Source organism: Dreissena polymorpha, chromosome 3 (genome assembly GCF_020536995.1).
Source record: "Dreissena polymorpha isolate Duluth1 chromosome 3, UMN_Dpol_1.0, whole genome shotgun sequence".
NCBI lineage: Eukaryota > Metazoa > Mollusca > Bivalvia > Myida > Dreissenidae > Dreissena > Dreissena polymorpha.
In genome coordinates this window covers 36,336,847-36,407,498 of record NC_068357.1, presented here as the reverse complement: position 1 = coordinate 36,407,498, position 70,652 = coordinate 36,336,847, and the positions used below count along the sequence as shown (strand labels likewise).

The 70,652-nt window shown below is 35.4% G+C and overlaps 1 protein-coding gene, 2 long non-coding RNA genes and 1 other non-coding gene across 5 annotated transcripts; 1 reads left to right on the top strand and 3 right to left on the bottom strand.

Annotated features, from left to right (window-relative positions):
* Positions 1–21,284: 21,284 nt before the first annotated feature.
* LOC127873750 (uncharacterized) lies at positions 21,285–26,954 on the bottom strand. 2 transcript variants are annotated; one of them, XR_008046368.1, is made up of 5 exons: positions 26,732–26,954; positions 26,343–26,604; positions 25,666–25,806; positions 25,038–25,211; positions 21,285–24,044 (listed from the first exon to the last, which is right to left on the bottom strand). It is a non-coding gene; the product is annotated as an uncharacterized LOC127873750 (long non-coding RNA). The 2 variants fall into 2 exon arrangements; XR_008046367.1 differs by having other exon boundaries at positions 26,343–26,924.
* Positions 26,955–31,662: 4,708 nt separating this feature from the next.
* LOC127873690 (uncharacterized) lies at positions 31,663–49,005 on the top strand. The gene is made up of 4 exons (XR_008046332.1): positions 31,663–31,942; positions 45,846–46,064; positions 47,789–47,948; positions 48,920–49,005. It is a non-coding gene; the product is annotated as an uncharacterized LOC127873690 (long non-coding RNA).
* LOC127875505 (5.8S ribosomal RNA) lies at positions 37,481–37,634 on the bottom strand. Its single transcript, XR_008047461.1, has one exon. It is a non-coding gene; the product is annotated as a 5.8S ribosomal RNA (ribosomal RNA).
* Positions 49,006–65,491: 16,486 nt separating the features above from the next.
* LOC127873689 (uncharacterized) lies at positions 65,492–68,534 on the bottom strand. The gene is made up of 3 exons (XM_052417621.1): positions 68,376–68,534; positions 67,090–67,224; positions 65,492–66,790 (listed from the first exon to the last, which is right to left on the bottom strand). The coding sequence occupies exons 1-3, from the start codon at positions 68,425–68,427 to the stop codon at positions 66,567–66,569; spliced, it is 411 nt and encodes a 136-aa protein (XP_052273581.1). The 5' UTR covers positions 68,428–68,534; the 3' UTR covers positions 65,492–66,566.
* Positions 68,535–70,652: the final 2,118 nt, after the last annotated feature.

The following is a 70,652-nucleotide window of genomic DNA, read 5'->3' as shown; positions in this document are numbered from 1 at the left end:
TTATAATTTTCTGTGCGAAAACATCGTATGAAATTGTGTTCAAAGTATTCTTGGCTTTTTAATTGATGCAACAATCTGCTTAAAAAGAAGACAAAAACTGTGAATGGTACATTTTTAATTAACAAGTAAATTATGACACCAACAAGTATTAATATGCAAATTCATTGTAGAACATGTTAACGGAGCCAATGCACAGGTTTGACGAAATAGTCAATGCAGTTATTTTCTGTAGACTCGGTTTTAAAAATAAATTCGATGGTAAACTTCAGGAACATGAGCGTTCTCGTGTTGCATATAAATGCAATATGTAATATTAAACAACGTTATTTTTAATGATTACATATTCGTCTTCAGCAAATTGCAAATCCAGCACCACCACCAAAGAGAAAAACACAGCTAGATATAGTTTTACAAGTATTAATAAATCATCAAATAATATGAATAGGAAAGGAGTAAAACAACTTGTTCATAACAGTTTTAATTATAGTCATCCAGTATTTGATTTTTAAAAGGAATAAGGGTATACAGTAAAGTATTAAACTTCTCCTCAAGAAGGTAATAAATTCCTTGACATGTTATGCACAGTGAACCTGTCTGGCTTCTAATCTTCCGGATGGCTTATCTGATGGTATTCTGTTTGTTTTTTTAAATAAGATGTAATCAGTTGTCATGAAGTTAAGAAAACTGCGGTCATTATACTGACAGACAATGACTGAATTAGAATTTCCATGTAAGAATTTCTCCAAATAAAAAATGTGATTGTATTGGAGACAAATATAGGTGGTAAATATATATTATATGGAATTTGTCATTCAATCATCAGACAACTTTGACAAACTTAATTTGTTAAACTTAAATGTAAACAAAATATAACAGGAAGTGATATAAGTCACAGTCGCCATTTTTACTTTCGTTTTTAGTTAAAAATTTGTTGTTTTTGTAATTATTTTGGGCATTTAACCATTAAAAGTAAATTGATTAAAAATATAACAATTGCATTGTCCAAGAAAATATAAATCCAAAAAATATTAATAGCATAAAGCTTAAATCAGTATCAACGTGTTTAGAAGTATTGTGTGTGGCTATAAATCAGCCATGGCAAACTTTGGTAAAAGGGGAGTAATTAGTGAGCTCATTGAAGTTAAAAGGTCAAAGTCGACTATTTGTTTGATAAATATATACTTTCAAGGACCAGTCCATTTTTATATCACTTAAATACGATACACGGTAAAATCACAGAAAACAGCTATTGAAACACAAATAAGCGCAAGTTTAGCGACGTCATTTCGGATGAGTTTTCTCATTATGGGGCTTGCCGAATCAGCACCAAAAGTCTCAATACACGCCATATTTATGTTTAATCAAAATTATATTTAATTTAACTAAGCATTTCTTCATATTCTGTGTTATTGTTTTCATTACTGAGGTGGTGTTTCTTTCTAACATATCTAAATTAGATTTCTTCATCTGACATTTATATATCTCATTTAATAGAGAACGTGAATGCTCTATTGATTGCATATTATCTGTAAAATTCTCATCTAATTAACGATTGAGTTGCTTGTTTCTATATAATCATTATATCATCCTCATCCTCATTCTCAATATTCTCATCCTCAACCTCTTCATACTTAACATCGTCAGGTTTTTCATTAATATCACTCAATTTTTAATACAAACAATTTATTACTTGTTGAAATTGTTCAATCTCACATTGTTTAAAAACGTTAAGATACAAGTGTCAGCGAAACAATTCAGCATCTGTCTGTATCCTTTCGCTATGATAATACACAGGATTCTTTAAATACCTATCGAGTTCAACTGGCGTTGCTAACCCATTACTGTCAAAGTAGAGTTTATCATGACCATGCTTTATCCATGCAGTCTATTGTGTTCCATTTCTTTGCGAGAGCATCAATTTAAATTTCCACATTCATTATTATAAGTTTGTTAAGGTAATTTATCACGAAAAAAAAAATCCACGCATTGTTATAATGTTTAACTTGTTAGATGCATCCATCAACTGAAAGTTAGATAGAGGTTCGTTTGATAATACAATTCCTTCGACAGTAATATACCTTTCAGTATTAACACTCATCGATTTTTAGTTTTGCTGTAATTCATTTGATCATTTAGTTGCATCACAAGTTCAATCGGAGTCTCTTAACTCAAAGTTTTTTTTATTAATACCGTTTTTAATCCATGCTTTCCAATGAATGCCGGGCGTTTTAAGGGTTTTTCGGAAGCTCATCACGAACAAATACAACACGCATATTTTTACCTTTCAACAATTTAGATTATATATTAACTGACTATTTGATGAAACATTTTGATATACAGGTATATGAGGCACCACGACCTTGCTAACAGTATTATGTTTTTTAATACATTTCCTAATATGTTATATGTAGATTATTATCTGTTATTACATTTCAACTCGCAAAGAGTAATGCCCGTAAGCCAGTGTGTGTATACCGTCTTCTTGTATCACACATTTATCATCGTTTTTGCATAGAGCTACTTTGCTTACCGTTTAAGTATATATTTCATGCGCGTATGATCTAATAACGTTAATTGATCTAAGCAATTCTTGGCAAGAAAAATCCGTGTAATGGTGCTTTTAACAACACTCTTTTTCACCCCCTTACACTTCTCGCTGTCCTTTCCTTCAAATATTTGACACAAATACAGTTTAGCTCGAAGTCCTTGAAATTCTTTTATTTGTTTTCCAGCAGTTTGATCTTTAAATATACCAAGAATTTTCTTGCTTACACCTGTTCTTATTCCAGAGGGGTGATCTTTCGGGTATTCGCTGGTATCAAACAACCACTCAACATCGTTTGAAGTGTCTGTATAAAAGTCGTTAGTTTAAATTTCGTAGACAAGACTGTCTGTGTCTTTAAACAATAGCTTTGCCATATTTTCATATTTAGCCATGATGAAAGTTTAGTGGAACTCATACATTATTGTCTTGCTTAAGTCTAGAATAAACATTCCGAGATAAATGGGCTTGTTATAACATAACTTAGTTTTTCTCATATGTATGGCTATTACATTTTCATCAAATATAGTACAGCGATCCTAATATACTTTGGAGCGAGCTTTTCAGCTTGTGTATTATTAGTAACCAATCGGATATCAACACGATTCTCGATGTTCTCCATTGTTTTTCCAAGCACACTGTTGTTCATCAACTTGGAGAAGACTTTTTAAAAGTCGTTAGTTGCAGCTGTTCGTAATTTTGTGTTCAAGTCGATATATTTCTTCACCCAAGGACTTTCATCAAACTTAATTCTCCTATGTCCTAACTATTCATACTGCTTCACATACTTGGATTTATTGTTTAATTTAGGTATAAACTGGTTAACTTTTGAGTATGCAGGTTTATGTTGTCTGGGGCCAGCGTATAGTCATTATGAAGATCATGTAATTCATCAGGATATTCCAAATCAACTTCTGAAATACACCCCCGTACTTCTGTACATGAAATATATTCGAATCATTAGGCTCATTGTCATTCATCCACTTACCCCCCCCCCCCCCCCGCACCCCCCCCCCCCCCCCCTGCTGGAAGAGCCTTACTCATCAGATAAATTATAAACGACGAAGATTTGCTTTCGTCATAATCACCACCCATATACTTATTGTTTATTGTTTCCACAACCCCTCCTCGAATACCCTGGCTCAACATTAGCAACACGTCATAATCGTTTATTAGCTCAAGTGATACCTTTGTCGAAATTTAGGAACTTTATACCCTAAATTACACTTATTATGTGCTGCTTCTATAAACTTTCAAGTCAAGTGACAAAGATCGTGAACCTTCGTATAGCCATCATATCTGATCTGAAATTGCCTTCAGCAACTTCGCATATATAACATGTGGTTGCAGCATCGTATTCAGTTTGATCATTTTCCGTGATTATCATTTCTCGGAAATTTTACACATTTTATTTATATCCGTTATGGTTTGTTCAACAGAGTTAACACATACTTATCCGTTACATTCTTACCTGAATATACTACAATATTGTGATTATACGAAGCATCCTCGGAAAATAATACGTGACAACAAAACGCGCTTGGTGTATGCTTTTGGAACTTGTGTGTATACGACTTTGTTGGTTTACAAAAAGTAATAGGTTCAATAAAAGATTCAAAATCGGCATATATCACAAACGGAGCCTTAATTGATCTACAGTAATGTTAGAAATACTCTGCGGTTCCCTCTGCTGGCATTCTATTTTTGTACATTGTGTAAAGAACAATATTAAGTGTTCCTTTGAAGACCGTCAACTGTTCGATATCCTGTTATGAACCTTTTACAAAAATACTTTTTATGGTGACATGTTTTCGTTCGTCCTGATGCTAAATTGTTAAAATTTCTAATCTAACAATAATGCGCTGTTTCTCCATTTGATATCATCAATAGATCAAAAGCCTTTTCGAAATTGCCTTTACTAATAATTATTGGGTAAACACTCTCTTCTGAACAATGATATCCAAATATATTGATAATCTCGTTGTTTTTTCTTTCAAATTTATGGATTAATTATTAAAGATACAATTTGATTTTAACATGAATATTAGCAGTTTAACAATCGTTTAAACTGCACAACAGTCATATTTCTTCTCTAGATGCTTCCTCTTTTGAGCACTAACATGTGCACAGTGGGTCATATGTACCCAATGTTTACAAACATCACATTGTCCCAATTTGATCAACTTCACATCTGTTTCAAGCAATTCTGCTAGTTGTGGTAGAAAACTTTGTCTAAAAGCGCAAAATAAGTCATCATATATAATTGATCGTCTCACCTTTAAGACCCAACCCTTATGATCATTCAGGTTCATCCAACAGTATTAAATTAAGTGGTTTAAGGCCTAATACTTAAAATGTGATTTAAAACCTAGTCATGGATATTAATGAGATCGGGAAAGTACGAGCAGATGATGTAATAATACTGAACAATCGGATAGGAATATTGTTAAATTTGGTGGAAAAGATCGTATTTCTCATGGATAACAATTAAAACTTACCAAAATATTGCTCATGATCATTAAAAATACTGATTTCTGACTGCGAATGAAATTGGGTCCCTTAATCTGACAGGTAAACATCAATTAGGGGGGCGCAATCGAAATACCTTGGAAATAGGGATACCGCGAGAATACGGATGCCACCCATTCAATAAAACTGTTCGCTGAATCTAGCTGCTTCATAGTAAGCTAGTGAGAACTTGTGTTGTGGAAATGATAAGCTATAATCAAGATCATGATATCGTACATCTTTAACCATAACATACATCTTATTGAGATCACAGTGATCGAATATCGATGAATTTTTTTCTTGATTAATTTTACGATTAGTTTGAAATCCTACCAAATGTATCGCGGTGTTTCAGTTGGTGAACTAGTACCTTGTCTCACGTTGAACGACGTTGTTTATTGAGGAACTGTTATTCTTTCGCAATGTCTATATCTGAAAGCGACGAGTACGGTTTCATTTGCTCCAATTCATTTCAGAAGCTTCCATTCTTCCGTCAATGAAGCTGTAATCTAAGGCATATAGTTACCATGACACTTTTTCAATGCTTACTGTACCCGCTAATGCTGCATTTGCTCTAAAGATTGCATCGTCATTATGTGTTTTTATATACTTTCTTTTTGTAGTAACACTCATTTTTAAATAAGCACTATTACGTTTTTATACGATTCTTTGTCTATAGCCCCTTGTCTCAACAGTTCATATGCTATGTCTATGATTTCATTTCTTACTCCAGTATAACCTGCTATATAACTTGCAACTCGTAATGAAAGGAGAATCAGAAGGCATTAACGCTATTCCTTCTCCTTTCTTCTTGAATAATGAAGGTAGTTTTGTTGCCTTTTTAGGTTTTAATTTTTCCTTCATATATTGGTTTAATGATGTTTTTGTACTTTTGTCCAGAACTAGATTTAACCTTTTAAGTTTTAGGATTAACAATTGCATTGGTGCTTCATTAAATTGTTTTGTACGAGTCAATGGCTTGTGAAGTATATACATTTGAATCACGATATTTCCGGGGGTTCCATCATATTTTGTTTTTCCAACAATAATATCATTCCCCGATAGTGTAACCTCTGAATCACCAATATAAAAAGCACCACCTTTATCATACTGTCCCAATGTTTTATCGGTAAGTGTTTTGCACGGCTTCGATCTCAAGAACTCAGTTGCTATTTAAACTAGTTCTATTAATGTTTCTTTTGGTCCTTTATCCTCTTCTGCTTTTATGCTTGGGTATTTAGGGAATGAAATTGAATGTGCATGAGCGCTAGCTGCTAATGCTGCTGGCAGTGTTTGTATTGCACTTGACGTTGCTTCAGTGAACTCTCTTTGCGAATCGGTGATAGGTTTGTAAAGTTTTGTTAGTTCTCTGTGTAGTTCAACGTCCCAAGTTTTTCCGATAAAGAGTCTTTGCAAATTTTATTTTTTAACATAAGAAACTCATTCAAAATGAAGTCTTTTTTGTCGGTTTTGTTATCTTTAAAAACGGCATTTGTTTTAATACAGAACATACATGGTTTGAAAGCCGATGTTTTAAACACAATTAGACGTGATTTTAGAATTGATTGTAACGTGATATAGACATGATTTCAGACGTGATTTTTGACGTGATTTTAGACGCAATTTTCTACGTAATTTTAGACGGTAACTCGGACGGGATTTTAGACGGGACTTTAGACGTCGTACGTTTTACGTTGAATGAGATGTGTTCGCCTTTTTATGAACGTCTTTCGATTAACTATATATATTTTTTTAAATTATAAAATTGCATCTTAACGTCCTTTTGCAATAAGAGACTGTTAATTAACGGTAACTTGTTGTCCGTGGAACAGACATTCAATTATGTTCAAGTATCGTTACTTCGTCCTTATCGCTCACGCACATGGCTGCATAATGTCCAATTTTGGTCAACTGCGAAATTCTATTTTCTTTAAAATGTTTGACTCATAAATCGTGCCAATTTTACTTTACGGCTGTGAATTGTGGGGTTTTAAAATCAGAGATTGCATAAAACAAATACAAACTCATGTTTGAAAAGTAAATGCATGTAAAAATGAAATAATAATAATAACAACAACAAATTCTGTCGAACTTGGTAACTGTTGTCGTAACCCGTTATTTATTAATGCGCAGATAATGTGTTTAAATTCTGGCTCAAAATACTTCAAATGCCTGATTTTAAATATGTACGAAAATGTTACAATTATTTGATTGATACTAAGGACCATCTAACTGTTAATTTGGCAATGGAAATTAAACGTTTCTTGCATGAACACGGGTTCGGATACGTTTAGAACTACGGTTATGTACCACATTTAAGCACTTTCTTAAACGAATTAATCATGGGTCTCAGAGACCAATCCCTCAAATCATGGAGAAAAACTATTAACAATTCACCAAAATTGAGTTTGTATAAACATATAAAGTCATCGTACAGTCATGGAAGGTAGATAGATTGATTTATTCCAGTATATAAAATACATTTAGCATGGTACACAACATAGTTAAAAATGGCTACATATCATGAAATACACATGCAAAATATCACAGATCAGATAAAAGACTAGAGCTTAAAAGCAATTTGATATCAATCATTTTGGTAAAAACTACATAATTATTTCTTCATTTTATATCATTTGTTAACAATGTATAATTGGTGAATCAAATATTAATTACTATCATAGTGTATAGCAGTTGAACTGTCCGTCAGTCTGTCTGTCAGTCTGTGCGTCCGTCCGAAAACTTTATCATTGGCCATAACTTTTGTAATATTGAACATAGCAACTTGATATTTGGCATGCATGTGTATCTCATGGAGTTGCACATTTTGAGTCGTAAAATTTCAAGGTCAAGATCATCCTTCAAGGTCTAGGGTGCAAAATACAAAACCAAGGAAAGTGACACGCTTAAATAGGAGATAATTATTTGACCTGCCAAATTATATATTTTTTTAAATAAATCAAAGCGGCGCAGTAGGGGGCATTGTATTTCTGACAAATACATCGTGGTAAAAGGCAAGGTCAAGGTCATCTTTCAAGGTCTAAGGTCGAAAATACAAATCCAAGGGAAGTAATAAGCTTTAAAGGGAGATAATTATTTAATATTGAAGATAGCAACTTGTTATTTGGCATGCATGTGTATCAAATGGAGCTGCACATTTTGAGTGGTGCAAGGTAAAGGTCAAGGTCATCCTTCAAGGTCAAATGTCAAATATATGGCGTCTGTCCCTCCGTCCGAGAACTTTAACATTTGCCATCACTTTTTCAATATTGAAGATAGCAACTTGATATTTGGCATACATGTGTATCTCATGGAGCTGCACATTTTGAAAGGTGAAAGGTCAAGGTAATCCTTCAAGGTCAAATGTCAAATATATGGCATCTGTCCGTCCGTCCGAAAACTTTAGCATTCGTCATAACTTTTTTATGCCCCAAAGGTTGGCGTATAGTTTTTGAACTGTACGTTTGTCTGTTCGTCAGTCAGTCTGTCCGTCCGTCAGACCGTCCGTCCGTCCGTCCGAAAACATTAACATTGCCCATAACTTTTGCAATATTGAAGATAGCAACTTAATATTGGCCAGGCATGTGTACCTCATGGAGCTGCACATTTTGAGTGGTGAAAAGTCAAGGTCATCCTTCAAGGTCAAAGGTTAAATTTTGCAATATTTAAGATAGCAACTTGATATTTGAGATGCATGTGTATCTCATGGAGCTGCACATTTTGAAAGGTGAAAGGTCAAGGTCATCCTTCAAGGTCAAGGTCAAAGGTCAAAATTTGCAATATTGAAGAGAGCAACTCGATATTTGGCATTAATGCATATAGCATGGAGCGGAACATTTTGAGTGGTGAAAGGTCAAGATCATCCTTCAAGGTCAAAGGTCAAGGTCAAAGGTCAAATTTTGCAATATTGAAGATAGCAACTCGATATTTGGCATGCATGCGACTCTAATGGAGCTGCACATTTTTAGTGGTAAAAGGTCAAGGTCATCCTTCAAGGTCAAGGTTAAAGGTCAATTTTTGCAATATTGAAGATAGCAACTCGATATTTGGCATTCATGCGTATCTCATGGAGCTGCACATTTTGAGTGGTGAAAGGTTAAGGTCATCCTTCAAGGTCAAGGTAAAGGTCAATTTTTACAATATTGAAGATAGAAACTCCATATTTGGCATGCATGCGTATCTCATGGAGCTGCACATTTTGAGTGGTCAAGGTCATATTTCAAGGTCAAAGGTCATATATATGGCTTCAAAGCGACGCAGTAGGGGGCATTGTGTTTCACGAACACAGCTCTTGTTATTGCAACCTTACTGCAAGGTACCTTGACATTCTATGTATACGAAAAATAGAGGCATTGTTTTTCGCAATTTAGATCAGGTTACCATGAGCATGCTTTGCATTGACCGTTCCAAGGCGGTGACCCCAGCTTTATTCATATTTTGTGTTTATGTTGGTTTGTATTGTGCTGTATTGTGCTGTTTTGTACTGTTTGGGCAATCGGTCACTTGCCTTAAATAAAGGACCAACTAATTGTTTTTAATGAAAATTCAATACTGCTCCAGCAGCTGGAGTTTCACTTCTTTATATTGAAATAGAACGGGGCCGGTGTTCCAATATTCCAATACATGAAAGAATTTAATTCAAAACAAGTTGAAACAGAATATCCTTTTGTTCTTATCTGTCCAATCTTAAAATATTTAAGGGCAAGATTTATTTCGAGTAAATTTCTTATAAATCCCAACTTGATGAAATTTCATATATTAGTGTTTATATATGATTTAAACAACTATTTTTACTTTTCTCTTATATGAAATCTTATCGAAAGATCTTCACCACGCAAGTTTACATGTTTCCCGTTTTGGTCAGTGCGTTTTGTCTCAATTGACGAAATTGTAGATACATTAAAAGGCAAATAAAGCCAGTTAACTGATGTTTCCATAATTGTATACCCGGGTCCGTCCGATGGGAAAAAAACTATATATACAGATTTCAGTCAAATTTTTAACATATTATGAGTTAATAATATCGTTAGTTACTCTCAAGCTAATAATACTTAATATATTTTCAATATTTTCTGACTCATTATATCCTTTTCTTTTTTTTTATTCAATATAATACATACAATGTATACATGTATATGATCATACAACATAGTGATTGTACAAAGCAATAAAGTTCAGACATGTTATACAAGATATGCTAATATATATTTTTTCTAAGAAGAAAAGAAAAGAACAACAGAAGAATAGTAAGGAAAAAATGATGAGTTGTATAAAGTCGGAAGAAAGCATACTGGACTTGTGTTTTTTTTGTATATTCACAACGATCTTATAAGATTGAAAAAAATATACAAAAATATTTTAGAAGATAAACTAACATTAGAGTGAAATGTATATAATCGGACAAACATTATGAGAATTTAATCCGATTCCATTTTTGTTCAAAGATGTGTAGTGTGTCATTACTGATGGCTATTTTTTTCTCAATCTGGATTTTTAGTTTAAGACTATGGACAAAACAATTAAAATTTGGTACTTGTTTTTTGTACTTCATGTTAAAGATAAAATATTTCATCAATATAAGAATAAAATTCACAATATTATTACAGTCTATTAATTTCAATGAGTAAATTCCGAAACTTACATTTAAGAAAGATAGTTTAACGTTTAGTTGCTGTTGTTCAAGAAAAGATACTAATTGATTCCAAATAGGCTGGATGTGTTTGCACTCCCAAAAAAGATGTTCTATAGTTTCGATGTTTTCACCGCAGAAGTCACACAGATTTGAGTTAGATAATTTGCATTTAAAGAGATATTTATTTGTAGCTATAATTCTATGGATGTATTTATATTGAAAATTTCTCAGTGTGCTTTCAATAGTTGCTTTATATGGCATGGTAAATATGTGTTTCCAATTAGGTTCATGTTCTCCGAAAAGGACTTGCCATTTATTTTGGGTTTTGGAGTTTTCTGTAGGGTTTTTAATTTGTAGTGTGTAAAATATTTTATTCGGTTTGTTTTTTCTTCCAAGTTTGTTTTCTACGAATGTTGTTTAAGTACATGGTGTATTATTTGTATTGATTTCAGATTTAATATGTATGGGTATGCTTTTGATTAGTGTGTAGTACTTCAGAAAATTATTTGAAGGTATTCCGTATATGTAGCCTATATCATCAAAGGAGTAGAAATCCTTAATTCTGTAGTCATATAATTGGTCGACATATTTAATGCTTCGTTCAAACCAATCTTTATAGAAAAACGTCTTATTGTTTGAAGTTATGTCTTTATTGTTCCATAAAATAGTTTTACTGCTGGTTTGGGTTTCTAGGTTATGAGTGACATCACTCCATGCTAATAGAACATCAGACAAAAATATGTTTTCGTTTGCAATTTCATGTAAGATAGTATTGTTGATGTTACATTCAAAGAGTAAGGAATCACCATATTTTTTTAGGATTTTCCGGTAGAATAATTTCCATTTACTCGTATTGGTATTATCTAGGTATCTTTTAACCCAGCTGCATTTGATTGAATTCAAGAATGAGTCAATTTTCGTTAATTGGATACCTCCATTTTCTACAGATTGCATTAACTGAGTTCGTTTTATTTTATCTGGCTTACCGTCCCATATGAAATTAAATATTGCTGATTTTATATCGTTAATAACATCATTTGGTTGATTTGGGAGAACTGTTAATACATAAATTAATTTAGGAAGTGCAAACGTTTTCAATACTGTGTTTTTTCCGATTAGTGTAAGTTTACGGTGATGCCATGATTTTAAGCAGTTTTTAAAATTCTGTAATTTAGGTAGTATGTTTTTAAGAACTGTATCCTTTTCATTATTTGTGAAAGTAATTCCTAACGTTGTGGCTTCATCGGATGTCCAATTAAATTTAATTTCTTTTTTATAGAGTACATTACTTTGTTTTAATTTACCTACTCGTAGCACAGTACATTTACTTTTGTTTAGTTTAAGACCCGATGTCATTCCGTAAAGGGTTAGTGACTCTATAAGGTTATGGAAAGAATCGTAATTGTCGTTTAAAAAATAAGTTGCATCGTCAGCAAATAGGGACTGTTTGATATTTCGTCAGGTTCAAGTGATATGCCTTTTATGTGTTTATTTGATTGGATGTGATGTGATAGATACTCGATGCAAATAATAAATAGCGATGATGAGAGTGGACATCCTTGTCGAACCCCTCGTTCGATGTTAAAACTGTTTGAAAAGAAGCCATTGTTAATGATTATACTGTTAATATCGGTATAGAATAGTTTGACCCATTGAATGAGACTTTCATCAAAGTTCATATTTTCTAAGCAAGAGAACATACATGAATGATCAAGCGAATCGAATGCCTTTTCAAAGTCTGCAAAGAATATTAGACCAGGATTGTTTGAATTGTTGAAATAGTTTATGCATTCTTGGATAAGACGGACGTTTTCACCAATGTAACGTCCTTTTATGAAACCAGATTGAGATTTTGAAATGATTGATGGTAATATTTTTTTTATTATGTTTGCTATACTTTTAGTTGCAATTTTATAATCATTGTTTAGTAAACTAATCGGGCGCCAGTTTGATAAGGATTCTAAGTTTTTTCCAGGTTTTGGAATAAGTGATATAATACCTTGTTTTTGTAGCGTAGTTAAGTTTTCGTTGGTAAATAAATAGTTAAGTGAATTAATTAGATGTGTTTTTATATCATTCCAGAATATTTTATAAAATTCGATTGTGATGCCATCAGATCCTGGGCTTTTGTTATTTTGCATTTCTTTTAGGGCTAATCCACATTCATATTCATTAAGCAATCCGTCGCACAGTTCTTTTTCTTCTTTGTTTAAAGCGTGATGTGTATTTTTAAAAAGGGTGTTATTTTCAACATTTTTTCGTTTATAAAGGGTTTCGAAAAATAAACGTTGTTCTTCTAGTATTTGAGTTATGTTTGTTATATCTTTGCCATTGACTACTAATTTGTGTACAGTTTTTTGTTCACTTCTACGTTTTTCAATGTTTGCTAAGTATTTTGTATTTTTTTCATTGTGTTCAACATGCTGTGCACGCGCTCTTAGTATTATTCCATTGAGATGTGAATGATAGATTCCATCTAATATTTGTTTTTTTAATGTTATTTCATTTTCAATGTCGGTGGTATCATTTGTGTTTGTTTGATGCAATTGTTTTTCAAGTGTTTTGATGGTTTCAGTTTCAAGTTAGTGTGTTTCGTTTTGTTTAAATGATGTGTATCTAATTGTTGTGTTACGTATATTTCCTTTAATTACTTCCCATAAGGTGTTTGGGTTTGCATCTATATTATTTTGAACTGTATTTAATATTTCCTGTTTTATTTGTGTTAGATATTGTGTATCCAATAAGATGCTGTTGTTAATTTTAAAGTATCCTGGGCCTCTATCAGGTTGTATTTTGTGCAGTTTAAGTTCAACTAGAGAGTGGTCAGTCATAAATCCTGGTTTTATGTTACATGTTTCAATAATGTTGCAAAGTGACTCTGATATTAACAAATAGTCTAATCTACAAAATATTGTTGGTTTTGTGTTTGAGTGCCAGGTGTATTTGCTTTCGTTGGGATTAACTGTGCGCCATATGTCTATCATATTGTAGTTTTCAAGTATGTTATTTAAAATGTATCTATTTTTAGGATGAGTATAAAGGTTTCCCTTTCTTTTATCTAATAATGGGTTAAGAACAGTATTGAAATCACCACCGACTATAATGTTTTTATCTTGATTATTAATTATAAAGGATTGTAATGTTTCGTAAAAAGTCGGATCATCTATGTTAGGGCCGTAAATGTTGATTAATGTTAATTGTGTTTCGTGTATTTTGATATCTATACTTGCTTGTCTGCCAATTATTATTTCATTAAAGTTATCGACTGTGATCCCTATATTATTTTTTATCAGAAAGGCAATGTCTTGTTTATTAGTATGTTGTCCACTAAGATAGATGTCTCCGTCCCATTCATCTTTTAAGGTTTGTGCTAGAGTATGTGTTAAGTGACTTTCCTGTAATAGGCATATACTATATTTTTTTTCGTCTAACCATTTGAAAATTTTTATGCGTTTGTCTTTATTGTTTAGCCCTTTTACATTGAGAGTACATAAGTTAATCATTTGAAAAAGTGGTGGGTGATATAAATGATAATTTGTGTGTGTTTGTCCAGTAAGTTTCTAGTTTAAAACATGTCCAGTTAGATTCTAATATAAGACATAAGATGTCTACATATGCAAACAAAAATAGAAAACAAAAAATATGGATACAAACAGATGAATATTCCATAGAAAAAGAAGAAATGAAAAAAAATAACAATAATGAGAAAAAACAACAACAATAAAACGACAAGTCCCAAATAGAGACACAAAAAAGCGTATTTCCGTTCATTGGAAAATACACAAACTTATTGACGAATAGTGATCTGAGAAGCAAAAAGTACACATATAACACGTTAGATTGTATGGTAACTTATAATAATAATAATAATATAATAATAAGAACTACTTGATCGTGTGTGGAGGGTGGTTCGGTGCGTGTGTGTTTGTGTGTGCGGTGTGTGCGCGCGTGTTGCGCGCGCGTTTTATGCGCGTGTGTTGTGCATGCACGTGTAAATGAGTGTGCCCACGGGTTTGTGTGTGTGTGTGTGTGTATGCGCGCGTGTGTGAATGTGTGTGCGCGCGTGTGCTTGTTTGTGTACAGTTGTGGGTGCGTGAGCCAGTGTGCGTGTGTGTGCACGAGCGCGCGTGTGTGTGCACGTATGCGTGTGTGTGCGTACTTGTGTGTGTGCGCGCGAGCGAGCGAGCGCGCGCGTATGTGTTTGTGTGTGTGTGTATTAGTTGTGTAAAAAAACGCGGTTGTGCGGGTGTGTGCGCGAGTGCGTGTGTGCGTGCACGCATGCGTGTGTGCGCGCGAGAGCGCGCGCGTATGTGTATGTGAGCGTGTGTTGGTTGTGTAAAAAGAAAAAGAAGAAGACGCGTTTGTGCGGGTGTGCGGATGCGCATGTGTCTGCGGTTGAGTGCGCGCGTGTGTTTTGTGTGTTTGTATGCGTGTGTGCGCACTTGTGTGTACGCGCGAGCGAGCGCGCGCGTATGTGTGTGTGTGCTAGTTGTGTAAAAAAAACGCGGGTGTGCGGGTGTGTGCGCGAGTGCGTATGTGTGTGAGTGTACGTATGCATGTGTGCGCGTGTGTCTGCGGTCGAGTGCGCGCGTGTGTTTTGTGTGTTTGTATACGTGTGAGTGTATGTGTGTATACATGCGTGTGTTTCAAACTTCTCGCTGTATTATTATTTTCCACTGTGAGTACCTGTATCTCGTTAGACACGTTGTAATAATTAATAAGCTTATTGTACAATAACGACTATAGCAAGACTATTGCAATGACATTTTTTTATCTTGATACAAACATTTGTTGTGTTATTATTTGTTGAGAGGTTCACGATAATTAAAAAGAATCTATGCAATTATTGTATTAGAAATCATCTTTTGAATATATCTGTATATCCTCATTTATTGTTGAACACAAGTAATGCAATCAGTACACGTTTTAGTAATATGTTATCTAGGAGACGTTAAGCACATTTAAAAATAACACGAAATGTGTTGAGATCAAGAGACATACACATGAGTACATTCTTATGTCCGTCGCATTGTCGATCTAACAATGTACGAAAACGAAAAACTAATTAGATCGAGTGACGGACATTCACACGTTTTTGTTTGATAAGGAAAAGTTTTTAAGCATTTTGTACCTCTGGAATGCTACTCTTGTATTCTCGGTTTGACTGTATCTGGCCTACAGTTAATCTAGTTCCGAAAAAAATGAACTAGAATTACCACCAGATGTGTTTATACTAATGTTACAAAATTTATGAGCGTCTTACTCTCTATAAATATTTAAGATTGTATTAACAAAAAAGATTACAAAAATATGTTGCCTTGTTTGGAAAGAGGTTAATTGACATCATAAGTGAAGTGGGTTTGTAGAGCATATACAATATATGCCTTACATATGTAAATATATATAGATATCTTTAAATCACAGTTCATGAGAGGCATAAAAAAGCGCACTTCAGTATAATGGAAATACACAAACTAATTCAAATGATTGAGAAAACAAACCGTATATATATATAACACCGTAGATTGTATGGTAACTTATAATAATAATAATATGACAATAAAAATTGTGTATATATATAACACCGTAGATTGTATGGTAACTTATAATAATAATAGTATGACAATAACAATTGTGTGTGGGGGTGATTCGGAGCGTGTGTGTTTGTGTTTGTGCGTGCGGGTGTGTGCGCGCGTGTTCCGCGCGTGTGTAATGCGCGTGTGTTGTGCTTGTACGTGTCAAGGAGTGTGCGCGCGGGTTCTAGTATGTGTGTGTATGCGCGTGTGTGTGAATGTGTGTCCGTGTGCGTGTGTTCATGCGCGCGTGTGTGTATGTGTGCTTGTTTGTGTATGGTTTGTGTGTGTGCGAGCGCGCGTTCGTACGTGTGCGCGAGCTCGCGTGCGGGATTGTGTGTGCTCGTATGCGTGTGTGCACGTGTGTGTGTGTGCATGCGCGAGCGCGCGCGTATTTGTGCATGTGTGTGTGCTGGTTGTGTACATGCGTGTGTGCGTGTGTGAGCGTGGGAAATATTTTAATTTTTATTAACGAAAGGATTACAAAAATCTGTTGCCCGGTTTAGAAAGATGTTAATTGACAACATACGTGAAGTGAAATTGTATAGCAAATACAATATACTGACTACACATACTTGTATGTGTAGTATATATTTTTTGTATTTTTGTAATACATATATTCTTAGCACCATACGCTTCATATATAAATATAGATCAATGTTCTTAGGTGCGTAATTATAACAATGCAGGTGTTATATGTCTAGGATAAAAAATAAGTAAACATGAACAGCTAAAATGTACAAAAAGATAATCCTCAACACAGGAAATACGTAAATATGTACAGCTAAATTGACAAAATAATTATCCTCAACACAGAATGGTTGTTTTACTCTTAACTTGATTAATTTGAACGTGCAAGTTATGTTATTTAACATGAGTAGGTGTCTGGATAGTTGTCTATGAGCTATATAAACACATATAATCAAAGAAGGTGCAGATCTACCGGGGAGAAATGCACACAAAATACAGTAAACCCATATACTGTTATATGCATTTGTAAATTAATAAGAACGCAGTTGTTTTAATAAAAACATCTGCTTCTGAAAATAATAAACTATGAGAAAACACAGTGTTAAGTGATATGCATTTGAAAATTAATAAGAACGCAGTTCTTTTAATTAAAAAAATCTGCTTCTGAAAAAAACAAAAACTATGAGAAACACAGTGATAATCGATGAAATTAAATATATTGTACAGTTGCTTTCTATACAAAATCAATATGCAACTTTACTTGACGTTTTGGTCCGAAAGTATGTTACCAAGGCATATTTGTATATATTTTTTAATAAATATTGTTTGTTGATTAATGTTACTATTTTGTGTCTTTTACCTAAGTTTATTTTAATAAGTTATGTATAAAGTGTTGTGCTCTTTTACCTAAGTTTACTACGATAGGTTATGTATACAATTTTGTGTTGTTATTATACCTAAGTTTATCACAATAGGTTATGTATAAATAAACATATATGTATTTTTGTCGATTTTTAATGAGATGTAGATTTATATCTCAGTCTTATTTGAGCACCATCGCTGTTACTTCTGTGTAGATGACGGGTGGTTTCTGTCGCTTGATGACACCTTCCTGGCGTACGAGGTGTTGTCCTTTCCTGGCCACGGCTTACTAAGCCAAGTCTGATATTGGTTAGATTTTATTTGCTCAGGTCGGTCACTGCCTCTGTATCTAGCAAACAACTTCCCTTCGTAGGACCATGCTCTGTCTATAAGCGTAGGCTCTTTCAGGCGTAGCGACGCAAGAACTTCGGCATTTTTTTTGGTAAGATCTTCATTGATGAAAATCCCTGTTCCCTTAAGTAATTTCGCTCTTTTCATGATGTCTATTTTTGTCTGGCGTCTCACAAATTTAACAATTACTGGTCTGTTTTTATTGTGAATGTATTTGCCGAGCCTATGTGCCACATCAATATCTCTATATTATATACGTATTCCCAATTTTTGATTTATCAGATTAGCCGATTGTTCAGCAACGGCATTTGAAGTTTGGTTTTCGTTGTCATTCAGAAGGCCAGTAATTTGGACGCTGTTTCGTCGACCGTACTGTTCCAGGTCGTTAAGACTGGCCCCATGCGCTTTCTCTGAGGATTGTTCTTTTTGTTTTAACAAGTCGATTTCCAGATTTTTTTCCTCGATTTGTTGTTTTAGCGACTCGACCTCTTTTGCTTGTTCGAACATATTTCCTTCGATTATTTCGATTCGTTTCATCACTGAGCCCAGAAGTTTCTCTTTAAGTTCTTCGAGCGTTTCCCTTATGATATTTTTTATGATTAAGCTGTCATCTTTTGTTAGTACATTTGACAATTTTGAGCTGATCTCTTTTAAGCGCTTTTCGATCGATGATTGCGATTGATCTGCTGGCATTTCCGTTTCTTTACTTGTCATGAAATCAGTCAGGCTTTTCTGGTTCGATATAGCTTTGTCGGTCTTTTTCTTTTTATTATGTCTCTTATTTTGCTTTAATGCTACGGGTGTTTCAAAAAACAAGACTCATTATATCCTGATGAGTATATTTCTGCATTTAATCCCAATACCGTTCTGATGGAGGTTACAAGTGTCAAGTCTATTTTATAATTTGGTGCTATATTAAGTACTGACTTGAGTGTGCTGTTCTTCGGCTCTAGCTTTATAGCGTACTCGTTTCAGACAGATATCCATTATCCCTCATAACTCTTTTTTTATGTAATCGTTTATATCATCAATTTCGTATGCACCTTCGAAAATATTTATATCAACCAAAGTCACTCCACTGTCAAAAGTATAGCGAAAAGTATTGTTTGAAGAGTCTATATTTAGAATGAATAGAATGCCTCCATATTCACTAAGGCCATTTCGTTTTTTTTTTCAACATCTAGTTGAATTGTTTGACCTTAAGATGTACACATTCTAGAGCTATTACCTTTAAATATTATGTTAAAATCATTTTTCGGACCTGTATTAAATATAATTTGCTTTAATTCCGCTAATATTTGATCTAATATTTGATCTAGTACTTGTGTTTCCATTTTTATATAGAATTTTTTAAGTGAGGTATGTAAAAGAAGTCAAATCCTGATCAATACTTATCATTATCTTTTTTACTCATAATATCTATAACAACAAATCCATGACGACGACCCCCGGTACTAAACAAAAATTTCTAAATTCTTCTTTCGACATATAAGTTGAAACGTGGTCGTTATAGATGTGATTAATATGGTTAATGCCTTGTGAGAACAAACAAATAAAGTTTGTATTTTCACGTATAGTTTTTCTTCGAAGTTTAACAAAGTTTTGTACAAAATAGAAGCAGTCAAAATTGCTGTGATGTCCTCTTATGTAATACGTTTTGCATTTGTTTTGTTTTTCCGCTTGAAGGTCGTCAAAAATCATTAAATGTTTTTAGAGCTGCTCAAGTCTCGAAGCTCAGGTATATCATAACGTTTTAAAAAACATTACATTCAATATCAGCTGACGTATCTAAACTTTTAGCCATTTCGTCAATTAAAAGAGCTGTTGAAACGTCATGCTCTATTATATACATGTAGTCTTGTTCGTCAAACAATTTTATAATCTCACAATTATGTAGCTTTTCTTCAAGCGCTTTCTTAATAATTCTATACTGAAAAAGTGACTTGTAAAAAAACAAGTTTTTGAAGTCTAACCAGCCTGATCGTAGTAAAAGATTTAGCAATAGTATAGTATTTCCACGTCCGCTTTTAGCAATAATAAGACCACGTATTGATCTCGGTAAAAGTCTAATGTTGCATCTTTTTGAAATAACATCATTCAACAAAAGATCTTTAACTTCCATTTAAATATTTAAAAAAAATGTTATTGTGTAAAGTTCAAAGGCAAAACCGATACATTTGATCTGCAAAACGTTGTCAGAAAACACAATAAAATAATGCTTCACGGAAAGTGCTCCGTTTGTGGATGTGTTAAAACAGTTTGTAATAATGCGTACTAAAACAGGGGGAACTTGGTTTCATCGTTTAATTCAATTACTAGTAAATAAAAACTTCCGTTGGCTAAATTTGCCAGTTAAATGCATATTCCAGAATGACCTTTGCAGGACCTGGAATTTATTTAAACGTGCGATTACATTGAACTGGGTCTTATAAAGACTGGGGTAATCCAGTCGATCGAATTTACAATGCTGCTTAAAGCCCCATTACTACTCAAAATCAACGAAAATTTCGTACAATATTTCGTAAAATAAAGTTAAACAATTACAAATCAGTGTTCCTTATGGCAATTGCCGAAATTTCAACGCCATATGCGGTCTGTAACAATAGATGTTTGTAGATAAAAAATGCTCGTTTTTATTATTGTTTTGCATATTTAATTCAATTTTAATTTCCCGCAACGATATCTATTCATACGACACATGAATGCTTACATGGTACCATTTTAGTCTTCGTGTGTCGTATGAATAGATATATTCGCGGGAAATTAAAATGGAATTAATTGTGACACAAATAAATAAAAACGAGCATTTTGTATCTACAAAAATCTATGTAATCATACAACATCTTGCGTTGAAATTGTAGCTGTTGCTATAAGGAACACTGATTGTTTAGGTGTTAACTTTATTTTACGAAATACTTTACGAAATTTTCGTTGATTTTGAGCGTTATAGAGACTTTAACATCATGCTTTAGCTTACCAACACTTCTCAGATTCAGTAAGTAAAAACGTGGCTGATACAAGTATGCCTGAACAAATGTATGCGATTAAAGACCCAACTATTCGTGAAAAAAATGAGCACGGTATAATTAAGCCAATAATATCTACTAAGGTAAAGACTGGGTTAGATATAAAGGGAAAAAGTCGTGGCTTTAGAACTTAAGGATGTTCGATCGTTTTGTGAAAATTTTCAAAATATCCGGAATGCTATAATTTTTTGTATGGTGATTAATGAATCTGTATCTGAAATTAATATAAAATAAAAAAGAGAGGTCACCGTGAATAATTTTGAGATAACGAAGGTTTTTAAATGCCATGTGCGTTTGAAAAAAGGTCATTTTTGCGGGGCATAAATTTGGGGGTACGGTAAAATGTTTTTGTGTAATACATTTAAAATGGCATAATAGTATTGAGATTGCATTAGATTAGCAACTGTAACATGTGTATTATCATATTGAACAGTTTTAAAACCAAAAATTATGGAAATCGTAAAAAATAATGAGAAATAAGTATGACTAGTTTTTTGTTTGTTTTGAATTTTTTATTGCACAGTTCAAAATAGAGAACATGCAATACAGATACATATTTATGTTGATGTAATATTCATATTCATTTGAAGTTCTCAATAATTAAAGGAAACTAGCTAAGCATTAAAATGAAGTAAAGAAATTGATAGGTCACCGTGGATTTTTTTTTGCTATAGAAATTTTAATATGGACTTAATTTCAAAAATACAATGACTAACATTGTAATAGTAATTAAAACATATCTATATAATAACTGCTCCATAACAATTAAATTATCAACTGAAATGTGATACACGTAGAAATATTTATAATGTATATTGTTATGAACATATTTCAGATGTAACAACTGAAAAAACAATGTTGATGTTCAAATAAACATCTTAAATTACCCCACCCACCTGTTACCCATGTTGTTGGTTGTAAATTGAACATATGTACTAGGTATTTTAAAATTATTTTTAGAACTGTGTGATGTGTATTTAAAGACAAGAGGCCATGATGGCCCTGTATCGCTCCACTGCTGAAAAAAAGACTGAAACAAATATTCTCCGCATGTGCAGATACTTAAATATAGGCCCTATTTAAGCACATGTACAATTTTGTGACCACCTGGGCTGGGTCAAATTTAACTCCAGGGGCATAATTTGAGCAAACTTTGTAGAGGACTACTATATCTCACTCCATACAAAATGTGGTGGCCCTAAGTCTTAGATGTAGAGTTAAGGACAAGAATATTTTTAAAGTTTTCACAAAATAAGCAAGATACAAGCGTATATAATGTTCAATTTTGTGACCCGCGGGTCAGGGTCAAATTTGACCCAAAGTAACAAACTTGGTAGATGACTTTAAGATGTTCCTGCATACCAAATTTGGTAGCCATAGTCAGAATGGTTTTCGACAAGATTTTTAAAGATTTCACAAAATAGGCGCTTTATAAGCGTTTATTAAATTTTGTGACCCCCCGCGGCAGGGTCAAAGTTGACCCCAGAGGCATTATTTGAACAAATTTGGTAAAGGTTTATAAGATGTCACTACATACCAAATTTGGTAGCCCTAGGCCCAATAGATATGGACAATGTTCAGTTTTGTAACCCCCGGGGCAGTTTCAAATTTAACCCAAGGGGCATAATTTGAACAAACTTGGTAGAGAACTATTACATGTCACTACATACCAAATTTGGTAGCCCTATGCCATACTAATATGAACAAGAAGATTTTTAAAGTTTTCACAAAAAATGCCTAATATAAGCATATGTTCAATTTTGTGACCCTCAGGGCAGGGTCAAACTTGACCCTAGGGGCATAATTTGAACAAACTTGGTAGAGGACTATAAGATGCCACTACATACCAAATTTGGAAGCCCAAGGCCCAATGGTTATGGACGAAAAAATATGTGAAGTTTTCACAAAATAGACCCTATATAAGCATATGTTCAATTTTGTGACCCCGCGGCAGGTTCAAATTTGACCCCAGGGGCATAATTTGAACAATGTTGAAAGAGGAACATTCCTAAGAAATTTCATCACAATTGGACCAGTAGTTTAGGAGAAGAAGATGTTTAAAGGAAACGTTCAGGCACGCACGCACGACGGACACAGAATCATAACATAAGCCCCGCTGGCCTTTGGTTTAATGCACTGCCAAAAATATCTTACAACCTAGGTGAAACATGAGAAATACAACTGACATAAGAATCACAACTATGTTCGTCATCGAGAAGGAAAAACAATTATGTAACAGCTATTAGATTTCATAGCTTATCTATATACAAGATGCAAATTACAATTGGTTAGATGCCAGGCAACAAATAACTCGCTATTGTACATATTATTTTCTCTGATTTTGTTACTCTGATTTGTCCGTTTGTAACCTCTGACAGGGGGCTCCTCAAACCACTCAGTCCGTTTCTTTTTGATACAGGACTCAAATGTTTAAGTTGAAATCCACTTCCTGCAACTTTCCTTGCAACACCTTGACTTATAACTTTTGTATCAATTATGGTTTGTAAAGATTTGATGTTGGAAGCAACATTTAGTTACACATTGTATGTTAACACTGCTCGGTAAAAGCTGAATGAATATTTGTTAACAATTTTTGGTCAAGAGGAACAGAGTTCACTCACTTTTGTAAAGCTAAAATATCCTGTATAGCGCCATGTGCCATGTATAATTCACCAATGACGTCTTTAACTAAATGTTCCCGCTTATATGATTTCATATTTGGTAATATTTCCTTTAACATTTTTAAGTATCTAAAAATCCACAAATATTTTGCTGAAACTCAAACATTTTTCAACAAGTATGGATAGCACGGAGCAACACTTTACAATCAAAAGACTCTATATTATGCCCAACTGAAATAATTGGTGAACATTTCTGTAAGAATGTTATAAAACTTGTCAATGCAGATTTGATGGGGACAGCTGTTACTGTTTGTCTCTTGACAAGCATAGAGTCGCTAACAACTGTCACTCCAGTTATTTCAGACGCTCGCAAGGAAATCTTCTTCTCATGAATCACATATGTTGAAAATTGACCAGTTGAATGCACTGCAGCTATCTGAATTATGTGAGAAGTGTGCTCTGAAAAAACAAAACAAAAATTTTAAATAGAAATTGCACAAAATCCATTTTAGCCCCGTTAATCACAGAGCCCTGGGTCGCTCCCCCAAGTACAATGTAAACTTCTTAAAATACATTTGAAGTGTTTACAATAAATATAAAAGGGAAAAACATTGCCCCCACCAGGACAGGACTTTTTTTTAAGCTTAATGTGAACAATCGTAGAAGAGGTTCCTTCACATTCATTCTCTATGCATTGTGGTTTAAGAGAATTTTCAGTTGAAGGGTTATTGATCGGAAACAATTTTCACACTTATTGTGACCTTTGACTAAGTGACCATAATTTAAATGGGGGTTATATACTGTCCAATCCCTATGCACATGGAGAGTAAAAAGCCAATCAGTGAAAAAGTTGACAAATTATTGATCGGAAACTTAATGATCTACCCACAGACAAACATCCAGCAAAACAATATTAACTCTCTCTTCCAAGGGGGGCATAATAACTGTTATTATGAAAATTGAAACGCTCTTTTCTTCCATTCATGGATATATCAAAGTAAGTTGTTGGCATCTAATGATCTTATGTATTCATAAATCTGAAGAAGCGAAGAGAAGAGTGTTTAAATTCTTAAATGATGCACAATAATGTACTAAAGCCAGTTGTGGGTAATGTAACATTGCATCATCTAAGTGGTATTTACTATCATTTTATCAATAAAGATTAAGAATGATGTATTATATGAAAGCAAAATGAGAAATTAGTCTGAACATAACTCTTGTTGCAATTCAATCATATGCTAGGTTGACCAACAATTAACACGATATCTCTTACACATTGAGTTACTCAGCAGTAGCAGGTTGAATTATGTTATACATGTAAGTAAATATGTATATTTTTTAATAGAAGTTCAACTTTGGAGATTTAGAGTACCTAAATACCTGAATTGGACCAAGATAAACTTCTGTATGTGCAACACTGTGAATAAGGAATATGTTAAAAATAAACTTTACCTAACCCTCTTGTTTCCAAATCAAAGAAAACAAATTCCTTCCCAGTAGTGTCTAGCCCTGCTGGACCAGGCTTGGGTATAGGTGGGGGGATAGTTGTAACTTCAACGTCTTGGTCCTCTATGTTTGAACTGTATGTTGGTCCCGCTCTTACTTCTTGCACTGTCCTTTGAATGCCTGAACAGAAAAACAGAATTTCAAATTGGAAAATTTGCTTGCACCTTCTTGGGTTATCTCTGATTTTTATTTAAAGAAATGATTACACAGCACATTAATGCTTTTACAATAATCAATTTACAAACATTAGCATATGCTTTTAAATGTTACTACTACTTTGCATATATAATTGATGGATCTATTGATACAATCTACAACAAGAAATGTGTCCACACGACACGGATGCCCCAAACTCCAACTTTGTAACTATATAAAAAAATAATCCATACAATTGTAAGAAACCCAGTTTGGTGAAGATTGGATGAAAACTACTTGAATTAGAGAGCAGGCACGAAAAGTGTGAGGGACTGACCTACCAACGGACAGTCACAGTGCGAAAACTATGTCGCCAATTGGGGGCATACAAATGAAGAATACTGTGTTTTAAATATAAAATGCCCATAATTAAAAATACCGTTCGAGTTTTAAGTCTTATGCGTCACTGTTTTGCTGCACGAGTAACAGCTATAGCCTTTCTTTTTTTGTGCTGAAGGTCATGGAGAAGGGCCAGTTTCGATGTGAAAGTCCCAGGTGAAACACCCAGTTTTTGATTTACCTGAAACAGATTGCAGTAAATGACAGAACAGTTGACAATGCACAATGCTAGAATATGCTTATGCGGAATAAAATAATATGAAATAATGTCACTAATTTACAAAAGTTACAACATTTTATACGACCTAGTGATCTACATACACACAAATAATAATTAATGCAAGCCCTTTATTTTCAAAACCAATACGTATTTGACAAATTGAGAATATTAATGTTTTGTAAACTTGTAAAATTTCATATTTATTACCGGTATTAATAACTAGGACTGCAGGAAGAAAATAAACTTATTTCACTTTTAAATATACATGTTTAACTAAGGACAACCATTCACATTCTACTGTAATTGTGTTTACTGGCAGTAAATCAGACAAAATATGAAGGAAAAATATAGCAAGTACAATATAAAAAATGTATGCATGTAGACTACACGCGAATTACTTAGAGATAACTATCTGAATGTATTCAAAAGTATCAGTAATTGTGACAATAAATCATGATATAATGCACCAATGTACCAAAAAGACAAAGAAGTCTTACCCAAATGCAAGCTTTGTGATCATGTCATAAACTCTGCCATGTTTCCGTCCAGTAGCCGCATTATTTACTGCACCACAATTGCTAAACTGTATGTCCAAAACACATGCCTGTCTGAAATCCATGTTTTCTACAGTGTTAAGTAAATTCATGGGCACTTGACAAGCACTGCATGCTAAAAGCGATTCGGTCAATGTGTCGAGTTCAACGACACGTCTACCAATTTTATATCCAACTAGCATCGCTGTTGTCACATGTGGTCACGCTTACCGACGAACCGATAGAAAAATCGTCAAAAAAACAGTTGTCATACCGGAAATCCTGATTGTCGGTGGAAATAGTCTTTCTATTGAAATCCACATTGTTCTTTTGAACGTTGTTGTTTTAAATACCTTTTAAGTTTCGTTTTGTATTCCGAATTATATCCAAATTAGACATTTTAAATGAAAATTATTAAGCCAAGTATCTGATTCTCATTGTTGACAAATTATCGTTTCGTTATCAATAGACGCTTGCATTTGCACAGAAAATAACATCTACAGCGCAAGCAAGCGTTTCATCGATGTCGATCACGAAGTGACGTCAAGCAATCGAACGCTTGGTTTCAATGCAGTAAATCTCGAAAATATGTAAATGCCGAAAATTTGAAGGCGCATTATCAAAACAGTAAAACTAGAATTTACACTCGTTTATTCCAACCTAATATTTTGAAACCGTGAAAATATATAAAGGTTTTTAATTTTACGATATAGTGAATCAATTACCGTAAAGTGGAAACGATCGAACATCCTTAAATGGACTGATCAGCTTGCAGACGAACTGCATGGACCTGTTGTTAAACGTTTTAAAAGAAAAGTCGTCGTTGATGGCATTGATAAAATATGGGCTGCTGATTTAGTAGACATGCAAGCTATTGCTTAGTTAAATGGTGGTGTAAAATACTTTCTAACAATTATAGATGTGATTCAAAATATGGGTGGACTGTTCCATAAAAGAGTAAAGCTTGAGTTGAGGTTGCTCAAGCATTTAACAAAATATGTTTGAAAAGGCGACCTGACAAGTTGTAGATTGAAAAAGGAAAATATTTTAACAATGCAAATGTTAAGCGATTTGGAGTCCAGTTGTATTCAACAGAAAACGAAGAAACAAGTTATGTGGTAAAGCTGTGGAACAGAACAATGAAGGAAAAATTGTTCAAATGGGACTGTGTTAAATTGTAATTTATTGATAAAAATATGTTACAATAACACAAAATAGGCAAGAACAATTTCACATTGAAGACGATTTTCATAAAATGCAGCAAAGACAAATTAGCGACCCGAGCCGATTGTGACGAAGATATTACGTACATATTTTTCTACAATAACCGAAGCATTCGTCTTTTTATTAGGATCGGAGTTAGTGTTCGCGTGTCCTATGAATAGATATCGTTGCAGGAAATTAAAATGATCCGTAAAACTAAATTTAGATTTACAAAGTACATTCATGATATACAAACTGGCGAATTCGACTGTACAGACATTTTCGATTTCAGAATTAACTATCTGGCTTATTTCGCATTTTTCGACACATGTTCTCTGTGACTTTTATTTATTTACACAAGTGTCACAAGTTTAATATTCAGATCCAGCAACGTATAAAATCACTGATTATAATGGTGAGGAAAGACACGGGAACGTTTTATGAAAAGGAACTACAAAAGACGAGTCAAAAAGTATAGAGAATCGAAAAAGTCATTCGTAAACGCGGAGACAAGACGCTAGAGAAGTGGATCGGTGATCCCTTGTCGTTCAATTCATGGGTTGACAATAAAAGCCTTATAGACTTGTAAAAGTCATTTTCATACCTAGATAAGGGTTTGGAAAGTATGCGTATTCCTTTTTAAAATAAAAAACTGGAGGATTAAAAACAAAACAGTTTTTAACAACAACAAAAATACTATTCACATTATGCGAAATACGGTTAAGATGCAACCATAATTATTGATGAATGTATGGTTTATTTGAAACCATTAATTCAAGTTTTGCATTTTCATGATTTTTCGTGAATTATGGCTAAAGTGTGACTATAATTACTTGGGGACTTGTGGTTGATTGTATTGTTGAATCCAAATTGAGCCAGCCGCTTAAATGTCGAGGAGTATTCATAATTTTTAATGAAATTGTGGTTGAAATCACGGTTGAAATCGAAATGCGCAAGCCGCCCAATTTTCCTCCTACTTGTATATCTATTTGCCCAGAATGGCAGTAGACCTGATAATATCTATAACTAAATCTAAAAACAAGAGGTTCCTATAAAAGAAAATAGCATGTTCATTATTGTGGGTAGCCAAACTGCTCATATCATTCCTTTTATCTTCCTTCTCAATTTTTAATTATTGCGTCCTCATGTTCGCATTACGTCCTTCCCATTGATTCATTATTCCATCTCACCTCCTCCTCACCCCACTTCCCTTCATCTTTTTTGTCAGGTAATCCGATCTTCCACCTAATCCCTCCTCGTGGCCTGTTCATTGCATCCTTATTTTCTCAAATTTACACGGATATGTTTTGTGTGAAAAAGCCATAGAGATGGTCTATTATTATCATACATGATTTTCTCACTGATCTATCCTCCATCCCATTTATTATGTTATTGCATTTTTTTATTATTCTGTTTTATTTTTTATATTTCAGTTGAAACCGTGTAGGCAGCGACCTAAATGGCCTTACGGAAGATATAACAAATAAAAGGAGTTAATATGTCATATATAGCTAAATGTGTGTTCAAAATCATCCGCTGTATCTGAATGAGTGGAATATTATCATGATTAATATCCGACAAGGTAAATGTTAACAAGTTTTAGCTAGTGTCACCAGCCAATGTGTTCAAGGTCATCTGCAGTATCTATTAAGATGACCTTTATCATGATAAATACCTGCGGTTCGTTATACGCTAGTATTCTTAAGAGCTTAAACCCCATACGTGATATAACGCTCTAAGGATTTTGCTTTGCCTTGACTTCATTGCTTTCGAGCTTCCTGTTACCACATAATTTTTCCGATTTACGATATTCTTTTTAGATATAGAGAATAACAAATTACTGCCTAATCTTTTTGTAATATATCAGGCAAGGCTTAGAATAATATAACGGCGAGGCTTGCCGAGCCGTTATTTTATTCGTGCCTATCATGATATATTACAAAAAGATCAGGCAGTAACCTGTTTTTTCTGTTTATCATACCTCTACGTCCCTGATTTGAAAGAAATAATGAAAAAAATCGCTAAAAAGCAGCAGTTTTAGCGAGAAACAGTATGACTTTTGTCGTTAGACGTGTTGATAATGACGTTATGGGCACGCGCGCTTAATATTTGTAAAAATGTTTTTTGCTGTTTGTGTTGCATTTTGTGTTTAAAATATATTACATATTGGTATCAAATTGTTTGATTTGTTGAATCTTATTCGATTTTACTAAAAATGATTACTTTACAGTTGATTCCGAGTAATATGACCATCCTCCACACATGACTTATATAAGAACTTCTTGTTGACCATGATATAAAAAATATATCAGGCAACGCTATATCAGGCAAATATCAATGCAGTGGTATGATAAAAGTCCGTCTGCGAGCGCGTTCTTTCTTTACCTAATTCAACTGGTATAATGATTTATTTGATTTGATATGAAGATCATAATGCTTAGTGAAGTTAAACTGTTTGTTAAATTTCAACGAAATCGAAATGAAAAACATTCTTTTAAAATGTGACGACATAACTCCCCCCTCCTCGAAAATAATAGTGTCAATTGTATGTATAGAGTCGCCTTTGTGTGTGTAAACGTTGCTTGAAATTCATTTTTTTGTCTTATCAAAATCAATAAAATATATTTGTTGTCACTTAAATTATACTTTAATGTTTTTGAACGAGTAACACGTCAGCGTCATCATGGTCGAACAAGTGACGCCTAGAATACTGCTCTAATTGGTGTTATAACATGTTGATAACGTAATTGCCTTGCGTCATCTTCACATTGCGATCCGGCTATAGTTACACAATCTGGTCAAATATTGGTCATGTGTTCATACTAGATTATGATCTAATAACATTAACAAATTTAACAGAAACACGTCGACCCTTAGTTTAACTGAAAGAACACAAGTCAAAAGTGCCTTTTTTATTTGCGATACTTTTGTACAAATTAAATTAAATAAATCAATAAATAAATTATATAATATAATACATTAAATGCTTATTTAAAGAACAGTGCAGTTAAAATTGCATATCGCGAGCCTCGTTTTTGGAATCGTCGCGTCGTGATAATTTCTGAAATTGGGGATGTAAATCTAGTACATCGGTTATATTAGGAAACTGATGCTATACGAATCGCATGTGCAAGCATGTTAGTGTTGATATAAAAACATTAAACCACAACACGATTGTGGACAGTTAATACAACTTACTAAGTACTACAGAATGCATTTAATGTGCATGGGCATTGGCCGATTTTTATCATAACAGTTTTTTTAAACATAGCGTTTTCAATTGTTAATCAAATAGAATTTGAGTGTTTATGAGACGTTTTTATCGAATTTAAATACGTGATATTTCATTTGATCTTTAAAAATATGCAATCTTTCAGTATATATGTCAGCCAAACCCAGGTAAGTGTATTCATGCTAGGTGCATTAAAAACCTTGACTATATCTACATTTATCAACAAAGATACACACAAAGATACACACAGTGAAAGTTCAGCAATATCAGCAGGAGAGAAACCGTATCGTATCAAGTGGTTTATGTATGCAAGACTAACAAACACGTGTATATCCATTTGATAAAAATGTACCCATTCAACATATTCAATGCATGTCGTCTATCTTTTAGTGTTATCGACTTCTTTCACTAGCTAAAATTTATAAATTGCTTCTGTTTGTGTTTTTGTATTTAAGTGAAATGTACATATATTTAAAAAGTTATCAAAATGTTAGGTATATAGTGCTTAAATTAATTTAAAAAAATAATGTGTGTTTTTTATTTTATGATGTATACTTCGCATTTCATCTACCATATGGTTATGTTGCGAAATAAACACGTAATTTCTTCTGGTATTAAAATGTTACACGGTTCATTTGAATCTCATTTATTGCATTTTCTATAATTGTTACTTTCAAATAAATACAATACACTATGGTATTTGTATTACTCATCGTCTACTGTATTTTCAGTAGTTTTGTGTTAGTTCTTGTAATCGTCTCACTGTGATATTAGCTGCAGATAATGATTGATAAATATTATTTATCTATGTAGTATGTATAATGTTCAACAACCTCGCTTACTCATAAATTAGGTACTTATTCGAAATATGTTTACATTATTATTAATGTTATTATCAATTGCATGCACTAAAATGTGTCCACATGGGCCATTGGCCTTCTATGAAATATGTAAAATCAAATTTTGTATTTAAAAATACAATTGATTGCGAAGTTTGAGACGCGCGTGTGGGTTATGATAAATTATGTAGTAAGTGTGAACATTTGGCTTGCCCTCAAACCGGTGTAACTCCCAATGCTTTGCATTGCCCTTTTCAAGGCGGGGTTCAAGTTTGGATCGTTTAATGTTTGTAGGTATTATTCTTTTCTAGAAGTAAATAAGAACACGATTTTCTCTACTGAAAATGTCTGAATTTCCAACGTTTTCTGTATAAAATACATACATTAAAACTTTGTTATATGTATTTGTTCCTTCAAATATGATTTTTTTCGCAGTGCCATTGTCTATTAGTAGATCTATATCGCCTCAGATAATTATCGCAAAAATCTAGGTCAAAATATAAATGTGTTACGAATCGGATCGCTGCTTCATCTATATCGTTTTATGTCATATTTCGTATCATACACCATTCACAATTTAAAAGTGAACTATATGTAGAATAGCAGGTTACTGCCCAATCGTTGTTTTATAAAGCAGGTGAGAACTAAGAATAATGGAACGGCGAGGCCTGCCCATATTTAAAAAAAAGAGATATAATCGGGTCGACGCTTCGTTTTAAGCGGGAATTCATATTGTGTTTGACGTTTGTTAATAATAACGTCATTAGCACATGTGCTGATTTTTTCTTTTTTAAATAGTCGGGGGGTTAACTGCTTTCTTGTTTTTGTGTCTAAAATATACCTCCAAACATTGACTGACATAACAACGCCTTGCTTATATGATCAGGAAGCTTTCTATCAAGCATATATAAATGTACTTCAAACGTGTACCAGAAAATAACATATTTGTTAAATGTGCACGGTTAGACACTTATTTAATTTTTCTTCACACTTTATTTGCAAGTTTGAAGTAATCATACTAATTTTGAACAAATAAAAAAATATAGACCCGTCAAGCACATGGTGTAACCTAATGGCTGACGTATTGTGCAGCCCCGGGATGTCAACTAACTTATCAAAATGATGCAAACGAAATAATTCGAAGGCTTTGACTGAGCGCTTATACTGAGCATAACATGGAAAATTGGACCGCGTTACTGAACAAACTTGCGTTTATCATTATAAAGCGTGTTTGCGTACTCGAGTGAAATCAAAGGCCATACATTGCTCTAGATAATAATGCTATACTAGATTAAAAAAACCGCTTATACAAAAACAAACTCCAGACTAAAGGCTAAAATCAGATCATATAACACAGTTTTCAACGACCCCGTTAATGTTCATAGAAGGAAATAACACAACACAACATATTTTTCGTTTACAAATACGCATTCCATCGAATTAAAAACCACATAATATATTGCTATCGCAATGGAGAAAATCGTTATACATATGAAGCCGGTCATAACTTCTATGGGGCGAGTCGTTATGAAATCAGGAGCGAGTCGTTATGAAATAATAGGCGAGTCGTAATGAAATCATGGACGAGTGTTCGTTATGAACTCAGAAGCGAAACGTTATGAAATAATTTGCGAGTAGTTGGAAACTCAGGAGAGAGTCGTTATGTGACACGCCTCGTTGTTTTAAATGAATAGGACGCGAGCTATCGATTAAGGGGAGAAAACTCAAAAATATTGTTTGAAAGTCTGTACAAGATTTATTCGGGTTGACAAACGGACTCGAAATATTGCTCGGTTTTCGACCGACTGTGAGTTAACGGCTGGACAGATTTTTTTGAAGTTAACTTTTTTTGAAAGGTCTCCAATTGCCCATAGTAGGATCAAGGGATGCTTTGGATTAAAGCTATGTTTGACATTTTTGCGGCCCGCGAAGACAGGTCTATAATAAAGTCTAGTTAATGACCTTGTTATGATTTAAACATCAGAGGGTGGGGATTTTTTTTCATGGCTCTTTGTCAATTTTTTTCTCGTTAAACATGATTTTATATATTTATTTTAATATATTGGGCTTCTAAAAAAATTTAAAAAAAAATAAATAAAAAAATAAATATATGTATACTATCCAGGGTACGTTACTTCAACCTGTGTGTGTGTAGTGGATCATATAAATCGCATACCAATTGTCATGGGTAAAAAAAATGGTATTTTTCTCTTATTTTCACAGTACTTCTTGAGTGCTTTTATGAAATTAATTGAAGTCTTAAAAATAGAATTATATTTAGTTTTTTATTTTAATTCCAGTATGCTGTTAATGTGATAGACAAACGGTATTCATATCATGCAGAATGTTGATTTCAACGCGGATCTGTATACAAATTTATGCCATTAAAAGCGTGTAATCCTTAAACACATACTTTTCGAATATCATCATTATGTTATTAAAATGTCAACAGCGAGTCTTGAACTTGACAACCATAAGTTAAAGGATGAAGTCGCCGTGGCGTAGTGGATACGTTGTCCCCACTCTGTGAGCGTTCTTAAGATCTCCCGGCGGTCACGTCCAATCTGGTAAGACATGATGATTCAGGCAGGGTCAACGATAGTAACCACATCGCATGTTAACAATTAGCCAGGACGAAATGCTATACAATAACAAATCTTTGTTTTATCTCGTAACTGCAGTATTTGTTCTAAACTTGTAGTCCGACCGTGTTACGTGTGTTTCATTATGTATCGGCAGCGAATAGAGGGTATTGTTTTTGTGGTTTTGATGTTTCGAGATCGTTTAAAAATTGTATTTGTAGGCACATAAGTTGTGCACGTTTAAACTAAATGTAGAGCGAAGTGTATTCATATGACATGATGTTAAGTTCATTGTATTGACTCAGTATCTTTCTAATATTTGTGTACCTGGAAGATCGCGTGTAATGTTGGTAAGTACGTTTAGCTGTTTTTTCGCACCGGCAATGTAATATCAGGGTGCAAACTTTCAGGAATGTTGAAACTTATTGAAGGTCATTTTGCTTGGAAGTCCACAATTTATAGAAAATGTGACACGAATTCGCCCGATAATCTTATCCTTCCTACATAATGTCCGTCCGTCTTGCAGTCCATCCTTTAGTGTTTACTTCACATCTTTTGTTTCCACGCGAGATCGTAGGCAATAATGATCCGAATTGTATGAAACTTGATATGCAATATCCTTAAAGATGATTGTCAAGTCGTTTCGCTATTTTTATTTTGTTTGAAGGATATATTGCCATTTCATTATAAATGTGTAACTTTTCATTTCCGAGCGACATCTCAGACCTGTATAATCCGATTTTGATGAAACTTATTACTGGGTGGAAATAAACAGGTCGTTCCAATTATGTTTTAGAAGTATTTGCTTTATCAATTGTAATTCTTCGTTGATTGTTCTATTGCGCGCTAGATTTCAAGAACTATGATCCGATCCATTCCAATCAATTGTTATGAAGTTATTGCCCTTTGATTAACCCATTTATGCCTAGCGTCTAGAAAAAAGGCCTTGGCAAACAGCGTACACCCAGATGAGACGCCGCATGATGCGGCGTCTCATCAGGGTCTGCGCTGTATGCTCAAAAGAATTTCTGTAAGAAATATTCTAAATATAGAAATAAATATACTAGATATACCTAATTTTAGAAATAAATTGATCCAATTTAGAAGAATGGGAGAGTCCACTAGGCATAAATGGGTTAAGAGTAACAAAAGTGTGATAATCAGAGCAAAATATTATTATATGTACTATTATATCTGTTGTATACTTAATTTATTACTGATTGACAACTAGTAATGTTTCATTTAATAGTAGCTCAAATAAGTCCGTATATAATATTATTCAGACGAGTGGTATCAATCCAAAATGAAATCGTCGTGTTTGCGCTGAAAGTATTTTTTAGAAACCTTATGTAAATACATATCGCATTACTTTGTATTAAGTATACTGCTGAAGTTTTGAAATTGCAGTCTCCATAACTTCATTGATGTATTTTAATACATATGCTCTTTTTTTAGTTCAATGAAATAAATACTTAAGTATGGTATGTTTGTTTTGTGAATAAAAAATCTTATTGTTGAAACTGATTCTTGGAAAGTTGGGCTAACTGTTTTTGCATAAAGTGTCGTACAAGCTTAGCCTGTACAGTCCGCACAGGCTACTCAGGGACGACACTTTCCGCATGAACACAATTTTCACAAATTTCGTTTAGAAGAGACTTCCTTCCTGTGCACTCTGATTAAACTGGAACTTACTCACATGCATTAAGCCCTGTTTTCACAGAACTCGGATAATTAAATAAAAACATTTCCGGCAAACATCTGCCACGCAGATGTGCGCTGTACTCATTATTAAGGATTGAGCATTTATGAAAGATTTGAAAACAATTATTCGATAGAATCAATGTAAGCGTTTGAACTTCCAGCAAACATAAAACGCAAAGATGTGCGATATATTCATTAGGCTTAACAGGCTTATCTGGGATGGCACTTTATGCACATGCAAGAAGCCCAGTTTTCGAAAACGCGGCTTAATTGTTTGTCTATGTTGAATAAAGTGTTATCTATATACTGCCCTTTTTTTGTAGAGTTTCATTTTTTTATAAAGCATATAAAGTTGGACAGAGTTTGGGTGAGAATGCGTTCTGTTTTTATGCATATTATATTAATTTTAGCAATTGCTTGTGTAATCTCGACATATTAAATGGAAGTGCATAAAAGGTTATGATTCTATATAAATCATAAGCATTTTACTGATGTAAACTTAATATAAACTTATTACATAACTTATTACATAAACATACAATCATAATATTTAAATATATAAAAATGAAAGATGAATCATTCTCAAAGCTTTTACTTAGAGAACCCACGATATTTGTGTGACTTCGGCAAAATAAATGCTCGATTGAATTCTTTTTGCTTTTCTGTAACGATGTTGCTGACGAATCTGACGTTAGCATAATGATGTGACTGTGGCCCAGTCCTTATCTAGTTATAAATGAGCCTCGCTCTGTGAAAAAAGGGATTAAATGCATATGCGTAAAGTGTCGTCCCAGATTAGCCTGTGCAGTATGCACAGGCTAATAAGGGACGATATGATATGCATTATATGCATAATTGAAAATGTTCACTTCATCTTATCAAATTTAGGAAATATTTGCGGTATGCTTTTGATGAAATATCTTTGACATGACGTCCGTTTTTGGTTCAAGTTTTTGCAGAATAAAGTAGACGTTGTTATAACGTGAACAATGTATGTACGTTTTACTTGACAAGTTTCGCAATGGTTTTCGTAATTATATATATAATTACATTTATATTGTTAAGATTCAAAGCTGATATAAAGTTGCACAAACGGTCATTCTTACATTTTTATGTGATACATTGTGACATCACGAATGTTTAAACATGACGTTTATTCATCAGATAAATTATATCGGACGTGGGCAATCATATATTATATATATATATATATATAAGAAGAAATTCGGCTTATATCCGGATATCCTGATTGTACAAATAAAGGTCACAATTTTGATTAATGAACCTTAAAACAAGATTTTAAATGCTTGTTGTTCCGGTTTAATGAGAGCGACCATGGTCGGGCGACTATGGTTGTACCAGCGAATAATCGTCGTGCGACGATAACCATGTTTAATGGAGAGCGACGATCGTCAGTCGACCGCGCGTTGTTCGACATACTGTCGAGCGACCGCAGTCCACCCCTCACACCACGACTGGTCGTCGCTTGACTCTTTGTCGGCACTCAAAAGCCGTGCAAAATGCACGCGGATGAGTACGTTTAGCCGACCCTCGGACAGATGAGGCCCCGGAATCTAGCCGGGGCCGCAATTTGCGTTTCAGGTGTCGATGTTCAATGTGTCCTGCGGTTCACATTAATTCACGCAGCTGGCTACGCTCTTCATCGACGCACGAGCCTAGTGATCCACCGCATAGAGTTGTTTTTGTCTGCACATTGACGGGTCGACTCGCGGCGGCCGTGGGGAAGCCGGAGGCCCGCGCTTCGACGCCGTGCAGGGCGAGCGAAGACTTGCGTTCTAGGGTGACTAGTGCTGGTACTAGTCGAAACCGAGTGTTTCGTGAACAAAGATCGGGGCGGCAGCTACTCTGCCTCGCCGCTCTTTGAACCTCGCGGGACAACCGAGCGAGCGATCCCGCTGGCCTCGGTGTTGCGAGCCCCCAGGTACCCACAGTCCGGACGCTTAGGCGGATTCCGCGTCCGTTCGCATTTCTCCCCGGCGTTTCCAGCTTGTCGGACACGCCGCCGCCATCAACGTGGGCTAGTGCGGGCGGTAGCCAGTACCTCGGCCGCACGCTCGACTTTGTCGGCTTCGCCGCAGCGCAATTCCCTGACGACTGGGACCGCGCGCGACTGGCCAGTGGTTTTTAGATTCGCGAAGCGCTTCGGCTATCTGCGATAGGCTCGGCAATGATCCATCCGAAGGTTCACCTACGGATACCTTGTTACGAATTTTACGACCTTTATCCCGGTCAACTTGCGCATCTTCTCGGCGCACCGAGAGCCGACCGCGAAGCCGGCCCAAGGGTCCAATCCGAAGAGCTCATTGGCTGGAGCGATCGGTAGTAGCGACGGGCGGTGTGTACAAAGGGCAGGGGCGTAATCAGCGCGAGCTGATCACTCGCGCTTACTGGGAATTCCTCGTTCATGGAGAACAATTGCAAGCCCCAATCCCTAGCACGAATGGGATTCAGCGGATTTCCCGGCCCTTTCGGGCTAGGCAAGACGCACGCTGATCCATTCAGTGTAGCGCATGTGCGGCCCCGAACATTTAACAGAGAGGGTAATCACGTGATAGTAAAGATGGCGACGTCCATGCCGAGACAGTTATTTATCGCCGTTCTATACCCTTTGTTACTTTCTTTTATTTTTAAATGACGCCCACTTTCCAGCCATATCAGTAAAAACGTGATTAGAGTTTATTTCGTATTTAAATTCGCTTTATATCTCGACTTTACTCCCCGCAAATTTTCTTAGTGGAGCCCTAATTAGGTCATCCCGCTAAGAAACTTCGCAGCGAGTAAAGTCGAGATATAGAGCGAAAATAACTATGAAATAAACGCCAGTAACTTTCTTGCTAATATGCGTTGAAAGTGAGGGGAATTTAACACTTTATACAAGTAATGAAGGGTATAAAACGGCGTGAATTACCTGCCTCGGCATGGGCGTCGCCATCTCGTGATAATCACGTTATCTGTCTAAGGGCATCACAGAACTGTTATTGCTCATTCTCGCGTGGCTAAACGCCACTTGTCCCTCTAAGAAGCTCGAGGGCGCAGCAGAGGACGCCCGAGCTATTTAGAAGGCCAGAGTCTCTTTCATTATCGGAATTAACCAGACAGATTGCTCCATAAACTAAGAACGGCCATGCACCACCACCCACCGAATCAAGAAAGAGCTCTCAATCTGTCAATCCTCGCAGTGTCCGGGCCAGGTGAGGTTCCCTGTGTTGAGTCAAATTAAGCAACAGGCTCCACTCCTGGTAGCGCCCTTCCGTCAATTCCTTTAAGTTTCAGCTTTGCAACTATACTACCCCCGGATCCCAGAAACTTCGGTTTCCGGGGGTCTGCCCGCGGGGTCATTTGATCAACCACCGCGGATCGACAGATGGCATCGTTTATGGTAAGATAGTAGACGGTATCTGATCGTCTTCGAACCTCTGACTTTCGTTCTTGATTAATGAAAACATGCTTGGCAAATGCTTTCGCTGTCGTTTGTCTTGCGACCGTCCAAGAATTTCACCTCTAGCGCCGCAATACGGCTGCCCCCGCCAGTCCCTATCAATCATTACCCCGCGCTCCTAGTGGGTTGCCGACCGTTTCGCCACTGATCCTAGGCGGCCCACGTTCGCGAGCCCGTACAAGGCACGCGGTCTCGAGCCGCTGCGAGCAGCGTGGCCAAAGTTGACCGCACCCAGAAGGCCCGCGGCGTGTGGCCCCGGCGGCATCCTCGGTCCGGCGGCGAGTCCACCTCGGAGGGCTGTACGTTCTGCACGCGGAGCAAGGCACGCACAGCTACCTCCCCTGCGGGCTCCTGACCGCCACCGAACCGGTCGTGGCCTTCCGCTAGCCGGGAAAAGTGCACCCTGCGAGTTCCGGCGCGCTAGCAGGTCCGAGACGAATCTCGGCCAGCACGCGGCCCCGCCTGCCGGGCTGAATTCCCCGCGCGGACTCTGCGGATCCACCAGTTTGACTCTATGCGGTTTCACGTTCTCTTGAACTCTCTCTTCAAAGTTCTTTTCAACTTTCCCTCACGGTACTTGTCCGCTATCGGACTCGTGCCAGTATTTAGCCTTAGATGGAGTATACCACCCGCTTAGGGCTGCATTCCTAAGCAACCCGACTACGAGGCGGCTCGAATGCGCCCGATCGGGTCCCGCCATTACTGAATCCCCGTTAGTTTCTTTTCCTCCGCTTACTGAGATGCTTAAGTTCAGCGGGTAATCTTGTCTGATCCGATGTCGGTTAGGATAAGGTGTTCGTGGCCGAGCAGCGGGCGCGAAGGTCGCATTTCGGCTGAGCGAGACAAGAGGCCCATTTTTACTCCTAAAAATCGCGACTACCACGATCGCAGTCGCCTGACCACACCGTCGTTCGACCACAGTCGCGGCAACTTGCTCCTTGAACGCGACGAGTGGTCAGTTTGCGACCGACGAGCGTCGGTCGACCTCACATTCGCGCGACTATACTCGGTTTTTTCAGTTTTTCGTTAAACCGGTCCCAGATAACGGCTATGTCAGTTAAGTACGTGCAGATGCACGTGATCGTCCTTGTCCTGTGTGTTATCCCCATAAGGTCACAGCTTTTCGACTAAGTCCTTAAAAAAACTTTCCGGTAAGACTAAAAGATCTTCATCAAAACAAGAATGTGCATTGTAACTTATTTTCCCGTTCAACATTTGACACTGTGACGTTGTGTGTCATGCGATATCCGATTGTTGCAAAAACAGTATCTATAACATTCCAGCTGAAAGCGTTGCTCCTGTTCCGCGACCAGAACTTTTTTGTAAATGGAATGCCGGGATAAAAAACAAATACCCATATGGAGTTTTATATGTTGCAAAATGTCCGGAGATTTGGGCTGACCAGGAAATAAGTAAACTATGTGAACACGACGCCCATGTTGCAGAAAATATTAACTTTTAAAATTCCTGTCCGTGACCGAACAGAATTTCAAGTGATTTATAAAAATATTTACTGCGCGTTTTGTAGCGAGGAATACGACTTTTTATATTGGCCAGAAACATATGAATGCAAAGAACCCGTGTATGTCCGAGCTATACCTGGTAATGAACTCTATTTTTGTCATTTTTACGACCTGATGACCTGGTTAAATACCTTCTGTACCTTATGCCTCCACCACCATCAAGATGTCCAGAGTTATAAAATGGGTTTCTGGTCGACATGTGTGCGAATGCACCCTATAATGTTGTCTATAATGATTCAATTACCACCCAGACATATCGGAATGGGTATTGTACAGAATGTAATGGCGTAAAGACGGAACACATTTACTGTTAAAACGTGCAGTCAGTTGAATCTGCATCTGGTCAGTAACCGCTACTTCCAGAAATATATCGCTACCGTAGATTGGTTGATATAAATAACAACGAATATATTATTTTTTCATTTATATCACGAACTGCGAGGATAATGCGATATTTGACTTCGTGTATAGAAAGACTTAGTGTAGAACGATTTTCTGTCCGCACGGAACAGTGCAAATGCAATACACGTGCGAAAAATGACATTGATGACTTCAATTTTGCGTTGCAAAGGGATATAACTATATATATAACTGGAATCGACATGGACATAAACTGTACGTTAGTTAATGTAGACGAGGAAGAATACAAAAACGCAAATGATTCACAACTGTTTGTGATATCAATCGACAGAACACTCAATAACACATAATATTTACAGATGTGTCTGTATGCTAACACCTGCTACTGGTATATTCAGACGATTGTACTATCAATCTTCAAGTGTAGTGTACCCTTCCGTCTAAAGATGATCACTGCATTCACGAGTTAAATGTTTCCAGACTTTGAAGGATTTCCAAAAAATAAAAATAATTATGTTTTATTTTTTACAAAGCCGTTTTATGTTGTATGTAAATATTGGTTTAAATTTGTAAATATCTCTTAGGTTTATACAGTTTTAAATACAATACAGAAGTAAGACAATAAAATAACTTTTTAATCTAGCATTATCAGGTGGTCTGTGATTGTGGCATGGCTGCGGTACATGTATGCTCACAATCAGTCACATCACTGGGCGAAGGGTGATTAGTTAACACACGCCTTTAACTTCCGAAAGTATAGAAAGACATAAATGTTTCCAGAAAGTGTCACATTTCCCTTGCACCCTAGGAGTACCTAGCCTAATAATTATAATGCAATAAAGTGAAGTGTTTACTCTCCCTGCGTAAGGCTCGTGGAAAATCGAGTGAAATTGAAGTACGGTTATATTTCATTTCAAATTATATTTCATGTGATAGTTTTGAAAAATGCATTTAAACTGTTTTTCAGTATAAGTTATGCATTGTTATTCGGATAAGTATTCTCTTATGGAAACAAAGTATAAATATATTTGTAATTTTTATGATGAGTTATTAGTGAATAATCGTTTCCATTAAATTCACTAATACCGCATTGAAATATTTTAAATCAACCAACGACTGAAATGGACCAAATTTTGTTATGCAAAGTTTTACTCTTTACTTTTTCAATGAAATGAATTGGATTTATGTATTATACTTAGACATAGCAATACCAAGACGATAACTTTTCATAAACGATATTATAACGTTGTCTAACGTTGTTTAATCGTCTGTTAAAATTAACTAGTATTTGGCGTGCCGAATATTTATAAATCTTTGCCCATTCGATATAATTGTCATCAGCTTATACGTGCGATTAAATGTTAGCATATCAGCACGTAATATGCAAATTGAGATATATGGCTTAAGCTGGGTTCCCACTGCCGATCAGATCAACTCGATCAAGCCCGCCCAAGCGGTCGGGTACTGGTCTGGTTCGGTCGGCATGAGTGGTCGGGGGCGGTCGGGTAGGTCGGCATTGGTCGGGCTTCTATCCCGATATTTTTTGACATGCTAAAAAATATCGAGTAGCGGTCGAGTAGGAAATGGATCGAGAAGCGGTCGGGAAGTGGTCGTGTATTAGTCGAGTAGAAGATCGAGTTGATCGTGAAGCAATCGTGTGGCGATCGCATTGACATCTTTTACACGATCTGTACCCGATCCGCTCGACCTCTAACCGAGTTATTTTAGATCGCAACACGAACCACTCGACCTCTATTCGATTTGATGTACAGGGGCCGGCTTAATGAAAAACTACAACACCCGACTGTAGTCGCGCGACTGTGTGATCGACCGACGCTCGTCGGCCGCCAACTGACCACTCGTCGCGTTCAAGGAGCAAGTTGCCGTGACTGTTGTCGCACGACGGTGTGGTCAGTCATTTTGCACGGGTTTTGATTGCCGACAAAGCGTCAAGCGACGAGCAGTCGTGGTGTCCGTGGTGGACTGTGGTCGCTCGACAGTACGCCGAACAACGCGCGGTCGACTGACGATCGTCGCTTTCCATTTAACCCGGTTATCGTCGCACGACGATTATTCGCTGGTACAACCATACTCACTCGACCATGGTCGCTCTCATTAAACCAGGCCCAGATGTACTAGACTGCTACCCGACGGCTACTCGACCGTACACGATCACTTCCCGATTGCTATTCGACCATACACGAACTCATGTCACTAAAACAAAACTCACGTGCAAAACGTCGTGCTTTTCTCTCATAATCTTCTTAGAATGGGACGAGTAAACATCCAAAGATGCAAAGAAAGGGCAAAAAGGCGACTGATACTGCTAAAACTAGTAAAACTAGTGGTAAATAAACAGTCGCCGAGACTGAAGTAACTGTATTCCCACAGGAAGAAAGGAATGATCCACATACACCTCCAAATGAGGTACAATTTTTTTTTGTTTTGCTTCGCTTTCTCTACGATTCTATACAATAAACCTGACATAACACTCATTTTCTTTGCTAAGTAATTCGAAAGTTATTGCCATACATTTATTTATACTGTTAAACGGTTTGTCATGTACAATTGTAGTCATACAGTCAGTATACGGCTGTATTTGTTCGACAGTTAAGGCTCAAAAGGCCTTTTAAACAAAAAATCATTGATTGTAATTTTCATTGATATTCATACGTGTTCTTTTTATTTTGACAGACTGAATTCAAACCCCGGAAAACATTACAACGTACACTCACTTAAGACGAAGAAAATGACCTTGTTGCGTGGCTGCGAGAGAATTCGTTCCTGTTTGACAAGTCTTCAGCAGGGTTTAAGAACAATGAGAATTAAAACAGTACATGGTCTACTTGGTCGAGCTGAGATCGTATAGGGCTCACGTATAGGTCGAAATGATCGAGCGGAAATCGGAAAGATGGTTGAGTGGACGTCGTAAATGAGTCGTGTGGGGGTCGTGTGTTATCGATAGGAGGTCGAGAAGAAGTCGTGTATACTCACTTGTCTTCTTTATTATACGGTTGCACTTCCTGAAACGTGCAATTATTGACTCGGATGAGAAACCTTTCACTCAATTGTATGAAAAAAAGAGTCGTTGACGTATCCATTCAATGGTCTCAAAGAACACCATCTAAATTATCTTGTGTTACAAATGCCGTTTGAAACATCTCATAGAACTATACACATGGTATATGCTATTTATTTAATTTATACTTATTGTAACTAAAGGCTGACAAGAATTCGAACCATTAAATATAATATGTCATAGAAATGTTGTAAGTCTGGTATGCAAGAAAAAACTTTTTTTGCGGAAATCCAGTTAACAATATTTGGTGTAAGTTTCAAATCCTCGTGACTTTCCCGTGGTAAATTTCCATTCACCAATTCGCGCATAATTTTGATATGCTATGACGTTAGAACGCAACAAACCATGCTCATCGAGTGTTGATTGTATGTATATTATATGCAAGCGTATGCGAGCTAATATTGTGCATGCATGTATTTGCCGATATCGAAAACGAGTAAAATGCAGAGGTACGATGGGATTTGAGCACACTTTTTTCATATTCTTTCATATTACACATGGGATTTGAGCACACTTTTTTCATATTCTTTCATATTACACACAACGTGAGGAAGGTCGATTATAATATCGATGATATTTGTCATGCGTGTAAGTGCTTGTTTTATTTTAATTATATTTTGCATGTTTAACTGCAAACCATAGATACACGTTTATTACGTGCACACGTTAATTGTTAGCATAAATATAAAAGTAAACAGCTAGAATCCTGTCAGACCTTGAAGGATTGTACTTGTGCATGCAGCGTATTCTGTTCACCTGCCAGGGTTGGTACATACTGAAGGAAGTGTGCGATTGTGGGTGTAATCCTCCAACACGTGTTCCTTATAAGTTATATCCAAACGTGGCTCAAGGCCCCCCAAGATATGAGATGTGGCAAGATTTTTCGCAACGTGCATCGATCAATCAAACAATTAAACTAGTTATGACCGGAGAATGTATATTCTCACCATGCTTGCTAAAAACAATAGTATTGGTATATGTATTCAACGAGTTATTGTTAAAGTGTGCATGTGCTAGTGCTTTGTAAGTTAAGTGATGTTTATTGCAAGGTAACTTTTTAAACTATTCTTTGCCTCAAACGCAATATAAATTATAAAAGAGAGTTGTTAAGCTAATGCGAACACCATTTATGACAAATATAGTTCGCTACGACTTGATAACGACATCAAATAATTTGAACATTACGGTTTGCATATATTCATTTGTTTTTAAGTTTTTTTAATATACAATAAACCACCCCTGGATAAAAACCTTATAAGGTTCCTTTTTGTTGTACCTCTATCATCGATTAAACATTATTTATTCGATGCAACATTGTTCTTGCAAATTGACAGCGGTCAGAAGAGTAAGGTTTGAATCTATTTTGTTAACCAGTAAGCACTGCTTTCGCTGTGTCACTATCGCCACAATACTAATGTCTCTAAGAAGCCGATAGAGACATAGGTTTGAGACAATTTTTATCGTTAAGACATTAAAATATTGTTTTAGAAACTGACGCGAGACGTTATGCTAAAGGACAATACTGGAAAAGAAGTTCAGGCGTTGCACGTATTTGTCGTAGTGATCAAACATTTTACAGAACGCGTCTACGAACTTCTGAAAACTCAGCAGGTTGGAACTACTTCTGATGACGTTCTATGGACCCTCACTGTGCCTGCCATTTGGTCAGATGGTGCAAAGCAGTTCATGAGAGAAGCTGCTAGCAAAGTAAGTCATTATACAAATTAAAGCTAAAGTTTTAAATGACACAGATTATGTATTCAACGGAATGAACTACCCAGCAAGCAAGACATTTTGGACATAATTAGGGTCCATATAGGTTTACATAAGAAGCCCAAGATGGCAACCCATAGGCGTCATATACGGGCTTTTCAACTGGAATCCTTTTGGGACCCATACAGAGTGTAAATTGGTCCTATATAGGCCTCATATGGGTTCGTATGTGACATTTTTGTGCAATCAATGTAATTAATGGAGCTGGGAACTATATGGGGCCATTATGGGTCCTACATTGGTCCCACCTGGGCTTCCAAACTAATACTTTTAAGAGCTTTTCGACTTTTCGACTTATTACTTCAGAACAACATATTAAAATGTTTTTTTTTCATCAGGAAACAATACCGATGCATAGTGGTGGGATGTTATACTATCTTTGTCATATATATCTGCGTCTTGTGAACGTTGTCCAGCGGCTGTTTGAACTCTCATGTCCAATTCAATGGAACATAATCTAGAAAACACAATCACAAGAAAACATCATGAACATTTATGAAATGCAGTTAATTGGCTTCACCGTTATGGCAATATGTATCAACAAATTGATTCGAAAAGATACAAATTTAAAATTGAAATTTAAAATACAGTACAACTGCAAACTTAAAATGTACACTTTATCGCAAACATGTAAACAACTGTTTGTGCATACATTATATGCATTCCTATTAATTGAAGCATGATATTATTAAATATATATTATCGTTTTTAATAAAACATAATGTTATAAACATGTAAATTAAAAACTCAAACCTTTGTTTTTCTTTATTGTTAGCGCTGCCGATGGTTGTTCGTATCCCGTTTCGTTTCGTGCACTTGTTCATTGATTTTGGAAAGATCCCAAATACAAACGTTTTGTCTCATTAGATCACCCTTAGACATGAAACCGTAAGCTCTTTTATGTTAATCGAAAACAAAAAGATTTTGTTTGAAGGACAACATCTTTGAGAACAAGAATACGAGCAATTTACCAAACGACCAACCCTAATAGTCACTCATGTTTACACCCTGTAACATGTGTTTGTTGGTTTAAAGGGCTTGTTTTCATTTAAATATTTATAATGATTAATTAATTAATATACCGCATATCCTTAAAGCAGGGAAAGTAAAAAGTTACCGATTTTGTTAATAAGAATGTCATATCCAAATGCTATGCTGATGATTTTTCTGAAGACGAATTATGTCCCAAATATGAGCTACGCAATGTTCGAAGGTATTCTTATTTCTATAACATTGTATCAAATTATGTTAGAAAACGAAATATGTTTTCAATCCACTGTGTGCCGTTCTAATTGGTTTGTTTTTTTGGCTATTTAGCTGATCGGACTTACGCCCTCGTCTTACAATTCATTCGTCGTTTCTTATCGTCCGATACTCAACGTTAATCTACACATATTAATTTAATCGGAAATCAAAACTAATACTTTCATAAAGTATTCGTTTTATAATAATTGAAAATCTTGTCACAGTTTACATTTTACAGAATTATAAAACGAGGATTTTTCATAAGACATAACTTATTCGGATGAACACAATTACATTAATGTTATTTCAAACAAGATACAAGAATTTACATTTATATAATCAAAGTGGAGGACACTGTACTTAAAATTGACATTTATAGGTATCTAAACGATAACGTCTATGTTCCGTTGCAGGCTGGTATCGAAGATGGAAATCTAAAATTGGTATTAGAACCGGAAGCAGCATCTTGTTTCTGCCGAGAACAGGAGATGTGAAGAGTTGTAAAGGTTGATAACAGCGTTCAATTGGAGAAGCTGCCCGTGTGACATAAATACATTGAAGCCGATTTGGGAGGTTTGTTTAATTAAAGTATGACAATTACATACCATATGTTTTATATTTATTCGCGATCAAAGAAAATATATACTTTCACTATAATCTTCTATTTATCAAAAAGCGGCTTATAAAGTATCAATACACATTGAATACACGTTGCGAATGTTCTCACAGCCGGTGTCGGTCTGCCCGTTCTTCTGTCCGCTCATCCTAAAAGATGAAAATAACACAACAGATTAAGAAGAAATGACTATTTATTTTGCATTCACATAAAACGAGATTGCATAAAGTGCTGTTCTTAAATGGTTAAAGGTCAACAGAGTTTTAATGAAATAAAATGACACTTCATTTTAAAACTTGTCATATAAATACAGAGCGATGTGAGGTTCAGGGAACTGTTTCACTTGTGGTCATATGTATGTTCAATGTTGTTAGAAAACTAGTCTAAGTCTAACTGCTGCTTTGAACAATATACTAATACAATTAAGGTAATGCACACTTTTAGTAAAATAGTTTTAGTAAACTACACGTTATTTCATGTGATATTAGCGGATGGCTCTTAACATTATTACGATTAGAAGTGAAATAGAGGGCACCCTATACACAATTATGTTAAAGAAAATATGTCTGTTAAAAATCGCATATAACAATTTACAAAGCGTTTTTATTGTAGTAATTGATTATTATAAAAATGATTTGCAATTTTTCATATTCAAAAATATATTTTTCTTAATAATTGTAATACATTATTTAACAGCTTAATTAATTCCCATAATCGCTATGTTACATTCAAAGAGAGCGATATATACATCATGTCACACATAAATTCTAGCATCTGTGCCCAATATCTGTTGCATTAATCAAAGCGAAATATATTTTACACACCGTGCATATTAAATGGAAAACTGTCAAAAAGTCGTTATGAAGCACCGTTATGTGATAAAAAACCATGCAATGAAATATTTATATTTTTACACGTGACCACGAAGGGGGAACAGCTGATATCGCTGTGCACGAAGTTATTGAAGACAACGATTTGAGGGAGATTTCAAGATCGGAGGGAGATGCTTATGGCGGATTAGAGGTTGATCGGGCTTTCTGGCAGTTTCTTGAAGATGTTTATGGATCAAACGTCATCTTTACATTGCGAAAAGACAAAGCTTCCATAAATGACATTCGAGCCTCTTTCGAACAAAAGAAGAGAAACTTTAAACAATCTCACACATGGGAACGAATACAGATGCGAGGATTAAAAAAGGCTATTAAAAAGACAGCAAATGCAGACGCAGACAAAACAAAAGAAGATGCATTCAAACGGTTTAACGGCAAAATTGACTTCAAAGGGGACAAATTAGTCATTTATTTAGAATTAATGTAACAATTATTTGAGCCAGCAATATATGGCATAATTAAATTCATTCAAAAGCTTCGTAATGACGACAACGTTGGTATAATTAATACCGCTATTCTTGTTGGTTAGTTATCGAATTCTAAATACATCCAGAATATGATTCAAAACACAATCACAGGCCTGCGGGTAATAGTGCCGCCAGACCCGTGGCTTGCCGTTCTGAAAGGAGCGGTGCTCTTTTGCAAAAATCTATTACAAATTTCTGAGCGAATTGCACGCTTCTCGTATGGATTTGCAGTTGCGCGTATATTCAAAAAAGCTATCGATTCTGTCGGTCTTAGATTCAATCTGAATGGCATCACTTATTGCAACGAAGTGTTTGATAAGATGATCACAAAAGGTGAAATTCTTGTTAAAGGAACCTAGAGGCTATCGGCTGTTACAAGAATAGAAGATATGGACAATTTCAAAAAAGCAAATAAGCATAGAAGGATTCCAGTTTTTTCGCAAATATATAAGTCTGAAAAGACAGATCCCAAATACACAACTGCAGAGGATGGCAGCGAACTTATAGGAAGGATTGTTGTTATGCCACTTAATGGTGAATGGCCTTTGGTAGCCGTTATTGAACATGGTTTGGTTGTAGAAGGAAGTGAACTACTCGCTTTCGCCAGAGACAATGTGACGGAAGCACGATACGAAGCTCGGTTTGACTGTCTTTAAAGTTTTTTTTAATTTGAAATAAAAATATATTTCAATGGGTAACTGCTGCATAAAATAAACAGTGTGTAATCGATCACGCGATCAAGTTGATTTTACGAAGGAAATCACAAATTTTGTCAAAAATACATGTATGTGTGCCGAGCGCTTACAAACTTTTCGGCGGATAGGACTGTCTAAAGTCACTTTTGATGGGGACATTGGGATGCCAAATATTGGGCCATGTTTTTAATGTTAGTGCAGGCAATATTGCAATACATTTATATTTATTATATTGTATATATTATATAAAATATATAAAAAACAAATATATATATAATCCGTTACCAATGTGTCAATTTTTTTAAATGCACTAGCATTGATAACATTTTATTAACAAAAATATAAATGAAAGAAAAGTGTCAATACACATTTACAAATCAGATGGTTATCAAATCGCCTATGCAAAATATGAAAATGTATATAAACAAGGCTATTGTCAAGCAATATTGTCCCCTACCGGCTCCACCATTGTCAGAAATTCCACCATTTTCAGAATTTTTTTTTGGTTGCAATAGCAAACACAATTTTTGACGAAGGAACAAAATGAAATAACGTGCTTAATGTCCATATTGCCATCAATCAATGTTGCAAGTTTCATGAAAAAAATATTAAGAACTTTTAAAGTTATCGCAGGATCCAGAAAACCACTATTTTCAGCAGTATTTCTAGTCTATTTGTTGCCATAGCAACCAGAATTTTTGACGTAGGAACAAAATGAAATGACGTGCATAATGTCCATATTGCCATCTATCCATGTTTCAAGTTTCATGAAAAAATATTAAGAAGTTTGAATGTTATCGCAGGATCCAGGAAAGTGTGACGGACGGACTGACTGACGGACGGACTTACAGACGGAGCGCAAACCATAAGTCCCCTCCGGTGAAACCGGTAGGGGACAATAAATGATATTAGCGTTAGGAACGCTATCTCTGATTTATTTTTCTGTCGAAGTTCTTATATCATCTAGAAATATTCTCAAATACGTTGATAATGCATTGCAATTTTGGTATAAATAACCAGAAGATCTTAGTATTATTGTTATTAGAAAATACATCAGCTTGAACTTCTAGTAAACATTTGCGGCTTCGCCGACAACACAATTGAGCATTTATTTAAAATACCAACGAAACATCTAAAAAAACATGTGTGCAATACCACTATGAGGTATTGCGAAACTTTTGTGGAACGTCTGCTACACAGCTGTTGGTTCAACATGGAATTTTGCTGTGAATTTCTTGGAAACATCTGTCGCACGGCTATGTGATGGATGCATTGAACTCTTAGGAAAAAAATGTTAAAACAGCGGTTGGATCAAATTACTGTAAACGTTTGGACTTCTGGTTAACATCTGCAAGACGGCTGTGAACTCGAGTGATTATAAACATTCGAACATCTACAAAACATCTTAGAAACAGATGTGTGCTCACACTATTAAGTATTACGAAACTTGTGTGGGATGTCTGCTACGCAGCTGTTAGTTTATATTGATATGTTGTTGAGAATGGCTGGTACATATCTGTCACACAGCTTTAAAATGTTGATAACACATGACTTCAACAACTTTTAATATTACAACCAACTTTACTGGTTTAGGAATGAGGTTGTGCTAATCATTCGATTTGAGAAAACGTCCAGAACACAGTTCTGTGTCATATACAACTTATTACTAATATTTATCCCATTTTCACCGCGACATTGACGGTATAACACGTTGTGGAATATACTTGCTTGTATTCAACACTGTGGAATATACCTGTCGCGTGCACGGACTACTTTTTAAATGACGTCATGCGATATGCGCTAAAATTAGGTCGATATTGTTTGGTTCATTGATCGAATCTTAAGGTCACCCATTAGAAGAAAATGTGCATATTTTGCAGAAAAATATATATATGACATATTCACCAAAAGAAATGTTGAAATAAAATATAAAATTACACGATTTTTGTTTTGTTATATTTTTATTTATATTTACTTTACCACTGAATGATTTTTCATAAGAAACAAAGTCGACAAAACTTAAGCTTCAAAATTATACGACCTTCAACTTTTAAATCTAGTCATATGACATAATTTTTCGCCATCCGTATAATGAATCAGCTTATTGATGGCGTCATAAAATGACATACTTATTGCGTCATTTTCCCCCTTTTTTTACGATTTATTATAAACGCGACTTATTTCACATGTTTTCTACATGTACTGTATGTCGACATATCTGAATTGTCAATTGATCACATTTTCCTTATTTCGTGTAATGTGCATTGTTTATAACCAAAGCATATACTTTTGACATTTAACTTAAATATTAAGAATGTACAACAAGCCATACACATATCGCACAGTTCATGAATAATCTGCTATGTTTGCTTTTCTATTTAATTCACGTTAGGCATAGAGCCGTGTAAAGTATAAGATGGTAAAAATAGCACCACACTGGAATTGGGAACGTCCCATTTTGAACACACGGGTATTTTCTACTCAATTATCTGTTGTGTACTGGAATGTTTTCCATTCTTTGTGTATTTATATATTAAATTATTTTCTCGTACAATAAGGGCATTTACCATAGATAAATAAAACATTGTGCAAGTTTAATCATAATTATGTTTGTATGCAGAAATCTGCAAATGCAACCGAGTTAACCAACGGCTATTATTAGATAAACTGCTCCGGTTCATTTGAACAGCAGTAGATCTAATGTAGAGTACATGACGTAGCGTGTGACGAAGAAGAAAGTTTATCGCGTTCATAAACTCTATTGAATAAAGTGACAGAATGGCATAAGGGTCTTTATTTAACTATGCTAAAATATTTATTAAAGACCCTAGATGCAAAATCGTCAATTATTGAGTTAAATGGATTATTAGATGGATTTTAAAGGATATTTAAAGGTAAGATACTAGTTCTTACGTGTTTTGATTTTTGTTTGTACTTTTGTCGTTCCCTGTTCTCGGGGAAATGATTTTAACATGGGCGCCATCGATGCATCGGATCACACACGGCATACCCATCACATTATATAAAAAACACATTCTGCGCGTCCTAAAATTCGTCGTCCGAAGTCGGAAAACGTATTGCCCTGTATATTTTGTCAAATAAAGTGTCAGTCGCTGCAATTGTCTGTTTATTCGTCAAAATTGTCAAGGTCTTCGATAGCTAAAGAAACTTCAGCGTACAGTTTATTTAGTATTGACAGACCTGTACAAAGTCGCGCCAGTCAAAAATCATAAAAAGCGACATTTTAAGTTATGGTAGCCAGAACTAGGTCGTCGATGGTGTACATGTATGTTGACATCGACAGCATTTTGTCAGGAGCAATCGCCGCCATATTTGATTTTGAGCATTTTCTTTCGAAAATAAAATGAATTATAGTAAAGTAAAATCTTTTCGCGGTCGTTATGTGTTAAAATTCGCATACTGCGTAAAATTGAATATAGGCATATGGTGATATTTTTACTTGTTTTACAGTTTGTGTGTGAATTTTTTAAAGACGATTTTGCGTACCAGAACAAATACATGTAGGGTAAAGTGATCGTGAGTCGGACAGTGTTTTCCGTTTCGAATGATTTGAGCTATATTTAGAACTGTCAGGACGGTTTCTTCATACTGGTACCCAGCATATTATTCCCGCTACGCATTTCAACCGTTTTTACAGGCAAAACGGTTTAGATTTCGCCTATATATGTAGTTGAAGACAGCTACTCCAGTTCGATTGTGAGTCGGACAGTTTTGATATTGAGTCGGACAGTGAGAGATGTCAGAGTAAATGACCATGTATTATATGGTTTAATACTATTTTAAGTCAATAATGCAAAAAATATTTGTTCTATTAATGTTTTTCAGTATTTGGTTTATATTGAAATGAATTAATCTAATTATATGATGTTAAATTACTTATATACTTACGTTATCGACCAGTGGTTGCTACACGCGCTTCTAAGCTCGGCGACCCGGGTTCGACTTCGCTCCCGGTGCATACAAGAACGATTGGGGATTGCCATACTAGACCAGCGAGGTTTTGCTAAATTTATTTTCACACTATTCACGAGTATCAGGTTAATATAGGGCAGTTACGATGCCTTGCTAAATGCACTACGTGTGTTAGCGTGTGTGGACATGAACGTCTATGAAGCCCATCGGGTATCGAAAACACGTTGAAGATTGAAGATTCGTTTTTCAAGCTAAAGACAAATACAATGTACAGCATAATTTCTAATTCGTATTTATGAGTAATCCAGTTACAAAACCAAAACCACTCAAACATGTGTGTACGCGACCTTTTTTTTTCTTTTGGTGCATTACATGTCATGACCGTGTGCCTGTTAGCTGCAGTTACCTGAGGGCTTCGCAAGGAGAACTCAGGGTTCCGAGCTTTGAGCTTTATAAATATCCACCACATATCCGAAGGTCTGCCACGCTTAAACGATAGGCCTTTCTAATCGGCAAAAATCCCCACGTACCTTAAAATGTTACCTTTACTAAACCCAAGACCCCTGGCCGCTTATGAAATGGCGGCCTCAATAAGAGCCGTATCATCAGTCGAGGACATTTTGGGCTTTTTACCCCAGGTAGCGCCGTGCTTTACCAGTCACCCTATCAGGCAAAGACGATTTGGGAACATTATATTCATCGCGGCGAACAGACATCCCGATTATATGGAGCCACTTTAAATACATTTTTTATTTATTGGCAAATATAAACAAAAATAATGAATAAAACATTGAAAATAAGAAACTGTCAACTGTAGCTGCACTGTCAAGTTTCACAGAATGTTAATAGATTTTATATATGTATGAACTCTAATATCTCAGGCTCAGCTATGGAGTCTGCATCTGTTTCTCAGCAACGGAATCCGATACTGCAATTCTGCATCGGCATGCGCAGCTTTGAAAACTTTTCTGGGGACATTTTGGCCCGAAGGTAACACGACCCTTTGCAAAATTCAATACAGTTTTTTGAGCATAAGGGCATCTTCACGCCGAAGATACTATCGGCGCTGGTGCAGGTGTGAGTCTCCATAAACTGCAATCGCATTACAGTCCTTTCTGTTACCAGGTTCATGACGACAATAATGCAATGGACCGACTTCTAGCTGCTTCGCACCTGTATGGTGCATACCGACAACACAAAACTTGCGGATTATCACGTTCTTCATTCTATTAATTAAACAGTGAAATACGACAGCACAAATTATTAACTACAAAGTGAAAACAGTGTAAAATAGTGGTAAAATCCTATTATTACCAACGTAGCCCAATTTCTCACATGATATTATTGTATGAATTAACATCGTTAGATATCAACGAATTTCGAAAAGCGCAATGTGTAAGAATTTGGTTGACGTGCTCATTTTGTGCTGGAAATAAACTTTTAAACAAAAGTAGTAAAAAACACACACTTTGCATAAATTAATTAGAACAATCTAGCACAGACCGAGTTAACTGTTTGATGAATGGAACATATAAGAGCTATTGGACTTGTCAACATTTGCATTTAGTTCCACGTAAACACGTAATAAAATAGGCTTATTTCTGTATTTTAGACCTATCTGTAAACTTACATATGTAAATATAGGTTAAACATTGTTTATTCAAAACTGACAATGAGTCTGACAGTGTCCGACTCAATATCAAATTGCGTTGTTTTGCTGTCCGACTCAATATATATATATATAGTACCAGTTACGCGGTCTCGGTAGTTTTCAGACTATACTTAAAGGGGCCTTTTCACAGATTTTGGCATTTTTTAACTTATTCATTAAATGCTTTATATCGGTAAATGTAAGCATTGGATCGTAACAGCTCCAGTAAAAAATCAAGAATAAAATTTAAAAAAGGAAAAGAACATTGACCGATCCAGGTTTCGAACCAGTGACCCCTGGAGTCCTGCCAGAGTCCTGAAGTAAAAACGCCTTAGCCTACTGAGCTATTCCGCCGAGTACACATACATGACGTATTTTATACCTTATATAAGCAATCTTCGTAGTTTCACAAAATTTAACGACAAAAACAGAACTCTCCAAATTATTCAATCGTTTCGCGTTGCAACGCTTTATAATTTTTAGGTTTTAAAATCGTCAAAAGATGCATATAATGGCTATATTAGACCATGGTAAATGTTCAGTATTACTGTTTCCTCACAAATATCATAACTAAAACGAAAATTTGCGAATTGGAAACAACTTTTTTCAATTTTGTCAATTTACCAAAGCGTGAAAAGATCCCTTTAAGCGGTCAATATTAAAAACGGGGTCTGTATACAACCCCGCGTTCTAGGAACCGTTAATTACTATGAAGGGGGTGTAGGGGAGGTCATGCAATCAAATGTCACAATAAGGTCTTATACCTTCATCGATACCCAGCGCCTCCAGGGTACCGGTCGTACCCACGACTTCACCAAATGGTCCTAGAGGCATACTGCTTCTGTTGCTAGTCTGATTCTTTGCAAAAGTAGATTTTATAAAAATCTACAACTAAACATTGTTTATAGACGCCATATTGGCGATGTTTTCTTAACAGCAAATGCTATTTGCTATTACTTTTATTATATAATATTCACAATCTGGATGATTACATTTTACTTATATAATTATATATATATATATATATATATATATATATATATATATATATATATATATATATATATATATATATATATATATACAGGGTTTTCATTAGGAGGCGGCCGGCGGCCGATTTGACCGCCTCAAATGTTATTCAGGCCGGCTCAAATTGGGAAAGAAAATTAAAAAAAACAAAAACATCGGCAAATTTTCACGACGATGACGAGATATTTAGTATTCGTTAATATACTTACTGTCTGAAACGGAAGTAAACAACCTTAACCGAACTTTCTCATTGGTCGTATCGATATAATTGTCCAATCGCGGAGCGGGTAACGAGACTGTACGACTTTGATTCAAGGTCACAAACTGTGACAAAGTCAACGATTGGATATGTCAAAAAAACACACAAAAAACGACTTTTTCGTTTGTGTTTCGAGTAAGAACGATAGTTCGCTGTTGAAGTTATCTTGTTCCAGTTTTGTTAACGTTTATCATTTACCGGCACCTCCGGATAAATGCACTTTCCTGCTACACTTACATTTCGTTTTTTGTTCGATTTTCGACAGATTTCGTTGATGTTTGGTTTCTCCGCGGAATTTTGATCCTCCGAGCGGTAAGTGGATTTATTTGTTACCACATTTTACAGGAGGGTGAGTCTTTCATTAGGATAAATGCTCTCGAGCCCCAAACTGTCCTGATTCTTAACCTGGAATCAAAGGAATATGATCCAGAATCAGATAGTGAATTATCGGATGATGATTGTTGTGGCAACTAGTCGAGTTGCCACAACAATCATCAGATACTGAATTATCTTGTCTAGTTGCCACAACAATCATCATCCGATAATTCGCTCTCTGGATCAGATAGTGAATTATAAGATGATGATTGTTGTGGCAATTATTAATTAAGTCATGTTCATGTACCCATTTGTTAATGTCACTTAAAGTGCCAGACATATACTCATCTTATATCAGACTGTAATTTATGAAGTAATATACTCGTTTGGTAATTTCATTTGAAGTGCTAGACATAAACTCTCGTTAAAATGTTATTGTGTTAAGTGGAGGTTCATAATATTGAGATTGTTCTTTGTCAGTCTGACAGGTCAATTTTTGCAACTGTTTTAATGATCTCATGTGCTAAGAGTTAACACTGTAATTGTACTGTTTTATTGTGTACTCTTAACACAGTATTACTTATAAATGTTCAGGTATTTGCTCATAAAATGCTTCAGTAATATTGTTTTAATTATTGTGATGTTTATCAGACTTTATTTTTCTTAAGGTAACTTACTCATTTGGTAATATTATTTGAATTGCTAGTCACATACTCTTGGTAAAATGGGATCGTGTTAAGTAGAGGTTAATTATATTGAATGTTATTGTTTGCAAGAGTGGCGAAATCTCAAAAAAACTATAGTTGTCCATGGACAACAATTTAGGAAATTTAATTTGTCCGTTGCTGAACTACACTTGTCCGTTAAACTTAATATTTATATAAATTATAAACGCATTTATTGTTATACCTACACATGTACCATTCTAATCAGATAAAATAGTGGCCAGTTTAAAAAAAAACTGATGATGGCAACGGTGTTATCCTCGTGGAAATTGTGCATTTCATGCGTAATATTGTCAAAACATTTTTGCATCACGTTGAGCGTTTTAACAAAGACTCGTTAAATTAATTACACACAACTGTAAACGTTTTGTTTTATTCTCAAATGAGCATAAGTAAATGTGTAATCCGACAAACACTTCTGAATTTTTATGACAGCCATTTCCATATGCAATGTAACTATCCGGCAATGCTCGAATTTGTATGAAATAACATGAGAAAAAAAATGATGCTTAAATTAAGCCAACATTTGGTATGGGAAGGTATAAACCCGGAAATGTCCGGAAAACCCGGAAGTCTTTTAGGTAAAACCCGGAAAAGGTAAAAATGGTTATAAATGCATTATTTTTCGTCCGATATGAATTATAATGGTACCGTTGGAAAGAAAAGCCTCCAAAGCTTCTAACGATGTAAACATATTGTATGGCAGGGTCGGGGTCGGTCTGTAAATCGCGGTCAAAGTCGGTCTACTTTTAGGGTTTTTTTCGCACACAAAAAATGCCTAATGGAAAACCCGGAAAAGGTAAAAGTGGTTTAGAGGAAACAGTTTTATTAATTCGATATTAATTATAATGGTACCTTTGTAAAGAGGATCCTGATAAGTGCCTACGAATGATTTTGATTTATATATTATATTGAGGGTAAATAGTATATATGATGGCTTTTGTTGTCGTGAGAGCAATAAGGAAATGACAGCGGGTGGTTTGACTATTTTCCCTCATGATCATATTTCTGGAGTTAACTTATTATTTTATTAAAAACATGCGACGATGTTTTGTTTCATTTCATTGTGCCTTAGAAAGTTACAGTTACGTTGCTCTGGTGAACATACAACCATTGTGTAGTTGAATAGTTTAATCAAATTAAGCGTATTCTCTTTTATTGTAGTTTGATTGAAATTGTCATGCAATTAGGTTAATTAGTGTTTTGCTGTTGAATGTTTTTTTTTCTTTTGGCAAAGTGTAATGTTTCGGCGCCCTTAAACCGTGTCTAAACCTTAGGCAATGCATTGCTTTGCATTGGCCATGTTAATGCGCTGACCCCAGTGTGTGTCGTGTTTTTTGTCGTGTGTCTAATTAAATTGCAATTTGCCACATGCCTAAAATGACCGGCCTTGTTTTGACGATACAATAACTTCCTGCAGATGCAACTTGATATTAACGTTATTTATAATTGATATTGGACTCGAATCTGTTAGTTCATCCATAATACACAATTATTAAACAGCGTACATTCATCAGCATAATTCGCTAAACGTAATATGAAGCGATGTATCTTATTAGAATTTTCAAAACCCTATTGTGTGTGTTTCCAAAATAATCGTACATTATGATAGAATGACGATATTTTGTACAATCCTGACAGACGCGTTATCTAATTATATTTGCGTAAATTACTTGTATTGCCCTCTTTTCGTTATTATTGATGAAAACACGGAGCTTCATATCACGTTCGGTTATCTCTAGCGCCACCTCTGTTTTGAGTTGTATTATTTATTGAGTCAACTATACTTCCAAGATGGTACTTGTAACCGATAGTAAAAATGAAGATAAGTAAGTTTATATGTCTTCGACGATATCACAAGTCCCTTAAATGTAACATGTGGAAAACAGCAATTAAGATTAAAGGAACCTCAGCTAATGTAATTTACGTCATGCACAACACGTGTAAAACATTGCCCAATTACCGGGGTCTTTGTGCCGATGTCGTTTGAACCGATAACGAACACAACAACCTGTAATGATGGTTTAATGTACAATGAACAGGATTTGATGTGAATAAAATATAATATATCCTTTTTCCGTATATACAAGAGAAATTGAGAAAAATAAGTTTCAGTCTCGTGAAAATGTGACATTTTATGTCGTGGGGACAAAGCAGGATGAAGATCCTTATCGCGCATGCATACCACCGCTTTAGTTTAATATGAAATTGGTGGGGTTATCACAGGGGAGGGGCGGAGGCGGGCACAAATATTGACCAAAGCGTGACCAAACGATCGTTATTTGGGCATTCAGAACGTTGAATATACGTGACACGAGTGTGGTGCTTTATGAAAATTTCGGTTTGGGGGACTCTAAACATGTATTTGAAAATCTTAACAAGTATTATCTAAGTACGGAATCCGGATAGTGCCATTAATAATCTCGTCCTCCTTTATTACGGGCGATAAAACAAGTAATATCAAGAAACATGATGGTAATAATGACGTTTCTATGGTGTTTATTTTTTTCAAGAACAAATATGTGTCACTATGAGTTGTGTTTTGGCTGCAGCGAATCTACCGTGCATCTCATTTCTGGAGAAGATCCTATCAGCAGCTAGGCCAGTGTTGACCAATTCACAATGAATTTACTAATAAGGATCTTGTGTATTCAATTTTGATACAGTGTATTCATAGCTCAAATCTCATTATTGCTGGTATGACACACCGTACTTTGTACGACTAAATAATGCAAATGAAAATAATTCCAGAAACAGAAACTTGAGTGAAATGGCGAGTTGATACGATTAAACTGTATATAGTTCAATATAAGTATTTACAAATATACACAATCGATCTTTAAAAAAATAACATGTTTTTTTTTTAAATTCCGTAGTATTGTTCTGATATTCTAGATGTATAATTTCATCATATTTGCCAAACATTTACAGGGATATTTTATGATATAATAGAATAACATTATCACTTACAAGCGGGTTTTAAAATTGCCTCGATCAAAATTACATTCTCAACCTTATTCAACATATAAATTATTGTGTTCTTTATTAATTAGGAAACATACATGCATTCCTAAATAAAAACTTTATTTTTAATATACATTCTGTTTTTGACGGTAATAGCCGTTTTACTGAGACAGTGAATTGTTAGCATGAATTAGCTTTACATATAAGTATATAGCCTCTGTATGGGGGAATTAGGTAGAGTCCGACAGATTCCTGTACAATTGAGGTCAATAGAGGCAAAAATTACAAGGGCCAGAACTTTCTAAATAATAGGCAATATATAACTTCCGGCATTAACGTACATCTGCATGTCGCCCTGAAGACTGTCCATGAGTATAAATGAAAATCCATTGAAATTATAAAAGGAGATGCGTTCACAAGAAATTATTCTTATACTAAGTATATTGAAAAAATAATCCAAGGGTCATTATTTCAGTTTAACGGTAAGCGATATTTAAATTTCCGAATAAAAGCCGGGAGAGCTTATGTCCGCCCCTATGAAATTGACGGGAGGGTTTTTATCCGGATGTCTTATATCCCTAATATATGCATGTAAAGTGATAATGTCGAAAGAAAAACGTGTTGCACGAAAATCGACTTTAAATACTCCAAACTAAATTTTAGGGTCGGCAAGGAAAAAAAAACGTAGGGTCGGGTTACCGGAAACAATTTTACGCTTTAAAACTGTACCTTTAAAACAGAAAATGTCATAACTTGGTAGGGAAATCAAACAACTTATACCAACCTACAGCGCTCATCTGATATTGAAAAAATTCTTTTGCATATTTTAGAACGTCATAAATTTTCCTTCACAACGATATTATTTTAATTCAAGTCGGTAGAAAATATTGCTTTTATAATTACTTTTATCATTTCCGAATTTTACGCAAAACATAATTAGGCATTAGAAATCATAAAACTTTACCAACTTTGGACGCTAACATGTTGCAAGAGTGCTAATTTGATATTGTAAAACATTATTGTTGCATGTTTTACAAACCTTAGAGAACCTCTCTACTAGGATACCATTATAATTAATATGGAAAAAATAATATAGCTTTTATAATCACTTAAGCATAGGTTTTTTCTTAAATGTCGGTATATCTGTTTTTTTTGTATTATATATTGTGAAATGCGCATTTTTCAGCTGATTCTTTTGATCATATAATTATCATGACGCTATGTTAAAAAATTAAAATTTTATTAAGAAAACATGTACATCACATGCGCAATTTTCTGGATGGACGGACTTTTTGACGTTACGTCATAGCATATTTTGATAATAACATGAATATAATATTGACACATCATTTAAATGTTATTAACCTATACAATTACAACTATTAATGTAACACTTGATCAATATCAAATTTCGTATTTTGCATGGTTTGTTTTTGAATACACGTTTAAAAACAACAAATAAAATAAGTTGTAAATAAAATAAGTTTAACACAAGACAAACACATACCATATCTCCAGGTTAATTTCAAAACTATGTTGACTGCCATTACTACGAAAGTACAAGTTTTTAAATGAAATAACGAAATAAATCCTGAACTTCTTCCATTTAGCTTTTGTTTTGACATTTTTATTATCTTATTTTTATTCAAACCAAGTTATACATGAACAGCACATTCGTCTTTAAATACGACTTGTATGTATACGCTGCCCTGTATCTTTGTGAGCAACAGTATTTAAAAGTATTTTATTAAAATAATAGACTTGCAAAACCCGCATAGTTGTTGATAGCCTGTCATCAGGCAAACGGAGTTCACATTTTGCAAATGCATTTTGTGTTTTGACCTTTTTGGCCAGTCATCCTGGTTATTCACAATATCATGAGGCGTTTATGACACAAAGGTTGCATTATATCAAACCATTCAGAACAGTAGTATTATGTTATAACGTTTTGGGTTGTTTGTTACATGGTTAACACGTACTACAACATTTTTAAAATGGTATCAACGCCATTGATAAGAAATGAAGCATTAGGAAGACTAGCAAGCACTGATTAACAAAGTATAAAAATGAAGAGTCTTGAAACATTACACGTGTTTATATTTGCGTTCACAACCGGATTTATAAGCGGGATATTGTTAGTAAAACGCCGAAATATATTGCTGACATAATTATTTTGTTTACCAAATATCTTTGCTCAATATTAACGCCATTGCTTTCGGATTGGCCAAACGCGTCCAATTGTGTCGTATCATATGATCATCTCAACATAATCTTCCGGTCTTTACATCCATGTCAGTTGGATTTGAATGAATTTTCTTCCTGTCCAATTGTGTCGTATCATATGATCAATTGTTCAAGTTTTCTTCTTTGTCAGGGAAAACTATTTTTTCCTGTTTACGTGTTATTTGGTGTTTTATCTCAACATAATATTCCGGTCTTTACATCCGTGTCAGTTGAATTTCAATTAATTTTCTTCCTGTCTTTTTTTAGTTTCGGGTTTGAATTATAAAATTGGAAAACCAATCAAGCACACGCGAGTAAGTTGTACTTCAGGAAGTAGTGTGATTTTGCTTTAAATGTATAATATTGCTTCATAAGCTCACCTGAAAATACGTTATGATGTTATAAGTCAGTCGTAATTGTATGTAGTGAGTTCTACCATTCAACTCGGTTAAAAGCACAGCGGTGTTTTAAAACAGTATTTTAATATATAATTTTCATTTTTGCAGATGAAATAAGCCGGGAAATGTAATGTTCAAATTATACATTAAATATATGTTTTTTATACATAATGACTATTTTACCGTGTTTGTTCAACTTTAATATAAATTGTAGTTGATTCAAACGGAATACTTCACCCTATCAACGGAACTGTACGTAATCCGTCTCGGCTATCGGCTTTTCACGTCCCAACGTCCCGACGTTTGTGAGTCTAGAAAATTAGTTAGGTAGGAGCGATGTGACACACTTTGGGTTTTTCCGGACATTTCCGGGTTTTATACCTCCCCTTTGGTATAAATAATACATTTTAAAATTTAAGACGAACGTTCAACATTTAGGTACGGAATGAACGAGCAAACCAGTCTGTACACTGCCTATTAAACAGACGGGCCGAATGTTGAAAATGCGGCATGCTAGCCTCCTGGTCTCTTATCATGCTTATAGAATAAGCGAGACCACTGCGCAGGAGAGTGCCCATATTTTAGCTTGATTGCTCCGCAAATAGCACTGACAATGTTATCGGGTGTCCACATCCGGTTTTGCAAAACTTAATAACGGCTTTAATACAATCTATTTTTTTGTATTTCCCAACCCGACTGGTTGTCCACGGACAACTTAATTGAAAAAAATCAGTTGCCCGGACAAGCAAATGTACGACTCGGGCAACTCGGACATTTGATTTCGCCACCCCTGGTTTGACAGGTGATAAAGATGTTTACAATTTGTACTGCTTCTTCTTATTTGCAATAACTACTTGTGGACTAGTCATTTACATTGGTTTAGTTATATATTTTGAAATGTCATTGTCATTATTGGAAGTTACAACTTATTAAAATGTTAAAATTTCCAGTGTTTGTTTAACTGATTTTCATTAATACTGTAAAGAATACATGTTATGTACTGCACAGAAATTATACATTATGCTAGGGCCCGGGCCCTTCGCACCCGACGGGGACATTCCACCTCAGACCCATGCATCTACATGACAATTTAGAGAAATAGATAGTGATATTTGCTAGCCAAAGTGTTTTTTTTGTTTTGAATCTCTTAAAAATACAGGTGTCTTAAAGCTCAGGAGAAGCGATTTCTTTGTTTCAAATAAGCTACATTGCAGGTGCTTCCGGGGGCCTCTGGCCCCATGGACCCCTGTCCAGGGTGTGCCTTGAACCTACCATGGGCCCTATCGGCACCCAGATTTTATTTTCAGGATTTCACATTTGGGACAATTGACACCCCTGAGAGTTGATGTTACCTGAAGACTTAATAATTCACATTAATATCCTCTATTTTAACTGAGGAAAATCATGTAAAGTATGTGCCCAAAATCGCTCAGAAGCCACGATTTGGCACCTTTATTTCAAAAAATTTCCGGGGGGCATGCCTGGACCCCCCTAGCAGGTTGGCCTCCTCAAATAACTCAAAAGCCTGCTACAAAGAATCCTAATGAAAACCCTGTAATATAGTACCTAATATAGTGTTATCTATAAATACGTCATTTATTTAACGTCTCATACAAGGACATATTTAGCGAGGTATATGAAATTTAAATTTCAGACATGATTGTGGTTTTCGATATAAGACCTTATTGTGACATTTGATTGCATTACCTCCCCTACATCCCCTCATAGTAATTAAAGGTGCCTAGAACGCGTGATTGTATACAGACCCCGTTTTTTTATATTGACCCCTTAAGTATAGTCTGAAAACTACCGAGACCGCGTCACTGGCACTATGTATTAGTAAATATATATATATATATATATATATATATCGCATGTATACTTGCAGTGTGGTATTATAAATATAAGATTACTTGTTACAATAATTTGTTTAACCACGACATATACACTGTTAGTGCAAAGGGTGCCAAATGCTATATTAATCCTAAGCAGTTGATAGATACAGATATAAACGTGAAATAAACTTATTTTATATGAAAATAGATTCATAATGTATAAATATAGAATTGAGTAAGTGAATCCATCTCCAACTTTAAGAACATACGGAATTGTTTGTAGTAGGGTCAGGTATAAGAAGTACTTATACTATATGAGCTTGTTGGTATGGCGACGCGGTAGTCGGGGATTTTTTTCTCTGGGTCACATTGGCGCCCAAAGTAAGTAACCTACATGTGGTTATTTGCCCATATGAGCATTACGACCTCCAACGAATCCTGTATGTAATAGTAGTACATGTTTATACATTTTTCTTGTGTAGTACTTTTATCAGCGATTTCAGCGTCGATGGTGGCCGATTTCGCTAATTTAAAGCCATGCTCTTACACTTTTTAAGCTATAATCTAACCCTAAATAACATAAACAAACTCTCATATTTGTTCCGTCATTTTTCGGAGGCTTAAGCTCAACAAAACAAACCGGGGAACAAGTTTACATACAGCTAATACTTAACATATCAACATATAGCATACATGCATAAGTTTACAAATAACTGATTAAAACTGATAAATTGAAAACATGTACAATATAATGATAAAGGAAATGTCGTTGAACTAAGTATCGTGTCAAGAATGAGAAGCCTTAAGTCTGTTTTCAATGGTTCTGTCTAACAGTTCAAAATAATGTTCTGTAGAGCTCGTAGTTATTAAATGTTAATTACAATTCATACTGCATTGTCACACAAGGTAATTGCAGTACGGCGCTGTTTTTATGGATTTTTTTCACGTATAGAAAACAAACAATAGGTTTTCACATACCGAATAAATTAAAAGTAATAAGCAGAATGCTCTGTATAAAACGCAAAAGATTTGAGATAACATATTATTTCGTAAGTAACTTTAAACCCAAGACTGTTTCTAAAATACAAAAAGAATAACAAAGAGGCTATGTATATGCATTTAACGAAAACCATATATTTAACTGCGAAACGAATGGTACATCGATCGTAAAAGTTGTTGTTACTAGAAAGTTTACATAAACGACCTAGCAACGAGTGTTAACCCGGCGAGTATACTAGCCGATATCATGGAAACGCCAGCACGTTCTGCGCCATTTTGGCTACTTGCAGCTGTTCCGGCTGTTCCGGCGTTACAGAGGTCTGTGTCGCAGTAGCAGGTTTTTATTTCGCCGTCAATCAAAGTTGTGGTAGTACATCCGCTTGCCATACTGAACAGAGCACAGGCCCTTGAGACGCCTAAATCAACAAAACAAAAAAGTTCACCGGTAGTTAGTGTGTTGATTGCGTTAGAATTAGATGTATTTTCTTTAAATTAGTGAGATTTATGATGATGATTAGTAGTAGTGAAACATTAAAACATTAAAAACGAGTATACACAAACCTAGTTAATATGTTTCAAAATATTCTTGCATAACATTATTTTTCAACCTACCTGTTTAGTACACACGTTTCATAGAAAAACAACATAAAAGATGTAAACTTATGTTTAAGCGCATGACAAACATTGAATAACGAAATAATATATGTGCATTTACCAGATGAGGTCAACGTTGTGAGACACGAGCCGCCGCATCCGTCTTGGATGGAGGCAGTGGCAACAAAGGAGCCGTCGCTGCAGGCATCGCCTCCTCTTCCGGTGCACACGTGACACTTAAGGGCGTCGCTAACTCCTAACAAAATATTTAGAATATAAAGATATTGAAATGTTAATCACAATTATCATAATTATCATTATCCTCATTATCCTCATCACCATCCTCCTCCAACTCCTCCTCCTCCCCCTCCTCCTCCTCCTCCTCCTCTACCACATATAAACATCTCTTTTCTATGACAAGCAATTGAAGTTGTTTTCGTTTTCTCTGACTATATTGGAATAGATCTAATCTGGACGGGCTCCAAGTGTGTGTGCTTTTTACGCATTTTGCTTATTGTCGACCGATTCATAATTAACGGCGTCGTTCATCCATATAACACAGAATGGGTAGGAATAGTTGTACGGCAATAATATTATATTTTTCATATTTATTAATATCAAAAAGTATGTATGTGAAAGTTATTGTTTAATACTCAAGGCGTTTGCTCATTAGTTCTTTGAAAAGGAATGTCGTTTAAAAAAAATGTTGCAACGTTACTACTGAATATTCACATGCATTTCCCAATTGTTTTTACATTAAGACTTTGCGAGAAAATCGAGCATTTGTCACTGCAATAATTGAAGCATTGACAAAAGCAAAATATATTTTCATTGCAAACATTTATTCGCTGGCAAAACAATAGATATATTAATTCAACAACATATATCATATTGTGGATTCATTGAAACGTTCGTTGAATTTGCATTTATAGTCAAGGATTTGGTAAATTAAGAGCTTAGAAAGTTAGTCACTGAGTACAAAACAAATTGTGGTTAAGTGATAGTATTATTATTTTGTTAGTTTTTTAGTTGTTTGTTTTATATAAAAAAATAAACAAAACATAATAAAAGGACATGAACTGTTAAAAAAGAATAATTGTTAAAAAATTACGTTAAGTTTAATATGTTTAATAAAAGAGGAAGAACCATTTATACAAGCAAAAACCGCGATGATAAACTATTATGCACACGAATACAAATATGAGCATAACTATAAATCAAAAACTGTAAGTCAACAAGTTGAGCCGCGCCATGCGGAAAGGGGTGTTGATGCGTGTTGGCCGCAATATCTTGGTGCTGTTATGCGGTGTTTTATTCTGAACTTAACCATGGTATGCTTAAAAGCAAGTTTTCAAAAAAAATAATATGAGTATTCAAATTGCAAACAATTAAAGTTAACGAGCTTACCTGCAAGGTAAACGACAGCAGCAACAACAACGACGAACATCTTCAAGGACATTGCTCCGATCTGTAAAGTTCAGACTTCAAAAATATTCAAATGATTTATGCCGGGAAAGTGTTCGATTGAATGAGACCGCCGAAGTTTATATACCCACCAACGCATGGGCGCACAATCTTTGCGACACTGTCATAGTTATAAAGCACTTGCCATTATGTGTGTTTGCCGTTATGTATTTAAGTTACTAAACAAACTTGATTCATTACGAAATCTTTCGTAGTGTGGCCTGTTTTTAACTGTTTAAAAGGTGCTCCAACCCTAACACCTCACAAATGACACAGCTCAAATCAAGCAATAATACAATAATAAAATGTGTTCTGTTTGAATAAGAAATATTTAATTTTCTTGCGAGATATAAGTCCACCGAAAAGCAATTCAATTTACCAGTGCATATGGTCGAAATCGCATTAATTTTACTGAATCGTATAGAAAGGTCCCTACTTCGAATCCCGCTCAGATCACTGTTGTTTTTTTCTCAGCAAAAATTAATCCTATTCTTGGTCCTCTCCATCCATGTGTATAAATATGTAATTGTGAAGGAAATGCGCCAATATGTCGTTGTTGTGCACTGCGCCGACTGTAAACGAACGACCTTTATCCCGGTGATCATGTGTAAATTTTGAAAGACGGTTGACGATGTCCCATCATCAATATTAGACTAGAAACCCGAACCTTTACATTTACAACGTGCGCTTTGTACCAACGGAAATTAATAACTCATTCCAAGGGCAGCATCAGCGTGTGTGTGCCTGCCTGCGTGCGTGCGTGCGAGCGTGCGTGCAGGTGCGCGTGCGCGTGTGTGTGAACACATTTATACGACAAATATTTACCGAAAGCTAGTGTTATAACGATTCTAATCAATTTTTTATTTCCATTGTTATCAATAAAAATATCGCTCGGTTGTTTTTTCGTACAAGGGGATGTGGTCTTCATGGTATTGCACAAATTATTTATAAAATGTCCATTAAATTGTTTAATACGTGAATGGGGTTTTGAACTTAACCCAGCAGTTAATAGAATTGTATCTATCGTATTATGATGTGCGTTCAAGCGACGTAATAAGAGTGAACCTTGTTTATGCCAAAGTCTTATTATTAATTATAAGAAAATATATACGATCAGAGCTTGCGTCCAAAACTTACAGCCAGATGCTTGCGTCTTATACATTAAGCTACAGCTTGCGAACAAAACCTAAAGACAGCAATAGTGCCCAATACTTGAAGTATGCGTCCAGTACATAAAGCCTTGCGTTCAGTACATACAGGTAGAGCTTGTGTCAAAAACCTACATGTAGAGCTTGCGTCAAAAACCTTAAGGTAGAGCTTGCGTCAAATGCCTACAGGTAGAGCTTTCGTCAAACACTTACAGGTAGAGCTTGCGTCAAATACCTTCAGGTAGAGCTGGCGTCAAATACCGTCAGGTAGAGTTGGCGTCAAATACCTACAGGTATAGCTTGCGTCAAATGCCTTCAGGTAGAGCTGGCGTCAAATACCTTTAGGTAGAGCTGGTGTCAAATACCTTCAGGTAGAGCTGGCGTCAAATACCTTCAGGTAGAGTTGCCGTCAAATACCTTAAGGTAGAGTTGGCGTCAAATTCCTACAGGTAGAGCTGGCGTCAAATACATTCAGGTAGAGCTGGCGTCAAATACCTACAGGTAGAGCTTGCGTCAAATACCTTCAGGTAGAGCTGGCGTCATATACCTACAGGTAGAGCCTGCGTCAAATACCTTCAGGTAGAAATGGCGTCAAATACCTCTAGGTAGAGCTGGCGGCAAATACCTACAGGTAGAGTTTGCGTCAAATACCTTCAGTAGAGCTGGCGTCAAATACCTTCAGGTAGATCTGGTTTCAAATACCTTCAGGTAGAGCTGGCGTCAAATACATTCAGGTAGAGCTGGCGTCACTTACCTTCATGTAGAGCTGGCGTCAAACACCTTCAGGTAGAACTGGCGTCAAAAACTAACAGTCTTGCGTCCAATAACTACAGCCAGAGAACATGTATGTTTTCCATGGTTCTGTCAAGCACACAAAAAATTTTTGGACAAATATTTAATCGCTGGTTCAGCTTGCGACGTCATGCTAATTATTGACGTTTCATTTATGAAACAAAAAACGAAATTTTGAATCAAAAGCTTGTTTGCATCAATAAAAAAGAATTTTCATTTCGAAATCGACATTTTAAATATTTTGTACTTGTTCACAGAGTTTGTTACGTTTTCAAGTTCA

Bases quoted from the DNA above. Each gene is read 5' to 3' on its own strand.
- LOC127873689 (XM_052417621.1), bottom strand. From the start codon at position 68,427: ATGTCCTTGAAGATGTTCGTCGTTGTTGTTGCTGCTGTCGTTTACCTT. The intron at 67,225-68,375 runs GTAAGCTCGTTA...ATATTTTGTTAG, and splicing joins TGCTGTCGTTTACCTTGCAG to GAGTTAGCGACGCCCTTAAG. The intron at 66,791-67,089 runs GTAAATGCACAT...TTGTTGATTTAG, and splicing joins CACAACGTTGACCTCATCTG to GCGTCTCAAGGGCCTGTGCT.